The 71,788-nt window shown below is 46.6% G+C and overlaps 1 protein-coding gene and 2 long non-coding RNA genes across 7 annotated transcripts; all 3 read left to right on the top strand.

Moving 5' to 3' along the window:
* Positions 1-41,853: 41,853 nt before the first annotated feature.
* LOC138667314 (uncharacterized) lies at positions 41,854-42,412 on the top strand. Its single transcript, XR_011318705.1, has 3 exons — positions 41,854-42,057; positions 42,130-42,257; positions 42,354-42,412. It is a non-coding gene; the product is annotated as an uncharacterized lncRNA (long non-coding RNA).
* A 14,299-nt stretch (positions 42,413-56,711) lies between these two features.
* LOC138662711 (uncharacterized) lies at positions 56,712-60,752 on the top strand. Its single transcript, XR_011318061.1, has 3 exons — positions 56,712-58,728; positions 58,999-59,195; positions 59,770-60,752. It is a non-coding gene; the product is annotated as an uncharacterized lncRNA (long non-coding RNA).
* Positions 60,753-61,157: 405 nt separating this feature from the next.
* On the top strand, positions 61,158-71,058 carry LOC138662710 (uncharacterized). Of its 5 annotated transcripts, none has more exons than XR_011318059.1 (6): positions 61,158-61,287; positions 62,863-62,917; positions 62,999-63,085; positions 68,378-68,571; positions 68,716-68,872; positions 70,039-71,058. XR_011318059.1 is itself a non-coding variant. In XM_069748599.1 (5 exons), exons 2-5 carry the CDS (start codon positions 62,876-62,878, stop codon positions 68,717-68,719), a joined length of 327 nt encoding a protein of 108 aa, XP_069604700.1. In that variant the 5' UTR covers positions 61,158-61,287; positions 62,863-62,875; the 3' UTR covers positions 68,720-68,988. The 5 variants fall into 5 exon arrangements, 3 of the variants coding, with proteins under 3 accessions (XP_069604700.1, XP_069604697.1, XP_069604699.1); XR_011318060.1 differs by lacking the exons at positions 68,378-68,571; positions 68,716-68,872; positions 70,039-71,058 and adding exons at positions 66,229-66,365; positions 66,452-66,502; positions 66,994-67,957; XM_069748599.1 differs by lacking the exon at positions 70,039-71,058 and having other exon boundaries at positions 68,716-68,988.
* Positions 71,059-71,788: the final 730 nt, after the last annotated feature.

Here is a 71,788-nt window from a genome sequence, read left to right as displayed (position 1 = left end):
AAGTCTGAACAGGCACCGCTTGTATCAAGGCCTGAGGAGGAAACTCGAGCAGCTCGTCTCGACTGGAGGTGACCGAGAGGAAATATCCAGAGTGAAATCTTTGCTCAAGGGGTGTCAGTATGATAGGCACGCATCTTTGGTTTTTGAGAGGGATTTCGGGAAGTACCGCTCGCCCGACCCTTACAGAAACTGTAAGATGTCAGTGAGTTGTAAGGTGGTGACAGGACTGATCGATAGTACGGGTTCCCTGAACAGATCCAAATCAGGGATCCTGGAGGTGGTCAGGTCCTTTTACTCGCGCCTCTTGAGAAAGAGGGATCTGGATCGAGATGAGATGTCGGCTTTCCTGGCTGAGACCGTTCCTGAGCCAGGGAATAACCCCTCTCTTCATGTTTTGGCAGAGGTAATCAGGGAAGAGGAAGTGAGACTGGCCATTGATGGGCTCCGGCCCAAGAAATCGCCAGGTCCGGATGGCTTAACATCCGAGTTTTACAAGACTTTTAGGGACTCCTTGGTCCCCCTCTTGACTGAGGTGTTTAATGAGTGCCTTTCCTCGGGTGCTCTTCCCAGTTCAATGAGGAAGTCCACCTTGATTATCTTGTCAAAGGGAAAGGACCCGTCCCGTATCGAGAATTGGCGTCCCATAGCGCTTCTTGATACGGACCGAAAGATTCTGGCAAAGGTGTTGTTTAATCGGCTGGTGAAGTTTGCACCCCGGCTCCTTTCGGGGGCTCAGCATTGTTCTATTCCAGGCCGCAGTACTTTTAGTGCTGTGCTCGGTGTCCGAGAGGCAGTGGAGCAGGGCATTGCGGGTCGCTGGAAGGGGTACTTGCTGTCCTTAGACCAGGCAAAGGCTTTTGACCGGGTGGATCATGAGTACCTCTGGTCTGTCCTTCTGAGGTATGGTCTGCCGGGGAGGTTTGTCAATTGGTTAAAGACCTTGTATGAGGGGGCTGAGACTTTCCCGCTCGTGAACGGTTGGGTTGGTCACCCTTTTGGAGGTGAGCTCTGGGGTCCGTCAGGGCTGTCCTCTGAGCCCACTTTTATACGTGTTCGCGATCAATCCCTTCTTAAAGAGGGTGGACCGTTGGTGGGAGTCGGGATGGACCAGGCGGAGCCGGGGGCCGCTCTGAGGGTGGTAGCGTACGCCGATGACGTCTCCCTTTTTGTATCCTCGAGAGAGGAGGCGGATTGGGTCATGTCTGAGGTCGTGCGCTACTCGGAGGCTTCCGGGTCCATGATCAACCGGGAAAAGTGTGAGAGTCTCTGGCTGGGAGGGGGAGATCCAAGTTTTGATCTCCCGGATACCCTTCCAGGGCCCCAGTCCTCCGCTAAGATCTTAGGCATCAATTTTGGCCCAGGGGACTATCCCCAACAAAATTGGGAAGGCAGGCTCAAGATTGCCGCCCAGAAGGTGGACCAATGGAAGGGTTGGTCTTTAACCCTAAGGGAAAGGGTCAGCTTGGCCAAGGGTTATTTGCTTCCTTTGTTAATTTACTTGGGCAGCGTCTGCATCTTGCCGGAATCTCTCTGGACGCGGGTCTATAGCCTGTTCTTCTAACTGTTATGGGGGAACAGGCTTAACCTAATCAAGAGGGAGGTCACGTACCGCACGAGGAGACTAGGTGGGTTGGGTATGGTCAACCCAGTGGTGTTCTTAGTGAACACTTTTCTTAAGACCAACATTGCCAACCTCTGGCCAGAGAGGGCTCCTCCGTGGGTATTCTCCTGCAGGGGATGGTTTCGGCCTTTCTTCCAGGAATGGGAGACAGGAGGGCAGGTGAAGGACCTACGAACACCACATGGACATCTCCCAGCTTATGCAACCCCGGCTCTGAAGGTGATCCGCCGGTGGGGTCTGGGAATGTGGGAAATCAGGACCATGTCGAGGAAATCCCTTGACAGCAAGGTCCTGTTGACCCATTTCCAGAAGCCCCTGGTGCTCAGATTGCCCAGGCCGGGATCTGGAGGGGTGCTCAGGTTGTTAAATTCTTCACGGATCCCCTCGAAGTTTTGGGACTTGGTCTGGCGCTGCTTCCACGGGAGGCTGTATGTGAGGGACAATCTGAAGTACAGGAACTCTGATGATCGGGGTTGTCCCCGTGAAGAGTGTGGCGACATGCTGGAAAGCATGGAGCACTTCCTCCTTCAGTGTCCCTTTAATGCAGGGGTCTATAACCGGGTGGGTGCTTCCATAGGCTGGCCTCGGCTGGCGTCCCTCTCTTATCCGAAGTGGGCTTATGGGGCATTCAGATCCCTTGGTGGCCGAGATCGGGGCACTTTATTTCTAGTTAGTGTAGTTGTTAGATTCTACATCTGGAATGCACGGTGCCTAGTTTCTACCCAGCAGAAAACCCTCCCCCGGGAAGAGGTGGTTAGTAACATCTTGAGTGACCTGGGTAAGGTGCGTTCTTTGGAGTTTGGGAGGCTGGGTGCGAGGAGGGCCTCTTCACTTTGGAGGGGTTTCTCTTCTTACTCTAGGGATAGGCTGGTTGTGTGATTGGGAGAGGGAAAGATAAGGTGGTGTGGGGTGTTGAGGGGCAGTTATGTAGGGATAGATAGGGACAGGGAGGGACAGTATTAGGGATGGGTAGATAGTTAGCATTGTTAAGTTAGGTAGAGTAGGGATAGGTAGGGGCAGGTAGGGATAGTTAGGGTCAGCTTTTTGAGGGACAGTCTTAGTTGAGTAGGGACAGGGTGTTTGTGTTGGTGATAGGGTCAGGGCCTCCTCAGACTCCTTTTTCCTGGTGGCGGGCTGATGTGTGGCACGATTAGCTTTTTGTTTTGTTTCTGATGAAATTACAATGGATATTGGGCTTGCAGGTGCTGAACTTGGGCCTTGCAGGTTAAGTGGTTTGTTTATGTAATAAATTTGTTAATAAAGTTAATAAAATTTGATAGGATGTTTGTATAAGGTTTGTGTATTGTTGTTGTCTTTTTTGTTTATACCCTTTGTAAAAAGTACATGTATACAGTATATGCTATAGTTAGTATAATTGTGGGGGGGTATAGTTTAGGTTGGGTGGGGGGGTGTGCTGGGGGGTGTGTGCTGGGGGGTTTAAATAAATAAAGAAGAGAGGGCATATGGACCCTGGAAGGGCATGAAACTTTATCATGGACCCTGGAAAAGTGTGGTTTTCAAAGATTACGGCCATAAACTTTCATGGACCCGTTTGAAGTGTGTTGGAAAAGGCATGAACTCATGGACCTTGGGTGAGGTTGAGGTATAATATAAAAAAAAAGTGGTATAGTGTATAGTTTGTATAGTTAGTGCTGTATATTTAGTAGTTATGGCCAAGGAGGCTTTTTCTTTTTTTTTTTTGGGCAGCATGGGCCAGACTTTTATTTTTTTTTTTTTAATTAAGCATGTGTGGGGGATGTGTGAATGTGGGTGAATGAGTTATATTTTCTTTTTCTTATCTCATAATTTAGGTATGTAGAGGTAGGTTCCTGCTGGGGGTCCTGTTGAGGCTGTATAAGTCTCTTTGGACTCTAGTAAAGAGAATTGATGGACATTAATGTTTCTAAAAGCTGGTTTTATGTTTACATTAGTTTTGTTTCCTGGTTTCTTAATGTTATTGTGTATTTATTGATGTTTTGTATATTTTATAATAAAAACAGAGTTCCAGCTCCACCCAGGAAGAGGCGGGGCTGCTGAGCGGGGTGTCGGCTGAGGTTTGCTGTGGATCGTGTGCTCCTGGGAAGGGAGATTTTTCATCTGGGACTCTTTGCCTGCCCCTTCCCAGGAAGCAGGGACTGTTCCTGGGACTGAGCTTCGGGGCTGAGCCCCTGGCTCCCACCCCCCGGTGCAAGCCAGCTGGGGGTGGGAGGCCTTGCATACCATCAGGAGGCCCCGTGTGTCATCCAGCCAGTCCCAGGAGCATGGGAAAAAGTGGTAAGAGTTCGGGGGCCCGCAGGCCCCAGAAGACCGGGACCCCTAAGGCCGAGGCCGTGGCGGTTCCTCCTCCCGGAGTTGGAGAGGCGGCCAGTAGAGGGGCTCTAAGGCAGCAGGGCTCTAAGGCAGCAGGGGAGCCAATGACCACCTTTGGCTCCCAAGTACATGCGCACCTCTAAGAGTACGAGGAGGCCGCCAAAAAGCTGAGGATACTCCAGGAGGAGTTGAAGGGAGCTAGGGCGACCGCTAAATGCAGGCTCCCTTCCTCAAGGTGAGCAGAGGTCGCCGCCACGGTAAAGAGGCTGAGGGGGTCCATAATATCCCTGGAAGATCGGAGGGCACAGATTCTGGCGGGAAGCGGCCCCTTCGAGGAGAAGCCAAGAAATGATGACCGGTTTAGGGCCATGACCGGTGGGTCTCCTGAGGGGTCAGGAGATCCCTATCAGGTGGAGGAAGAGGAGGAGGAGGAAGATGGCGGTCCATCTGCGCCATACCCACCTGAAGGCCTGGGGAGTAAGAACACCCAGGTATCGTATATCGGGACAGCCCCTGAGCAAGTGGCCCTCCCGTCGGACTCCAGTAATTCGGAGGAAAGCGGGAGCGAGGGGGAGGATGGTGGTGGTACTAGCAGTGAGGGGGGCTGCCTCATCCTGCACCAAGTGCAGCAGATCGTGTCCCCAGCACGGTTTGGCGAGCTGTTTGGGGATGAGGTCTGCGAGGATGAGGCAACCGGGAGGGGGAAAAAGCGTAAGAAGGCAAAGTAGTCGGTGGTGGAGAAGTTTGTCTACGCCCCCTTCCCGGGGCCCCCCTGTCCCGTTGTGCGGAACCCGCTACCCACCCCGGCTCGGGCCCTATTGTGGGTCCGCAGCGAGGGAGCGGGGAGAGGAAAGTCTGCCCGGATCGGGGCACCATGCCTGGTGGTGGTGCTTCGGATTCGGGCAGTGATATGGAGTGCGGTGCCGGCAGTGCCGGAGTTAATGGTGGTGGTGCTCGAGCCAAGTACCCTGTGGCAGGGGGGGCTGGCTCGGCACCTGGTGTGCAGGCAGCCGGGGCCGCATCTCCGGCGGCGAGAGCTGGGGTGTCCGGGTCCCCCACATGCGGATCCACTCAAAAGGCTGGATCTTTTTCGGGGACCAGGAAAGGGCAATTTAAAGTTAAAGGCACAGTGCAAGGTGCTGGTCGCTCCCCTGGCGGTGTCCGTGGCTAGGTCGGGTGCCCCTGTGCGCAGATCCAGCGATGGGTCTGTGCCGAGGGTCCCGCCGACAGCTGGACGCCAAGGGGGAGTGACCTGTGCTGAGGGGGTCAGCGGTGGTGGCGGCTGGTGCGGGAGCTATGCCCCTTGGCGTCAGTACCGTGGGGGGCCCTGGGCGAACCCCGGGGTCTCCGTGCGGGTGGCGTCGAGGCGTGGCTTCCCCAGCTGCGGCCCCACTTGTCCCCTCCATGCCTGTGCTTGTGGCCCGTGAGGGGGGCGTGGCTTCCCCGAGTGTTGCCCAGCCCGCTGTGGTTGTGGCATGCGGGGGGCGTGTCCTCCTTGGCTGTTGTCCCGCCCACTGTGGTTGCGGCCGGCGGGGGGGCGCAGCCTCGGTGGTCACGGGACCCCCACTGTGATTGCGGCTGGCGTGGGGGCGTGGCCTGTGTGGCTGCGGCCCCGCCCGCTGGTGCTGTGTCCAGCGGAGGGTGTGTGGCCTCGGCGGGTCTGCCGTGAGTGGCTCCGCCCACTCCGACTGTCAGTGCTGTGGCGGTAAAAGCCGGCAAGGGGGTGCCGGGGTCCCCTGCCCACTTACCATCATCTGGTGGTGCGGGGGCTCCGGGGCTCCAAAAGAAGGTGGCATCAGGTTCCTCTGTGGGGCAGGGTCCGGTAGCAGTGTCCGACCCTGCTCCAAGTGTTAGGAAAGAAAAAAAAAAAAAAATGGTGTCAGCCGAGAGCTCAGGAAGTGCTGCTCCTGAGCCCGGGCAGAGCGTACTGACTAAGCTCTGCTCTGCGGCTCTTAAAGGGGCGGCGGCACTCCTGGGCAAGAACAGTGCTGCACAAAGCGCTGTGCAGCAGGGGCCCCCAGCAGGTGGAAAAGTAAATAAAAAAGACCAACAATGTAAATAAAAACAATAAAAATAACACCAGTGTGAATGTGGTGCGGGTATGAATGGTGTGGGTGTCAGTGATGTTGGTGGCGCGGTAGTGGGTGAGGGGGAGGCTGGTCCACCTTTTTTGGCGGTGGTGGCTGGGGCTCAAGAGGGTTCGAGGGGTGCTCAGGGGGTTCCTCGGGGGGTCTCCTCGCCTCTGGGTTCCGGGGACGGCGTTTTGCAGCGCCGTTTCCTGGAGGCCCTTAAAAACGGAGACACCGAGGAGTAGGGTGATGGAGCTCTTCCTGAAGATGGGCTTTGGGGTGGTTGACATCTTTGCCCTGATTCATCCTGCGGCCACCCTCTTCTTCGACATCAGTTTCGTACGGCCGGAGGGGCTGGAGCTCTTCTGGTCCAATTACGAGCTGGTGAAGGGGGAGCCTGGCTGGCGAGACTTCTCTGTGCAAGCAGTGTCTCGCCAAAATGGCGTGAAGAAAGTGACCGTGGTGACTTGTAACGAGTCACTTTCTGGTGTAGACATCCTAACGTGGCTTTCCCGCTATGGGGAAGTCACAGACATCCCCAAAAAAAAAAAAAAAATAGGGACAAGTTCGGCATTTGGTCAGGGGGCTGGACCTTCATGATGAAGTTGAAGGTCTCAGGGGGTACTGTCACCCACATCCCTTCCTCGGCGTTTATAGGAAGGGACCGGATCCTGATCTTCTACTAGGGGCAGCTGAAAGTCTGTCACAGGTGCGGTGATCCCCGCCACTTCAGCACAAGCTGCAAGGTGCAGAAATGCTCCTTGTGTGGCGGGGTAGGTCATCTCGCTGCATCCTGTAAGGACATAAGGTGTAACCTGTGTGGTGATCTGGGTCACCCGTACAGCCGCTGCCCTTGCTCTTTCTCCAATGCCGCTGCTAGCCGGGCGGGGGGAGGCCGTGAGGGGGAAACCTCTGGCGGATCAACCTCTGCCGTGGTAGGCGGTGGTGGCGGGGAAGGGCTGAGGGGCCAGTGAGGAGAGAGAGCCAGAGGTCGTGCCTACCAGAGGAGGCAGGGAGTGCGCCACGGGGATGGGGGGCAGGGAGAGCCTCAGGCAACTGGGGTAATGTCTGCTCCCCCCTCTGGGGCGTCGGCTGTTGTCACTGAGGCTCCGGGGGAGGCGGAAGTGTGCGAGGAGATCAGGAGGATGGAGAGGGAGGACAACAGGGCTGACTCCGACAACTCCTCCCAATATGAAAGTGTGGATGAGGTGGTCACGGATCAGCCGACAGTTAAACAGGGTGAAAAACAGCGTACCAAAAAAAAAAGAGGGAAGAAAAGGAAGGTTACTAAGTCTTCTGGTCCTTCGCCCCCTCCCCTGACCGTAGGTGTGCCAACGGAAGGGCTCACCGGCTCCCCTCTGATTGCCCTCTCCAACCGGTTCCAAGCCCTCGACAACTCTGCTGAGTCAGAGGTCGAGGGTGAGGGGCCGGGGGCGGCACGGTCTGTCCTCCGGAGGACGTTGTTTCCTCTGGTGGGGGGGACTGACCCGGAACCCAGAGGCGAGGACACCACCAAAATGGACACCTCGTCATCTTTAAAGAGGAAAAACGTGTCGGAACCAGACACCTCTCCGGAGGGCAAAAGTGAGGATGACGGGGTGGGGAAGAAGAAGGCCGTCTAACTTAATCACCCATGATGGCGGAACTCACCCCGTTTATGCTGGCGACATTAATCGACGCCAGAGTCAAGTCTGATGAGGCTAGATTTGCGGCTTTTGATTTTTTCACCCGAATTGAGGCTGAAATTTTGTTTTTGCAGCAGACCAGACAAACGGACATGGGGGTCATACACAAGGCTAAAAAGGAGTGGAGGTGTGGGCCCTAATACTGGTCTCTTGCGGCCGAGCCGTATAGTGGGGTGGCGGTCCTTTTTAAGACCGCTGAGGTGGAATGCCGACGGGTTATTGAGGTAGAAATGGGGAGATGCCTGGTCTTAGACGTCTTCATGAGGGGACAGGAGCTTCGGCTCATAAACATCTATGGCCCACAATCTAAGTGGGACCGTAAATGTCTCTTCATGAAGATCAAGCCCTTTCTTTTTACGAGCCGGCAGGTGGTCTTCGGTGGGGATTTCAACACCATTACGAGATCCCGTGATAGGGGGGTCCCGGAGGCCGCCTGGCTTATGATAGTATAGCCCTAAATAGTTTAGTTATTGAAGCTCGCCTGGTGGATGTCCACATTCGGCACACCCCAGGTCACGGGGGTTTCACCTTTCATAGGGGCAGCAGTAGGTCTAGGATAAACAGGTTTTTTTTGAAGGAGGACGCCATCTTTTCCGCAGTGTCCGCCGTTGAGGTGGGGTTCTCCAATCACTGTTTAATTTTCTTTTCTCTGAATGTTACAGAGACCCCCCGGATGGGAAGAGGGCTGTGGAAGCCGAATTCATCCCTTCTGAAAGAAACGGAGGTGAGAATCTTTTGAGGCCTTTCTTCAGAGCCAGCTACCGCTTTTGGATCTCTGTAGTACTAAGTCTGAGTGGTGGGAGATCTTCAAGAAAAGGGTGGCGGGGTTCTTCCGTCAGCTCTCGAGCCTCAGAAGTCTGAACAGGCATCGCTTGTATCAAGGCCTGAGGAGGCAACTCGAGCAGCTCGTCTCGACTGGAGGGGACCGAGAGGAAATCTCCAGAGTGAAATCTTTACTCAAGGGGTGTCAGTATGATAGGCACGCATCTCTGGTTTTTGAGAGGGACTTCGGGAAGTACCACTTGCCCGACCCTTACAGAAACTGTAAGAGGTCAGTGAATTGTAAGGTGGTGACAGGACTGTTCGATAGTACGGGTTCCCTGAAAAGATCCAAATCAGGGATCCTGGAGGTGGTCAGGTCCTTTTACTCGCGCCTCTTGAGGAAGAATGATCTGGATCGAGATGGGATGTCGGCTTTCCTGGCTGACACCGTTCCTGAGCCAGGGGATGACCCCTCTCTTCATGTTTTGGCAGAGGTAATCAGGGAAGAGGAAGTGAGACTGGCCATTGATGGGCTCCGGCCCAAAAAAAAAAAAAATAGTCAGGTCCGGATGGCTTAACATCCGAGTTTTACAAGACTTTTAGGGACTCCTTGGTCCCCCTCTTGACTGAGGTGTTTAATGAGTGCCTCTCCTCGGGTGCTCTTCCCAGTTCAATGAGGAAGTCCGCCTTGATTATCTTGTCAAAGGGTAAGGACCCGTCCCGTATCGAGAATTTTCGTCCCATAGCGCTCCTCGATACGGACCGAAAGGTTCTGGCGAAGGTGTTTAAATCGGCTGGTGAAGTTTGCACCCCAGCTCCCTTCGGGGGCTCAGCACTGTTTTGTTCCAGGCCGCAATACATTTAGTGCTGTGCTCGGTGTCCGAGAGGCAGTGGAGCAGAGCAGGGCAGGTCACTGGAAGGGGTTCTTGCTGTCCTTAGACCAGCCAAAGGCTTTTGACCGGGTGGATCATGAGTACCTCTGGTCTGTCCTTCTGAGGTATGGTCTGCCGGGGAGGTTCGTAAATTGGTTAAAGACCTTGTACGAGGGGGCTGAGACTTTCCCGCTCGTGAACGGTTGGGTTGGAGATTTAGCATTGTTAAGTTAGGTAGAGTAGGGATAGGTAGGGGTAGGTAGGGATAGTTAGGGTCAGCTTTTTGAGAGACCGTCTTAGTTGAGTAGAGACAGGGTGTTTGTGTTGGTGTTAGGGTCGGGGCCTCTTCAGACTCCTGTTTTCCTGGTGGTGGGCTGATGTGTGGCACGTTTAGCTTTTTGTTTTGGTAAAAGTTAATGGATATTGGGCTTGCAGGCGCTGATCTTGGGCCTTACAGGTGTGTTTATACTGACGTTGAAGTTGTAATGTTGTAATTATGTTGTAAATTTTGGTTTGTAGGTTATTATTGTAGTAGTTCTTGTTATTATATATTTGTTATTGCGGTATGTTTAGGCGTGTTTTCGGGGGGAAAAATGTTTGTAGTTAGTATGATGTGGGTGGGGATAGTTTAGGTTGGAAGGGGGGTGTGATGGGAGGGGTTTAAATTTCTTTCAAGGGCATATGGACCCAGAAATTAAAAAGTGGGCATGAAGACTCCCTCGGACCCAGGGGAAATAGTGTGTTTTCAAAAAGGGCATGAACTGACATGGACCTAAAGGGTGGGGAAAAAAAAAAAAAAAAGGAGTTGTGGTAATTGCGGTGTTAAATTGTGTTAAAGAGTGCTAAGTTTTGTATGGCCAGGTGGGCTTTTTCTTTTCTTTTGGGCAGCATGGGCCAGGTTTTCTTTTCTGGGTATGTCTGTCTGTCTGTAATATATATATGTTATATATATATATATATATATATATATATATATATATATATATATATATATATATATATATATATATATATATATATATATATATTATATATATATTATATATATATTTATATTTATTTTAGTGGGGGTGTGAGTTAATATGTGTGAATGAGTTTTTCTTTTGCTTTATTTTTGTTTAATGGCTAGTAAAAAGGGAAAAATGGATACGGTGATGTTCCTCCTGGGGGTTCCCTGAAACTGCAAAGTTCTAAGAGACTCTAAAGAGGTGTGGTAAAAGACTTCCTAAAAATGCTGTTTTTTTTACTTTTATTGTACGGTATGTTGTGTATCTTTTGGTTTGTTTGTAATGTTTGTTTTGTATTTTTTTTTTTCTTTATTATTATAAAAGAGTTCCAGCTCCACCCAGGAAGAGGTGGGCTGCTGGTCTTGTGGTGGCTGTGTGCTTGGCTGTGGACAGTGTGCTCCTGAGAAGGGAGGTTTTTCATATCTGGGACTGTTGCCTGACCCCTTCCCAGGGAGAGTTACTTCCTGGGACTGAGCTCCGGGGCTGAGCCCCTGGCTCCCACCCCCCCCGGTCTAGGCCGGCTGGGGGTGGGAGGGCTCACATAGCATCGGGAGGCCCAAGGTGTCATCCAGCCAGTCCCGGGAGCAATAAGCAAAAGCAGCAAGAACTCGGGGGGGCCGCAGACCCCAGAAGACAGAGACCCCTAAGGCCGTAGCGGTTCCTCCCGGAGGAGGAGAGGCGGCCAGCAGAGGTGCAGCGGTGGGCCCCCTAATCTGAGGCTCTAAGGTGGCGGGGGAGCCGATCACCAACTACGGCTCCTGGATCCAAGCGCACCTCTGCGAATACGAGGAGGCCACCAAGCAGCTGAGGTTGCTCCGGGAGTACTTGAAGGGAGCCAGGGCAACCGCAAAATGCAGAATCCCTGTCTCAAGAAGAGCAGAGGTCGCCACCACGGTGAAGAGGCTGAGGGGGTCTATAATCTCCCTGGAAGATCGTAGAGCGGAGATCCTGGCGGGAAGCGGCCCCTTTGAGGAGAAGCTGAAGAATGATGACCGGTTTAGGGCCATGACTGGTGGGTCTCTTGAGGGATGGAGAGACCCCTACCAGGTGGAAGAAGAGGAGGAGCAAGATGGCGGTCCATCTGTGCCATATCCACCTGAGGACCTGGTGAGCAAGAGCGCCCAGGTATCGTATAGCGGGATAGCCCCTGAGCAAGTAGCCCTCCCGCCAGACTCCAGTAACTCGGAGGAAAGCGGGAGCGAGGGGGAGGATGGTGGTGGTACCAGCAGTGAGGGGGCTGCCTCATCCTGAAAACAAGTGCGGCAGAATGAGTCCCCAGCACGGTTTGGCAAGCTGTTTGGGGACGAAGTCTGCGAGGATGGGGCAACCGGGAGGGGGAAAAAGCGGAAGAAGATGAAGGTGTCTGTGGTAGAAAGTTTTGTCTACGTCCCCCTTTCCGGGGCTCCCCTGTCCTGTTGTGCGGAACCCGCTACCCACCCAGTCTCGGGGGGTGGTGGCTCAGATTCGGGCAGTGATATGGAGTGCAGTGCCGGCAGTGGTGTTAATGGTGGTGGTGCTCAGGTCAAGTCCCCTGTGGCAGGGGGGGCTGGCCCGGCACCTGGTGTGCAAGCAGCTGGGGCCGCATCTCCGGCAGTGAGAGCTGGGGTGTCCGGGTCCCCCACATGCGGATCCGCTCAAAAGGCTGGATCTTTTATGGGGGTCCGGAGACCAGGTAAGGGCGCGATTAAGTTCAAGACACAGTGCAAGGTGCTGGTCGCTCCCCTGGCAGTGTCCATGGCTAGGTCGGGTGCCCTGTGCGCAGAGCCAGTGATGGCTCTGTGCCGAGGGTCTCGCAGCCGCTGGACACCGAGGGGGAGTGGCCTGTGCTGAGGGGGTCAGCGGTGGTGGCGGCTGGTGCGGGGGCTATGTCCCTTGGCGTCAGTACCGTGGGGGGCCCTGGGCGAACCCCGGGGTCTCCGGTCCGGGTGGCGTTGGGGGGCATGGCTTCCCCAGCTGCGGCCCCAGTTGTCCCCTCCATGCCTGTGCCCCGCGAGGGGGGCGTGGCTTCCCAAAGTGTTGCCCAGCCCGCCGTAGTTGTGGCATGCGGGGGGGGGCGTGCCCTCCTCGGCTGTTGTCCCGCCCGCTGTGTTTGTGGCCGGCGGGGGGGGCAGCTTCGGTGGTCGTGGGACCCCCCGCTGTGATCGCAGCCGGCGGTGGGGGCATGGCCTGTGCGGCTGCGGCCCCGCCTGCTGGTAATGTGGCCGGCTGAGGGGGCGTGGCCTCGGCGGGTCTGCCGTGGGTGGCTCCGCCCACCGCAAATGCGGTGGTAAAAGCCGGCAAGGGGGGTGCCCGGGTCCCCTGCCCACTTACCGACATCTGGTGGTGCGGGGGGCTCCGGTGCTCCTGAAGACAGTGTCAGCCAAGAGCTCAGGAAGTGCTGCTGCTCCTGAGCCTGGGCAGAGTATAACAACTGAGCTCTGCTCCTTGGCTCTTAAAGGGGCAGCGGCCTTCCTGGGCGACGAAAGCCCAGCACAAAGCGCTGTGCAGTCGGGGCCCCTGGCAGGGGCAAACAAAAGGAACAACAAAAAGGAAAAGTATTATGAATGTAAATAATAAAAATAATAAAAATAACATCAGTATGAACGTGGTGGCTGAGGTGAATAAGGATGGTATGGATGGTGTGCCGTGTGTTGGGGATGTGGGGGAGGGGGCGAATGGCATTACAATTGTTGCAGGTGTGAATGGTGCGGATGTCAGCGGCATGGATGATGTTGGTGGTGGGTGAGGGGGGGGGCTGGCCCATCTGCCCCCACCCCCAGCCGCTCCACCCCCCTCTTTTGCGGCGGTGCTGGCTGGGGCTCCAGGGGGTTCCTCGGGGGGTTTCCTCGCCTCTGGGTTCCGGGGACGGTGTTTTGCAGGAGGCCCTAAAAAACAGAGAGGTCTTTCTGGCTGGAGAGACACAGCCTAGCCGCCTTCCAAGATAGAAGGGAGGGGGAAACCGTATGGTCCCTCCCGACAGTCCGGGCAGGGGGTGGCGAGGAGGAATGTAGTCCGTCTTCGCTGGAGGGGCAGTGAAGCTTGCCCACCCAGGAGTAGGGTGGTGGAGCTCCTTCTGAAGATGGGCTTTGGGGTGGTGGACATCTTTGCCCTGATTCATCCTGCGGCCACCCTCTTCTTCGACATCAGTTTCGTGCGGCTGGAGGGGCTTGAGCTCTTCTGGTCAAATTACGAGCTGGTGAAGGGGGAGCCTGGCTGGCGAGACTTCTCTGTGCAAGCGGTGTCTCGCCAAAATTGCATGAAGAAAGTGACCGTGGTGACTTGTAACGAGTCACTTTCTGGTGTGGACATCCTAACGTGGCTTTCTCGCTATGGGGAAGTCACGGACGTCCCCAAAAAAAAAAAAAAAAAAAAAAAAAAAAAAATCGGGATGAGTTCGGCATTTGGTCAGGGGGCTGGACCTTCATGATGAAGTTGAAGGTCTTAGGGGGTACTGTCACCCACATCCCTTCATTGGCGTTTATAGGAAGGGACCGGATCCTGATCTTCTACCAGGGGCAGCCGAAAGTCTGTCACAGGTGTGGTGATCCCCGCCACTTTAGCGCGAGCTGCAAGGTGCAGAAATGTGCCTTGTGTGGCGGGGTAGGCCATCTCACTGCATCCTGTAAGGACATAAGGTGTAACCTGTGTGGTGATCTGGGTGACCCGTACAGCCGCTGCCCTCGCTCTTTCTCCAATGCTGCTGCTGGCCGGGCGGGGGGAGGCCGTGAGGGGGAGACCTTTGGCGGTTCAACCTCTGCCGTGGTGGTGGCGGGGGAGGGGTCAGTGAAGAGAGACAGAGCCCGCGGTCCTGCCTGCCAAAGGAGGCAGGGAGTGCGCCACGGGGATGGGGGCAGGGAGAGCCTCAGGCAACTGGGGTAATGTCTGCTCCCCCCTCTGGGGCGTCGGCTGTTGTCGCTGAGGCTCCGGGGGAGGCGAAAGTGTGCGAGGAGATCAGGAGGATGGAGAGGGAGGACAACAGGGCTGACTCCGACAACTCCTCCCAATATGAAAGTGTGGATGAGGAGGTCACGGATCAGCCGACAGTTAAACAGGGTGAAAAACAGTGTACCAATAAAAAGGGGAAGAGGAGAAAGAGGGTTGCCAAGCCTTCTGGTCCTCCGCCCCCTCCCCTGACCGTAGGTGTGCCAACGGAAGGGCTCACCGGCTCCCCTCTGATTGCCCTCTCCAACCGGTTCCAAGCCCTCGAGGACTCTGCTGAGTCGGGGGCTGGGGGTGGCACCTGGGGGGCTTTCAGGGGGCCATGCAGTCTGTCCTCCGGAGGACTCCTGACGAAGCCGTGGGCGGCGAAACGCGCGTCGAGGCAGCAAGTGTCTATCGGACTCAGCGGCATACCAGGATCACCATGTCCCAAGGTAAAAATATTATATTATGTTATTGTTAGGGCCAGACCCTGGGCTTAAACAAACTAGCTATATGAGTCAGAAGCTATTGTTGGGCCACACTAGGTCACTGTGCAAAGTCATAATATGCCAGTTATCTATGGACAACATTTATATTTGGAGGTCTTCTACTTAGTGGAGGGCCGAGCACGCTACACTTAGCCCAGGATTGTGAGACTTAGAATTCTACCCATTGCCAGTGCTATATCGTTTCCACTGTCGGGCTGTGCTAGATAATCACCTGTCATTGTGTATACTGGCGATTGACCACCACAGCGATATATAGCCCCTTAAACATCACTGAGCCAGGAGTCGTATATTTATCCCCAGCACTTACGATCAGCTGACTATTGTATCTCCTGATTGTTTTCCTTATAGTATGTCTGCTGCTGCGTCCGCTGGGACACGTCTTTTCTTTTCTTTTTTCTCTTATCGTTATCAGTTATGCAGTTTCTCCTGCTAATATTGATTACATTTTAGCTGTTTTTCCATTGAATACCTATTGTTCCGGTTATGCTGTTCTATTTTTGTATTGATAATATTTAACAAAATTATATTTATTCACTTTAAAAAATCCCCTCTTTATTATTCTGGGATCCACTGCTGAATTATATTACAGGACAGAGTCATTTTTCCTACTGCCTGATTTTGCTAACATTAGGATCCATTTGGTTGCTTTGTATAGCACCCATCGGTTGAAATGATAGGCCCAAGGGGTTAATTTCCGTTTTGGCTGTGGAAAAACTTTTTAGGTTATATTGTCCTCCGTAGGACGTTGTTTTCTCTGGGGGAAGGGGGGGGGGTGGATGACCCGGAACCCAGAGGCGAGGACGCCAGTAAAATGGATACCTCATCTTCTTTAAAAAGAAAAATTATGTCAGCGTCCGTCCCCTCTTCGGAGGGGAAAAGTAAAGAAGACGGGGTGGGGAAGAAGAAGGCCGTCTAACTTAATCACCCATGATGGCGGAACTCACCCCGTTGACTCTGGCGTCGATTAATGTCGCCAGCATAAAGTCTGATGCGGTTAGATTTGCGGCCTTTGATTTTTTCACCCGAATTGAGGCTGAAATTTTGTTTTTGCAGGAGACCAGACTAACGGACATGGGGGCCATACACAAGGCTAAAAAGGAGTGGAGGTGTGGGCCCTCATACTGGTCTCTTGCAGCCGAGCCGTATAGCGGGGTGGCGGTCCTTTTTAAGACCGCCGAGGTGGAATGCCGACGGGTTATTGAGTTAGAAATGGGGAGGTGCCTGGTCTTAGACGTCTTCATGAGGGGACAGAAGCTTCGGCTCATAAACATCTATGGCCCACAATCTAAGTGGGACCGTAAATGTCTCTTCATGAAGATCAAGCCCTTTCTTTTTACGAGCCGGCAGGTGGTCTTCGGTGGGGATTTCAACACCATTACGAGATCCCGTGATAGGGGGGGTCCCGGAGGCCGCCTGGCTTATGATAGTATAGCCCTAAATAGTTTAGCTAGTGAAGCTCGCCTGTTGGATGTCCACATTCGGCACACCCCAGGTCACGAGGGTTTCACCTTTCATAGGGGTAGCAGTAGGTCTAGGATAGACAGGTTTTTTTTTTTTTTTTTTTTTTTTTTTTTTTAAGGAGGACGCCATCTTTTCTGCAGTGTCCGCTGTTGAGGTGGAGTTCTCCAATCACTGTATAATTTTCTTTTCTCTGAATGTTACAGAGACCCCCCGGATGGGAAGAGGGCTGTGGAAGCTGAATTGATCCCTTCTGGAAGAGGCGGAGGTGACACAATCTTTTGAGTCTCACTCTGCAGCCTCCGCTGATCTTCAAAGGGCCATTCTTATCTCCTTTAAAAAAAATTGGAGCTCTGGTCCCTGAAATACGGAGGAGGAACAAAGATGCCATCCTCAATAAGCGGAGAAATATCAGCACAGAGTTGGAGCTGGAAGAGGTTCTCCAAGAAACACCGAGACATGTCACCATCTCCAGACCTGACAGTCTGGAGACACAGAACCTACAAAGAGCGGCAGCCCAGAAGAGGGTCAGGAACAGCAGAGACTTGGTTGTCCAATGTAGGAGACGTCTCATCTATGCCAAACCCATTATAAATGGGAATGGTGCATTACGGAGGTCCAGGACATCAGCTGAGAACATCTCCATCCCAGAGAACAAACAGCTGAGTGATTCTCACCAAACACCTCACTGGATAAAGAGGAACCAGGTAACATGGAAACTGCTCTATATAATAACACTGGGGTGAGGGGTATTATACTCAGAATATTATGTACTGGCCTCAGTTATCAAAAGTGCAGAAAACCTGTCCTTGTTGTCCATAGCAACCAATCACGATGCGGCTTCCATTCTTCCATGGAATGTTAAGAAATGGAATCTGTCCAGGAAGTCATTTCCAACAATTGATCCCCTGCAATTATGTCCAGCAATTGTGTGGACACAAATAGGAAGTCACTTCATTTCAACAATGGTATTTTAAACTGTTAAACAGCAGTAATCGGAGAACGCTCCGGTCGTTGCAGTTATAGGCAGGAAGCCGCTGTGTAATACAGCAGGCATATGCCTGGCATGGTGCATGCTCAGCTCCTGAGCCCACTCCATACATTTGCTGCACAACATGAGAAATATTTCCATTATGTGCTCACTAAGGAATTAATAATTTTGCATCATCTCAGCAGATGGAATGGATAAGACAACCCACGACACATCAGACATGCCAGCACAAGGCCTTGGTGATGCCAAAGTACAGATTTCTCCACAAAGAGAACTGGTCGACACAGATGAACCTATGGACCTTTACAGTCTCAAGTTCTGGAAGCCGGCACAAGGCCTTAGTGATGCCAGAGAACAGATTTCTCCACAAAGAGAACTGGTCCACACAGACGAACCTATGGACCTTTACAGCCTCAAGTTCTGGAAAGATCTTGGAAAAGGAAGCTATGGAAAAGTAAGTGTCAATTCATATGTCAGTGTCCCTCAATGTATCCTGCACAGATACACAGGAGGGATGTACTTATTAATTACAGGATGTTCATATGTAATGATACTTGGGATAAGCTAGTGACATATTACACAGTAATAGATGGGAGTTTGGTCTGATCTCTTGTGATTTTTCTCCAGGTCAGCTTGGCATCAGATCCGGTCAATGAAGGACTGCTGGCCATTAAGTTCATGGACAAGAGTTCTTGTGAGGACATAATCTCCACAGAGCTAGAAGTCATGAGAATGGCTGCCGGGTGCCCCTACCTAATGTCCATGGGGTCGTTTATGGAGACACCGACGGAGTATGCAATAGCCATGGACTATATGGCCGGAGGAGACCTGCTTCACCACATGAACGATTCGATACTATAACACAAAAACAATAAGGTAAATGTCTTATACTGAATCTTAATAATCTGCTGCCCACACATTGCAGTCCTAGAGCAATGGACAATGACCCAGAAGAAAATAATGAAGTGAAAAGAACGTGTGTGATCTCCTCATGTTCTCTGTATGATTGTGTCTGTAACCACTGATCCACCCTTTACTTTCTTCTCCATAGACTTTTTGCGGCAGAGATGGTGTGCAGAGTCCAATTCCTGCACGAACACGGCGTCATACATGGGTAATTATTTCACCTCCATAAACCTGTCACCTGTGACATCTCCGTTGTCTCCTCACATATCTATGGTAGAAAGGTCTTTTTGTGAATTCTCCTCACAATCAGTGTCTGCTCCTTCTCCCTGCAGTGACCTGAAGCCAGGGAACATCCTCATCCAAGACACCGGACACATCAAAATCCCCGACTTTGGCTTATCAGTCGTGAATGTGTCTGAGGGTGATCTAGTGAAGAACATTGTTGGCACTTTGGGTTACACCACCCCCGAGGTAAGTAACATCTCTGTGATTGGTGCCGATAGTAGGATTGAGGGATAATCTGATCCCAATGTATCCTGCTCACATCTAATCACAGACTGGTCCTCATAGTCTCTGTGTGTAATTCCCCTTCACGGTATATTCAGCTTCTCTCCAATCTCATGTTCCCACAGATAATGGATGGTGAAGGATTCAACCATCTGGCAGACTCCTTTTCCATTGGAGCCATACTATATCTGATAAGTGTAGGGGCCTGGCCATTTTACAGCAAAAGCTCACTGGACGAATGCCACCAGTCTCTGAATGACAAAATAATTTATTTTTCACCAGGGATGTGCAATAATACCATGGCTATCATAAAAGGGGTGAGTAAGATCAGAAGGATAAGGATGATGAGGGATTACAAGAAGAGATATTAGATGAGATGTGGACAGTCCATAGACATTGTGTAATAACTTATCAGTAATTGTCACGAGGCAGAAATAGGAAAACAGGAGATGGGGAATCTGGGCCCCTGAACTGCCCCTCAGGCTAGGGGAAGCCCTAGCTTTCCTTAACTTGGGGGTACCCTTGAAAGTAGGGAGGCCCAAGTCACTGACCTGTCCCTGTCTCCTGTTAAACCCTTTACTAAACCCCCAACCCCCACCCCAGGGGGTGGACAGTGTAAACAGCACCACAAAGCAAATAAACAGGAATAAACAATATAAGAGTGAGGGGAACACTATACCAAAAGGTGAATGCACAAACTACAAAATAAAAAACTCTGAACTTAGCTTGTGCACGCCGCTGCAGACTCCACAACAAAGATAGTACAGCAACTGAGCTCCAAACACCAGACTGTTGTGAATTCTGTTATCGAACTCCCTCCTGTGGTCATGAATGGTACTTCGGCGAGTTCTGTCCATGGACTCCCTCTGGTGGCTGTGAGTGGAGCTGCTGCTTCTGAGGTTCCTTCCACAGGTGACGTAGTTTATTCTTTGGCTGGCTGCTCTATTTAACTCCACTCAGATCGTTACTCCATGCCAGCTGTCAATGTTCTAGTACTGGTTCAGTTCGCTCTTGGATCTTACTGGTGACCTGTCTACTCCAGCAGAAGCTAAGTCCCTGCTAGTTATTTATTTGTTATTGTTTCCTTGTCCAGCTGGCTATCATGATCTTGCCCTGCTAGCTGGAAGCTCTGGGATGCAGAGTGGCACCTCCGCACCGTGAGTCGGTGCGAAGGTCTTTTTGCACACTCTGCGTGGTCTTTTTGTAGGGTTTTGTGCTGACCGCAAAGATACCTTTCCTATCCTGTCTGTTTAGCAAGTCTGGCCTCCCTTTGCTAAAACCTGTTTCATTTCTGTGTTTGTGACTTTCATCTTATCTCACAGTCAATACATGTGGGGGGCTGCCTTTTCCTTTGGGGAATTTCTCTGAGGCAAGGTAGGCTTTATTTTCTATCTTTAGGGCTAGTTAGCTCTTAGGCTGTGAAGAGGCGTCTAGGTCGTGTTAGGTACGCTCCACGGCTATTTCTAGTTGTGTGATAGGATTAGGGATTGCGGTCGGCAGAGCTCCCACTTCCCAGAGCTTGTCCTGTGTGAGTTTAACTATCAGGTCGTTCCGGGTGCTCCTAACCACCAGGTCCATAACACCAGACTAGGCTGACACCAGGGAGCTGCTACTGCGAAGTTGGTCCACTAAAAGGAACTGTATAACCAACAGTCAGCTGAAGCACCAGGTGACCTTATATAGGATGGTGGGAGTGGTCAAACATCAGCTGACCCAGCAGCAATGCAATAACACCAGCGGCCACCGGGGGGAGAAAATTGCATTAACTCCCAATGATCAGAAAAGGAAAAAAAGGTTTAAAGGGAACCCGTCACCTGAATTTGGCGGGACCAGTTTTGGGTCATATGGGTGGAGTTTTCAGGTGTTTGATTCACCCTTTGCTTACCCGCTGGCTACATGCTGTCCGAAATATTGGATTGAAGTTCAATCTCTGTCTTCCGTAGTACATGCCTGCGCAAGGCAAGATTGCCTTGCGCAGGCATGTACTACGGGGGACAGAGAATGAAATTCAATCCAATATTGCGGCCAGCATGCAGCCAGCAAGTAAGGAAAGGGTGAATCAAACACCTGAAAACTCCGCCCATATGACCCAAAACCAGTCCCGTCAAATTCAGGTGACAGGTTCCCTTTAAATCTGAGGGAAACCAGATCTGCCACAGATCCAAACATGGATCGTGACAGTACCCCCCTTTCAATGAGTGGCCTCTGGACACTCAACATCAGACATCACCAGACCTACCTACGGTGAGGACGCCTTGATCCACCAGAGTTCCCCTCGTCAGTCACCTGACTCAGGTTTATGGCAAATGCGACCTGATGAAAATGCCACCAACGAAGGCACCACAAACCTCCAGATGGCCGACCTGGGGAATGAGTTGTGTACATGCATAACTAGGGGTAACTCCAACTGAAAAGTCCCCGGGCTGAGAATGGCCTACACCCGATATGGCCCAATCACCCTGGAACTCCAGGTCACAGTTGCACACTTCCACCTGATGTTTTTGGTGGACACCCATACGTACTCATTCCCACACAGGTCCGGACCGGAACGTTTATTTCCATGCAAACGTTTGCCACAGGACGGAGAATTCTTTGAGGAATTGACAACATAGATGTCCCAATGTGTCACTACACACACCCCCACAATGCTCCGAGTTAACCACCACCCTCATCTGACCCCTCCTCCTAAGAGGTCTCTGACCCACCGGGTTAACCTGTAGTAAGGGTAAAGACTAGCCCCTAGTTCCTGGCAGCACCTCTGCTGCCCCCACTGAAGGAGGAGAAGGGGTAGGTTTTAGAAGAACGGCAGAGATCGTAGCTTCCGGGCAACAGTCCTTACATGACTGACCCCACCTGACTACTTCCCTGGACCGCCAGTCTGTGACCAGGTTTTGTTTTTTCAACCAAGAGAGTCCTAAAACCATGGGAGTTGGTATGCCCTCCAAGACGTAAATCTTAGCAGCTGGTTAGAGATTAAATATTAAAACTTAACCACCCTGTGCATCTCGGAGCTGCGTGCTTCCGGTCGAATCTTTGCAGTATTATGTGGCATGGCAAAACGTGCGGCATACAGCGCGCGCTCGGATGGCCAGAAGTGAATTGCCGGCGACCGAAAGCACGCAGCTCCGAGATGCACAGGGTGGTTACGTCACACAAGCTGTACAGCGCACGGCAACAAGAGCCTGAATTGAGTCACCGGCGTCCGTGTGCACGCTGCACAGAGGGACACATGGATTCTATTTAAGACAGGTAAAAGACACATGGTTTAGCAATGCTCGTACATGCGGTAGTACGTATGTCCCCTGATGAATCAAAAGAGGAAACACGTCGGGAGACATAGGCACTAAACGGGATCAGTGGACAGAACGGCATGATCCGCTTCTAGATCCCGAACACACTGAGGAGGCACCGCTGACAGTATCGGTCCCACAGATGAGTATAAACTAAGACGCTGTAAACAAATGCACCCACGCATAAACACTTGCTGAACATATGCTGATATGCACAAATAGGTTTGTGAGGCATATATGTATTCCGGTGTTATCGGTGGTTTGAATACAACAGGAGGGGGTTCGGCCCGCTCCATATTTTTGCGGAGCTTGCTCATTTGTTGCTAAACACCATATGCATAAAATTCTTGAGACATACGAGTAGTTTACAAATATTGTTCCATTTGGTTTTTACCTGTGTTCTGTGTTTTTTGGTTGTTCTTTGTTCTCGTTGTTGGTTTTAAACACTGGCACTTTGTTCACCTATGGTCACTATTGCGCTTTTAATTAATGAGAGTAAAAGTTAAGTTTTAATATTTAATCTCTAACCAGCTGCTAAGATTTAGGAATATTTTGGTTATTGTGAGTTTTGTCCTTGCTGATAAAATACCTCCAAGATGTAGCATGATAAATACTCTTCATGGCAAGCCCTTATACGAAGATGTATATTGTCTACGACGTGTGTAATTCTCCCCTGGCTGAGCGGAGCAGGGTCAATGGCCTGGACGCTTAAGGGTTTCGCTAGCGTCCTACTCATCAAGCCATGGGTCTGGACAAAATGAGCATCCACCAAATTGACTCCTGCGCCACTGTCCACAAGCACTGGAATATTCTCAGTTACCCCACCAATAACCACCTCAGCAGGTAAGGTACACAGATGAAAAAAATGGAGGAAATATACACACCCTGGTCGTCTCCCTCCACACGACCAGGAGGGCGTGGCTCTTTAGATGGTGCAGGTACTTTGGCACGCGCTGGGCAGACACTGATAAAATGACCGGTCTGCCCACAGTAGAAACATGCCCCCACTCCACGGCGAACCACAGATAACCCAGTTTGGGAACCAACTCCTCCCACCAGCATGGGTTCAAATCAAAAAAATGCGTTAAACCGCACCTTACACCCATACGGCCTTAATAGGCTTAGTGGCGCACGTCACTGCCAGGGGGTCAGCCCAGCTACAAAGTCCAATCCATAACAAAGAAGAAGACAGCGCCACACCGGTCAGTGAAAAATGACTTACAAGCTTGATAAAGGTCATTGTACCGAAACGTCGCCGCAGATGGCAGATTAAATCTGTAAGTCATTTTTCACTGACCGGTGTGGCGCTGTCTTCTTCTTTGTTATGGACCAGCATGGGTTCGTCCGCCTGCCCAGGTGTGTCCTCCCTAGCAAGGACTATAGGGGGCACATTTGGTGTATGCCTCTCCCTCAAGCATCTATCCACCTGGATGGCAAGGGACATGGTGGCCTCCAACGACCTGGTGGCTGCGTACTGCACCAGAGGATCTTGCAACCTAGGGGACAGACCCTGCACAAAATGGCTCCTGTTGTGAATTCTGCTTTTGGGCTCCCTCCGGTGGTTGTAGGTGGTAATGCAGTTGTCCCTGGGCTGCAGTCTTGGACTGGTGAATCTGCTGATTGCAATTCTGACTGGGGTATTTAGGTTCGCAGGACTCATTAGTCCTTTCCAGTTGTCAATGTTTCTTGGGAAGTGTTGGATCTCTGCCTGGCCTCTCCTGCTTAGCTGCCAATTCAGCAAAGATAAGTGTATGTTTCTTTTTCTGTGGCACACATGCTGTGTGCTTATATTCAGTGCTATTCATTTGTTTTCTATTGTCCAGCTTAGACTGTGTCAGTGTTTTCTCAGTCTGGTTGGATTCTCTGGAGTTGCAGATATACGCTCCACATCTTTAGTTAGGTGGTGGAGTTTTTGTATTTTCTGCTGTGGATATTTTTGGAAGGATTTTAATACTGACTGCTTAGTATCCTGTCCTATCCTTCCCTATTTAGCTAGAAGTGGCCTCTTTTGCCAAATCCTGTTTTCTGCCTGCGTGTGTCTTTTCCTCTACTACTCACAGTCATTATTTGTGGGGGGCTGCCTATCCTTTGGGGTTCTGCTCTGAGGCAAGATAGTATACCTATTTCCATCTTTAGGGGTATTTAGTCCTCCGGCTGTGTCGAGGTGTCTAGGTTTTGTTAGGCACACCCCACGGCTACTTCTAGTTGCGGGGATAAGATCAGGGTTTGCGGTCAGTATAGTTACCACCTACTCCAGTGAAAGTTTTCATGCTGCTCCAAGGTCACCTGATCATAACAGGCTCCTAAGGGCAGGCCCACCTCCTGAACACTGAACAGTACTCCTCAGCCGGTTGACCCCCCTGCTTCATCTTACGAAGTCAGGATTCCTCCAGGGAGACGCCATCTGGATCACCATAACCAGAGCCACAGCCATAAAAAACTCGTCCACCGACCGTAGGGATGGTGAACCGGTCGGCAGGGAGAAGGCCCAGGCTTGGGGGATCAGCCTTAAGAAGGGAAACGATGATACCCACCCGTTGTTCCTCACTCCCTGATGAACAAGGGCGGAGCCTGAAGTACAACTTGCAGGCCTCCTTAAAAACCAAAAATGTATCTCTCCCTCCAGAGAACCTGTCTGGGAGAGATATCTTGGGTTCAGGTTGAGCCTGTACCTGAGCCAAGGCCCAAAACCCCAACAATTGCTGCAGCTGCTGCACCATCTCACCGCGCAGCACCTTACACTCGTCGGTGAGAGTCTGTAGAAATTGGGCAAAGGCCTGCATCTGGCCCATGGCTTACGAGAAAAAAAAAGGAATGGTTGGTTATAATGTCACGAGGCAAAAAATAGGAAAACAGGAAATGGGGAATCTGGGACCCTGAACTGCCCCCTCAGGCTAGGGGAAGCCCTATCTTTCCTTAACTCGGGGGTACCCTTGAAGGTAGGGAGGCCCAAGTCGCCGACCTGTCCCTGTCTCCTGTTAAACCCTGTACTAAACCCCCAACCCGCCACCCCAGGGGTGAACAGTCTAAACAGCACCACAAAGCAAATAAACAGGAATAAACAATATAAGAGTGAGGGGAACACGATACCAAAAGGTGAATGCACAAACTACAAAATAACAAAACTCTGAACTTAACTTGTGCACGCCGCTGCAGACTCCACAACAAAGATAGTACAGCAACTGAGCTCCAAACACCAGACTAGGCTGACACCAGGGAGCTGCTACTGCGAGGTTGGTCTCCTAAAAGGAACTGTATAACCAACAGTCAGCTGAAGCACCAGGTGACCTTATATAGGATGGTGGGAGTTGTCACAAACATCAGCTGACCCAGCAGCAATGCAATGCAATAATACCAGCGGCCACCGGGGGGAGAAAACTGCATTAACCCCCAATGACCAGAAAAGGAAAAAAGGTTTAAATCTGAGGGAAACCAGATCTGCCACAGATCCAAACATAGATCGTGACAGTAATAATATATAATCTAATGACTAATGGTTTCTTTCATTTTTTAGCTAATCTGCAAAACTCCATCTGCCCGATTGGCCATAAAATCATCCATCAGGTCCCACCCGTTCTTCCACTCCATAGACTGGAGAGATGTGGAGTGTGGCAGATCCGAACCACCATTCCCATATTAATAACTAAGTACAACACATACAGACATCCAGAATGTTGTCACTACCCAGTAACACACTTACCCACTATACCCCTTATTGTTATATCCCCCAGTACACTGTATATACTGAATGTGAGGAGCTGATTCTCAGACCTGTATATTTCTCTGCTATCAGCCTAATACTCCTGCTGTAAGAAATCAGCCCCATTCCAGTAACATCCAGGAATGAAGATTTATAATAATCGGACACGACTACTAAACTGGACTTTCTCCCTTACCGGACAATGACAAACCTACCGAGCGTCCACCACATAATATCCACGTAGATTTGAGCACCCGACACCCAGGGATTTATTCCGATCGCCATATTTGGGGTCAAGAAGGAATTTTTTCCCTTGATGAGGATAATCCAATAATGAGTCCTCAAGGTTATTTTTCGCCTTCCTCTGGATCAACATGGCAAGTAATAAAGGCTGAAATTGAATGACTTCTTTCAGCCATACTTGTTATGTCACCATCTGGACAACTCATCTACAATGTGGTGGTAAGGAAAAGACTACCGTATATGGACAGACAGAAGGTAACAGCTGCTCCTTCCCCTACCGGATATGGACAGACAGAAGGTAGCAGATCCTCCTTCACCTACCGGATATGGACAGAAAGAAGGAAGTCGATGCTCCTTCACACAAAGGATATGGACAGAAAGAAGGAAGCAGATGCTCCTTCCCCTACCGGGTATGGACAGAAAGAAGGAAGCAGATGCTCCTTCCCCTACCGGGTATAGACAGAAAGAAGGAAGTGGATGCTCCTTCTCATATATGGCCATGTACATACAGAAGGAAGCGGCTGCTCCTTCACCTTCCTGCCCATAGTCAGACAGAAGGCCACATGATTGATCGCGATGCTGTAGGAATCCAGGAAAACTCCAACTACACTGATCACATGTCGCACATTCCTGCTCTTCTCTCTGTCATGTGTGATCCAGACCTGGATGTCCAAAAACGGCACAAGTGCAAACCAAAGCCAGAGGAGCGGAATCATCTGCTCCTTTCTACAAAAAGTCACTGTATCTACACTTTCATATTTGCATAATAGTAGCAACTTTTATGCATAAATACATCTATAAAACATTTACTTTGCTGTTGGTTAGATCATTCTCATATACAGACCTGCTTTTTGGTATCTTAGTAATATGATCAGTGTCAGGACAAGGTGCCTTTGGCAGATGAAGCCAATGGTGTGCCCCCAAGCAAAGGAATGAGTCAGAAACTATGGTAACAGGACCCCTAACAGCACCTCCCCACTCCGAACAGTCAGGTAACAAGCTTTGATGACCACTTCCACTAAAATGGTTTCCTTTTTCACCAAAAATACCAGCAACAGTGAAAAAATGTGGTGTAATTTTAGGGGTGAGGTTTACCAGGGAGTACAATTTCAAAGTTTTATGTAGAGCCATTCATTGTTTGTAACCACTAGCAGCTAAACGCAATGAGTAAAAAGTACGGATTTCTCCAGAACCGTGTGGGACAACTAGGATGAATTTGGTATCAATAGAGAGCTAAGTTTAATACAAGATGAATGAGGTGTGTTATGACTGACAGATTCTCCAGTGAAGATATGACAATTATAAGAATTGCTGTTGAAATCTGTATGTCTGAGGAGAGGGGGAGGGGGGCTCCAGGGAAACCAGCCTCTTTAGTGATGTCACCAGGCTGCGGTTATAAGTTCCTGCACTTCACCCAGCCTTGCGTTTTGCCTGAGGAGCAGTTCCTATCCAGACCTCCTCATGCACTGGGACATTTGGGGCTCCACCTACCAGCATGGTTTTGCCTGAAATGATCTGAGCACATGTAAGTGTTACTTTCTGTTTTAATCCATGTTATTTTATAATTGCTTTATACATACTATACTTTGTCTCATACTGTAACATTTTTATATACCTTATAAACACTGCCTGTTCTTTTTTACGAAGTAAAATATTTAAATTACTAGTTTCGTTCTCCTGCTCTAAAACGTACCCCAAGTCTTCTGAAGGGAATTACGCTACGTTGATTATGGCGTTGATATTTATCATTTCTGCCTGAGTGGGAGTAGTTATATCACCCTCGCTGCAGTGTGCCCAATAGCCAGTACATAAGCTGGCAGCTTTTCTGGCGACTAATTACCCTAGGTGCAGTAGCTAATCTGACCTGAGGGTAAGGGGGGGGCCAGAGAGCTGCAAGTTTTCAAGTGGAACTGTAAAGCGGGATATACATAAATCCCTGCAGTTCGTGTTATATTGCAGAGCAGTGGGATAACTAAAATAAGCCCCTGCGGTAAATTGAGAGGTCAATAGCCTGGTTTGTGTTTTCATCACATAGTTATCCCTCCACTGTAACAAAGATAAGCCCCCTGCACATATGGTAGCTGTGGGCTGGCCAAAGGTCACCCCGATCGTGACGTACTGTTGACAGTCACGGTGTGGATCCATAACATATTGGTGGCAGCGGTGTGGATACGTGACATATTGGCGGCAAGCAGTGGGATCATAGAGCATTAGTGACCTGGTTTGAGCAATCATTCCTCTCACTAAAAACTTGCAAAGTTCTTGCGAGGACTCTGCGCAAATAAGTTTGGAGAACGAACTCTGTGTTTATTAGTCCCGAGACAATTGTGTGCACTGGTAATTATCCCCTTCCCTTCTCTTTGTTTTTCTATCCTATCTTTTATTTGGCAACCATGGTTGTGCTGGGAGAAACATTTTATAAGAAGCAGTCTAAGAACACTTATGGCCTTGGGCATGTCACAGCAGATTGACTTTGCAAACAAAAACCAACTGATCACTGCTCTGGTGCAACGGGAAAACGAACAGAGCCCAGTGGGCACAGAACCCGGCCCAAGCAGAGGTGGTGTTGCAGCAGAGGTCCAACCACTGAATGCCGGCCCTACTAGCAACAAGGGCGAATTGGACCCCCACCTGCTGGCGGCCTTGAAACAACTCCCCGCTGACGACAGTGATGGACGTCTGCAGCTGATCCAGCAATACCGGCAGGAGGCCCAGCAAGCCGAGCGTCAAGCCCAGCGAGAATATGAACTGGAGATGGTCTGGCAGGTGGGGATACCCTCCACCACCCAACAGCGCTCAGATACTGAAGCCCCGGCCAGAGCACTTTCCTGTGATGAAAAAGGACGGGGACTTGGACACTTTTCTGCAGGCCTTTGAGAAAGCCTACAGACAGTACCAGCTGCCTACCGAAGAATGGGCACGATACCCGACCCCAGGGCTGAGAGGCAAAGCTCTGGAGGCGCAGAAAAGTCAGATATTGTGCTTTATAAAAGAACGATCATATGACTATTTGTATTCGTGAAATCTTGTGCCAAGTGATTTTTATCCTCAATATATGATTACTAAAAACAAACTAGCCCGGGGACATATTGACATAAGGAGGATAAGTTTTGGATTTTTTTTTATAATTTAAATAAATAATATAGTCCTTAAAGAAAAAAATTTATGGGATTTTTTTGGTTAAAAGGTCCAATATAAGGGAGGAATGGTAAAGAAAAGAAAAAAAAAAAAAAAAAAAAAAAAAAGCCTGAAAAATATATACATACCTTTAAAAAAATCTATATACCTATAAACGAGAGCTGGACATATACTAAAAAAAAACACCTATATGGACCTTGGTAGGGATATCTTGGTCTTAAACGGGTCAAATATCTGCCAAGTACTCCATTGGTTGCAGGAGGTGACCTGAAGAGGGCACCGTCAGGTATACCAGGGTGTTCTCTATATATGATAAAGTCAGTAAGCTAACTCATTTTTAACTCTTAAAAAGAACAGCAGGTTCAATATAGTATAAAATATGTAATACGTTATTAAAAGGTTACTACAAAAGAAGCTGACGAATATTTAGAAAGAGGATAATATATTTAATGGAAGTAAGATGTTAGCATATTACATATTCCTCTCCTAAGATGGCGCCTAAACGTTAGAAAGGACGTAGTGTGCATGCGCAAAAGGATTTTTTTGACACATCTAACCACATTGGTTAGAAACGTCCATAGATGTAATGAAACATTAACGCATGCGCAGTAGGGTTTAAAGTACGCCGAACTAAGGATTACTAGATGTATAAAAATGTGGGATATTAACTGAATATATTATTTGGATAAATGATTGTAAAAAACGTGAGCAATTAGCACCTGTATTTAAACTCACTATTGTCAATGATTCACTGCTTGAGAGAGGCTCCATAAGAGCCGAAACGTCGCCTGCCATGTGGGTCTAAATAAATAACCACAAAATTTCACTTAATGGAGGAGTGCTGCCTAATTTTTTCTAATGGTATTATGACTATAGCAATGTGGACAGATTGCAGAGAAGGCCCTTGCACCCAAGGAATGACAATGTGCTGTTCCATTTCTTGCTATATCTCTTATCTATCTATCTGTATATCTATTTCTTCAATCTATTATCGATCTATTATCTAAATATCTATCATCTATCTATATATCTATTATCTATCTATTATCCATTTATCTATCTAGCTATCATCTATCTCTATCATCTCTCTCACGGTGACATCATAATAAGACCAATGTCAGAAGTGATGTGATGACATCACCACATTATATATTCCGGTGTTACAGCCTAAGGGAATCACTGCCTTACAGACTTCCAAGGGTGAGGTAGCCCCTTTTGTTTTTCGTGACAAAGCAAAAATTGTTTACAAAATGGATAAAAGAGAGAAGAGCCCAAAGAGTTCGGGTTCTGAGAGAGAGGAGAGGAATCGATGAAGAGTAGGTACCATTGTTCGCTTTACGGCGAGAAGACTCTATACTACAGGATATGGACACTGACGCCTCAGAAATGGGGTCCAAATGTCAAAATCTGGAAAAAATTAGAAAGATTAAAAGATATGAGATCTTTACAAAGAAAAGGAATATGGAGAATCTCACCAGGACCACTCTGAGACCACCCTAGTGGACATTTTCTATAATTCCAACTTTTCTTGGAGCCACTATATGTGGAGAAATCTTTAATCTTTAAGCTGAGACCATCCTAGTGGACACTTTCTGTGAATCCAGCTATTGCTCGGGCCTATACTAAGTGGAGACATTTTTAACAATGAGCAAAAACTCTTCTAAACCCAAATTTTTTAAACATGGCTTCATCTATACCTCAAAAGGTACAAAGGGTCTGGGCACAATCCGTCAAAGGATTTGATAAATACAATTAGCCCCAACAGATCTAGATCAACGTTAAAAGATGATGAGGATATAGTCTATGATAACATCCCCAATTCAAACAGTAAAAAAGAACCTCCCAAACACCTTTGAAGGGATGGACTCATCTTCATCTTTAAAGAGGAAATCTCCAGGGGCAGTAGGAGAGAAATACATCACCCCTAATGATTCATCTGATGTCTCAGATCTTCTCGTTTAACACTAGCCCCGCTAAGTCAAAGCCAAAAAAAAGTAACCCAAATCCCGACGACACTCACGGATTTGATCTGACATCTATTGGGAAACTTCTGTCTAACCTGAAAGAAAAATTTGACAAGTTTGATAACAAACGAAAGATTTGACAACCAAACTAAAAATGTTTAACCCCTTACCGGCATCGGACGTACTATACCGTCCGATGCCGGCTCCCCTGCTTTGATGCAGGGCTCCGCGGTGAGCCCGCACCAAAGCCGGGACATGTCAGCTGTTTTGAACAGCTGACATGTGCCCGTAATAGGCGCGGGCAGAATCGCGATCTGCCCGCACCTATTAACTAGTTAAATGCCGCTGTCAAACGCAGACAGCGGCATTTAACTACCGCTTCCGGCCAGAAATGATGGCATCGCCGACCCCCGTCACATGATCGGGGGTCGGCGATGCTTGTGAATGGTAACCATAGAGGTCCTTGAGACCTCTATGGTTACTGATTGCCCGTCGCTGTGAGCGCCACCCTGTGGTGGGCGCTCACAGCACACGTGCAATTCTGCTACATAGCAGCGATCAGCAGATCGCTGCTATGTAGCAGAGCCGATCGTGCCATGCTTGCTTCTAGCCTCTCATGGAGGCTATTGAAGCATGGCAAAAGTTAAAAAAAAAAGTTTAAAAAAAATGTGAAAAAAATAAAAACATAAAAGTTTTTAAATCACCCCCCTTTCGCCCCAATCAAAATAAATCAATAAAAAAATATCAAATCTACGCATATTTGGTATCGCCGCGCTCAGAATCGCCCGATCAATTAAAAAAAAGTATTAACCTGATCGCTAAACAGCGTAGCGGGAAAAAAATTCGAAACGCCAGAATTACGTTTTTTTGGTCGCCGCGACATTGCATTAAAATGCAATAACGGGCGATCAAAAGAACATATCTGCACCAAAATGCTATCATTAAAAACGTCATCTCGGCACGCAAAAAATAAGCCCTCAACCGACCCCAGATGATGAAAAATGGAGACGCTACGAGTATCGGAAAATGGCGCAACTTTTTTTTTTTTAGCAAAGTTTGGAATTTTTTTTCACCACTTAGATAAAAAATAACCTAGTCATGTTTGGTGTCTATGAACTCGTAATGACCTGGAGAATCATAATGGCAGGTCATTTTTAGCATTTAGTGAACCTAGCAAAAAAGCCAAACAAAAAACCAATGTGGGATTGCACTTTTTTTGCAATTTCACCGCACTTGGAATTTTTTTCCCGTTTTCTAGTACACGACATGCTAAAACCAATGATGTCGTTCAAAAGTACAACTCGTCCCGCAAAAAATAAGCCCTCACATGGCCAAATTGACGCAAAAATAAAAAAAGTTATGGCTCTGGGAAGGAGGGGAGCGAAAAACGAACACGGAAAAACGAAAAATCCCCCGGTCATGAAGGGGTTAAAGACTCATTATCCCTTCTCAGTGATAGGATGGACACATTTGAAGAGAGAATTAAAAAAGGTAGAGGAGAGGCCAGATACTGTCTCAAAAGTAAACAGCGACATCACCAGAGAGATGACCAAATTAAAGCTTAAGGTAGCGGACCTGGAAGACAGGAATCGGAGAAACATCAAAATTAGGAGGATCCCTGAGAATATAGGCCCAAATAAACTGGAAAAGTAGACAAAGAAGATATTCAGAAAAATAATCCCTACCCTGACTGATCAAGAGCTAGAGATAGATAGAAGCCACAGGTTGCAAAAAACGCCCAATATCCCTAAAGATCTACCTAGAGATACACTAATGAGAATTCATTTTTTCAAAACAAAAGAACAAATTCAAAATCATTTTAAAGAGAATAAAAACTTCCCCGAACCATTTGACAAACTCAGATTATATGCCGATCTTTCCAGATTGACAATCGAAGGGAGGAAAGCTTTCCAGACTATCACCATACCTCTCAGAGACAACAAGGTCCCCTTTAAGTGGGGATTCCCGCTCAAATTACTAGTAAATTACAGAGGCAATGTTGTCACCCTAAATTCCCCAGAGGATGGCAATGATATCTTAAAATCCATGACATGAAAGGGTTTTGATACATTTCTATTGAGTGCTCCAAATAGGAAAACAACCGGGTATAATGCTCAACCTTACCCTAGAATGTTTAAATACTCTATTAATCTGTTATTGTTATTGAGTTTCGGTTAATCAACATAGAGGATGTTGCTCGGGAGCGAGTAACACGGACTTTTTTCCCCCAACAGGTTGAGTCAGGCTCACTGAAGTGAACCCCTTCAAGTGGACATTCCAGTATTATTGTTTATTGTTCTCACTTGTATTACTCACTTATAGGTTTGTTAAGATTTTACCCACAGGTTTGCAAAATAGGCCGGGTCACTTTTTCCATCCATATAATTTAGGTCATAATGAGTTTAAAACGGTTATCCTACAATGTAAGAGGACTTAACAGTCCATGTAAAAGACACACACTCTGGAAAGAAATAAGTAAAAGTCACGCTGAAATAATTTGTATACAGGAATCAAAATTCAAAGACAAGGCCAACCCAAAATTCTCACATAAAAGTTTTCCATATATTTTCAAACCTGACAATGTAAAAAAGAAAGCCGGTGTGATCACAATCAAAGACAATTTCATTTGAATTCATAGAGGAGATCAAAGATGTTAAAAGGTAGATTTCATATTCTAATTTGCTCATTAAATAACCAGGTTTGTACAATCATCAACATTTATGCCCCTAATACAGGTCAAATACATTTTCTAAACAAAAAAGTCATGTTAGTTAAGAGAGGTGCTCTGATTTGGCTGGGAGATTTCAATCTGGTCCCAAACGCTAAGATGGACTCCTCCACACCAAACAGATATAGACCTAACACTTTAGACAACTGGATCCATAATAACGAATTATTTGATATCTTTAGATTTCTTAACACCACATGAATCAAATTCTCTCATTTTTCTGATCCTCACCAATCAGCGTCACACATTGACCTAATTTTAATCAGATATTTTTACACTTCCCAAGTTCCATAGTATTAACTAGTATTAACATAGAAAGGAAAACCTTATTATTTACATTATTTTGGAGTAGTAAGCAAATTTATAGATGGTTCAACAGTGACACAAAATTCGACAAATTACCATACATGACTAAATGGGAACACGATTTGAACATGACATGTACCCCAGAACAATGGGAAAACGCGATTCATTTTACCTATTCATCAAATATTTGTTTGACACTGCAAGAAGCATATTTTAAAATCATCACAAGATGGTACTTCACTCCGACTCGCCTCTCCCACCTACCATCGGGAGGGTCTCCCTTATCCTGGAGAGAATGTGGAGAATATGGGAGTTTACTACATATGTTTTGGAAGTGTCCAAAAGTTAAACCCTTATGGAAACAGGCCACAAAACTAATTAATAAAATAATAATATTAAAAGACAACATCATAGTCACCCCAGCAATGGCCTTGTTGTCTTTACAATGGGAAAACGTTAACACGAATGCGAGACCTATTATAATCCACATATGTTTAGTGCTTAAACAAATCATAGCTTTTCATTGGAAAAATCCAATTTTACCGCCCTTTACTGAAATCATAGACCAAATTAATCTACATAAATCATTTGAAGAAAACTTTGCAATAGCAAACAACTATTATAGGAAATATAATAGGAAATGGAAAAAATGGGTTGAGGTATATACCAACTTACCACATTAAAAGGAAAGGTGACACTTATTGTATGCCTGTGAAGGGAATAGCTGTTAACCTGTTAATAATTGTTATTAATTAATCACATTATAAAGGATTCTGTTATGACTGGACAGCATGTCCACAATATTGCCCTTACCCTCTTCCCATTCCCACTTCCCTTACCTCCCTCTTCCCACCCTTACTTCCTTTAAAGATAAACATATCTACAAAACACAATACTAAATTTAAATTTCAAAATGTTTAATAAAATTATTTGAAAGAGAAAAATTTGGAGAAAATCCTGATTTGGTGAAAAATCTCCTACTTCCACCCTAGGGGGCGTCAATATGTCGTAAAGTACCCCAAGACAGTGACCTAAATGCGGGTGAAGTCGGAAAACAAAAGATTTGTTTGCCTGGTACCTTCTGCTGGGTAGTTGTGGGGTTTCAGAACCCCAAAATCTGCCGCAGGCCTCAAACTGTCTTTTCAAACCTGCTGTCCAAATCAGACATTGGTGCCCCTGGTGGGACTTCTGGTAATGCATGAGGGGCTATTGGGGTGTGTCATTTGAAAGCCAATTACCAGACTGAGGTGAGGGAACAGTTCTTGGGGCTGTGGGGTGCTCTGTTGGGCATTTGTGCCCCCTCAAGCCTGCACCACCAGGACCATTTTTATCCATGGACAGCCACGCTCTAACCCCCTGAACTCAAATTCATGTAATAGGTTGGGTGATATTAACCTGGACCAGTGCCAGTGTATAGTGAATGGGAGCAGAACAGCATTAAGTACAACAAGTCATATTATTATCACTTAACCATCACGTCTGCCAATGTGTCTGTCTGAAGGACCTCTAAGGAAATGTGTAGGCCTGCCTCTCTTGTTCATTTAAAGCCCTGCCTACCGATAAGGAAGACAATAATTGAAAAGATTCCCGCCTCTCCTGTGCAGCCACATTTGTATTGAGTCTTTTACTCATATGAGCTTAGTTGCTTTGCTGCTTAGAAAGCTACCAAACTATTGATTAATGCTTTATTTGTTTGACTATTTTCCTATCGTTTTGCCTTATTTTGGTCACTGGACTTGGATATTTCAGTCATCTGCCTTTCTATTGCCAGCCTGAGGAGATAAATTCATATTTTTTTTCAAAGGCTTACCTTTGGGACGCCAAGCTCAAGCTACAGACATGGAGCCTGCTTCCAAAGTGTAAGTTTCTTTACATAAAGCATATATGATGTTTTATTAAATGTGGTAAGCACCCAGCTCCATGCTAGTGTATGTACAGTACATGACTTATAGGGGTCAGTGTCATTTATTGGGACATCTTGTGGCTACATTTGAGAATGCACTTTGTGGTCCTATGAAAAACAACTGTCTCAATTTATAAACCCTAACCCTCTTATTTAACAGGCACAATAGAACTCCAATGACATGTCCATTCTGCCTCAGTCCCGAAAAAATACTCTACACATCTGCGCAGAAAGTGTATGAAATTCAACTCAGATGAGGAGACAAAAGCTGTTTTGGAACAGGCCAAGAAAACCCTTGTCAATACTGCTTCTAAAGGCACCGTCCTAGATTATCAAGACATCATGTCTCTTGGACCCTTGGACAATGTTGTACCCTTTCTGGAGACAAGAGGATTTGTAGTAGTGAACAAACTAACTGTGGCCAGGTATGTTCTTTCACTGTCCCTGGAAGTCTTATATCCAGAGCCAACCTGAAGTCAGTAACAAGAGAGTCTTTCATACTGCAACCCCCAAATCTATCCCACCCTACCAATTATTAGGTCTAAGGAAGTGGACCCTCTGGGTCACGGCTCCAGAGCCCCCGAGGACGAGTGGACCAGATGATGCCACCCCCTGTACAGGGAGAGTTAGGGACAGGCCCAAGGAGGGTGAAGCCGCAACTGCCGGAGCCAAAGGGACGACTGTGGTTAGAGCACAGAGAGAACGACAGGCAGCGGGGAGACGGGACTAGTGAAGTGACTTAAATGGCGGAGGCAGCAAAGACAGGGTACTAACCGATAAGATGCTGGTACTTGAGAGATGAAGACAACGGAGCCTTTGGACTGGCTGGGAACGGCAGGAACACAGGACTGGCAAGATATTACTGGAAAGTAGAGCTGACAGGATACGGCAGGAACGCAGGCCTGGCAGAACAAGGCAGGAGCACGGGACAGGCAGGATACGGCAGGAACACAGGACTTGGCAGGTTACGGCAGGAACACGGGACTGGCGGGACACGGCAGGAACACAGGACTAGGCAGGAGACAGCAGGAACACAGGACTAGGCAGGAGACAGCAAACAGAGGACGTAAGGGACACTGCGGAGATAACACGGATCAGAGCCAAGGAACCTAAGGGATTAACCAGCAAACGCAATAGACGCAAAAGGAGTCTAAGCAGGGCAGGCGCTGGGAAGAAGTACCCAACGGGCGCCGCCATATTGGAGGCGGAGCCACCGGGTCACGACCTCCCAGCAGCCCCAGCGACGAAAGGAGCGCGTCTGCGCATGCGCGAAGCACAGGAGGGACGAGCGCCGGAAAAGCAGAACGACAGAAGAGGAGGGAGCTTCGGGAGCGTGCCGGCCGGCCAGGTAAGTATGAAAAGGCGGCGTAACACCAATCATAATTAATAAAATAAAATAGTTCTTATAATTTGTGCTAGTGCCTTCACTAGTTCTTGTTTCACTCACTATATTTAATTGCCCTATGATCTCAGTCAGTACTTATACACCAAAACCTAAGGCCACTGAATAGACTTTGGAATATGCTGCATATATAAATACTATGCAGTGAGAATGGGGTGAAGTCATTGAGTGACCCCTTGGTGTACAAATACTGAACATGTAACGGTGTCAACCTCGCTGTCGCTCTCTCTATATATAACAATTTATAGAAGATAAATAATTAGGACACGTTGGACTAATGTGCTGTAAAGGCCTTGTATCTGTCTGCTTTATTCATGAAGTTGTAGTGAAGTTGTCACTGAACCATTTTTTTTTTACCACAGAGGACATGTTGAGCCTTAAGGTGCACACGTCAGGATTTTCTAGCAGAAATTTCCTGACAAAAACCGGACATTTTTGCCAGAAATCCGCATGCGTTTTTTTTTCACTTTTTTTGAGTTTTTGGTGCGTTTTTTGTGCATTTTTTTCCCAAATGCATAGAATAGCGGGAAAACGCAGAAAATCCGCAAAATTAATGAACATGCTGCTTTTACCACAATGCGGTTTTTTTTGCGGAAAAAAAACGCATCATGTGCACAAAAATTGCAGAATGCATTCTAAATGATAGGATGCATATGTCTGCAGTTTGTAATGCGTTTTTATGGCGAAAAAACCTGAAGGTGTGCACATACCCTTACACAGCAGGTATGGCACCTACATAGTGTAGCAGCCCCCTACTGTAGACAATACACATTTCCTCTGACATAGATGTATGGCTTCTTTAGAAACCTATTTGCATTTCAATCAAGCTACAAGTCATTAGTTGAATGGGTGACTTATCAGCTTTTCCTCTCAGCCACTGAGAAGAAATACAATAACAGGGCAGGGAGTCTCCTTTTTTATACCAAAGTTCAGTTCTACTACATAAATTACTTGAGCCTTTTTCTGACAGGTTTCTATGTCATTGATTGCTTTTAAAATACACAACACAGACCACAGCAATTTATGGCAGATTTAAAGCAGTATTTAAAGGTTATTAACCTTCTATATGTAAATATTCCTAGTATTCTAGGAGTGACACCTTTATTGGCTAACCAGAAGAAAGATCTATATATGCAAGCTTTCCGAGCACAAAGGCTCCTTCCTCAGGCAGTATTACACATGAATTCATAAGACACATCTGGAATTTTTCTTTGTCTCCTCTCCTTTTCCTCCCATTAAGATACCATGGTAATCGCAAACAATGTCACCTTTTTTAAAGACCTGGGTGGACCTATGGATTTTCCACCTTTTTTGTGATCCTGCACTGCAACAAGTCCTTTCCATAATATAAAATTACAATATCGTTTACATACATATTATTCATATTTGCAGCATATTAGTAAGTGCTTATCAAAGTCTGGGGTCATTTTCAAACTTTATAAACAAGTCATGGTCACTTTCCAGGGGGAAAGAAGGTGTAATGCCTGAAAGTTCACCAAATAGCACAATATAAAATCTATCCATCTATCTATCTAATCTATCTATCTGCATTAACTTTTGTAAAGAAAATTTATGTGTGCTGTTATTCTTGGCTTTTTGATTGATTGAGGTGTAAAACACTAATAAATTTGATGGGTCACTTCCATGGTGAAGGTTCATTGACTGAGAGCCTGACAGTCGCACAAAATAGGGTGCTGGCTTCCATGTCTCAGTGGGGATGGGATCCACAGGTTCTTTTATGCCACCTTCCATGTGCTTAGGGGTGTTTTATGCAGCCTCCTGAAACAACCCGGTAACACAACTTCACATTCTTTGTGGGAGTGTGGAACCCTGTTTGCACAATTCAACCCCCCCAAATGCTCACCCTGCTTATACATGCATGCTTACAAAAGTTTTTTTCTAACTTCTAGGAATGTGCAACAAGAACCTGCATCAAGGTCTGCATCCTCTGTCATCTCAATGCCACAATGCACAGTTAATGCTGCGGAGGATCGTGAGGATGCCATACCTGGCCAAGCGGATTTGGAGGGAGATCTGACACTGTTCCCTCAGTCCTCTACAGAAGAAATTGAGGTCAGTGAAACCCCAGAAGACCACGGAGAAAAATCAGACTGATGGAGAGGAAGGAAGAGAATGTGAAGAATGTACAGCTGGAGAGGAAGAACAATGTGAAGAAATGGAGAATGAAGAGACACCGAGGTCAGGATACAATTTATGCAATATGTATGACTTTTAAGTGCTATAAAGTGATTAGCGAGCGCATACACAACTACTTGATACTTGGTTGAGCAGGCTGCTCACGTCCCCTATATACTCGACCAAGTACCACATGTGCTTGAGGGTGCTACTCGAGTGCCCTTCTCAAATCATTGCTGCCTATTAGGTGACCAATGAGCAGGGATCTTAAGGCCTAGAAGCAAAAGAATAGAAGATGAATGCATATTGCATTTCATTCTCTGCACTATGTGCTCCTATGGTAACCCGACTGGTTTGTTGCTCAGATGTTTTTGATTCAACAGACTATTAATGACATATGCATCACTGTGCCAGCAAATGTTCTGTGCAAGGAATGTCGCTCATTATAAAATGCTGTAAGGGAAGTCGGCAATTATACAGCAATATTCAGGCTGCCCTCTTCCTAATACTTCATCCACTTATGCTTGACATGTTACAATAAAATGTGGCATGCTTCGCTGTAGCACTATGACACTTAGCATTGACATTTCCTGTATCACAGGCATTATTCAGGGCAACAAGACCCAGGTGAATGCAAGGATGTATTACATGGTGGATGTCTTTGCTCCAGGCCTAGTGACCTGCAGGTTATTGGAGCAAACAGTAGGGATGGAATCTGTAGCCCATCTTTCAAGTGTTTAGGGGTGTTTTGTATGGATTCTGGAAACAACCCTTACCACTATAATTGCACCCCTTAAACTTTGTGGGACTGAGGCATCCTGTTTATTTGCATCGGTCAAACCCTATAAATGCCTGCATTGCTTTCATCTCCATGCTCACATTTTTTTTATCTTTTATAGGAGTGGGCAACATAAAGATAGATAAAGTTCTGTATCTTCTGTTGTCACATTGCCGCAATGCACAGCTGATGCTGCTGTGGAGCTTAAAGAAGCCATACCTGGACAAGGAGAGATGGAGGCAGCTAAAGAAGTGGAGGATGAACAAAGTGAAGAAAGCGAGACTGAAGAGACATTTGATGAAGACACACAGAGTTCAGGATACTATAGATGCAATGTTTATGTCTTTTAAGTGTTACATAGTGATAAGCAAGCATGCCTGCCACTATTAAATGCTCGATCGAGCATCATGGTGCTCAGGTACCTTTGTTCCAGTTCAACAAGTGTTTGAGGGTGCTACTCCACAGCCCTCCCTGCATCATTGGTGCCTATTAGGCCATTAATGAGTGGGAATTAAGATCTGGAAGCTATACTGCAGGCTGGTCTGATGCACTTTTTTGGGATTTTCACTTAATTATACACTTTACCCTCTGCCAAGCATAGGGTGTATGTTTTATTACTTGAGTCTCTCAGACTTGGATTACAGTTTACTCGCTACTCACGTTGATCACATCTGAGCATTAGACTTGCCTGACTCAAGTCTCAAGCTCATCACTAGTGATATAGAATGTATCCAGTCTGATCTGTTGTACTATTCCCCCAAATTATAGAGCACTGCTGAGTAAATGGTCAACAGATACGCGGAAGAAAATGAAGATAGCAGGGTTATACAAGCGACATTCAACACGCGAACCAATATTGATGGGCTTTCCTCAGTACTTGCAAAAATCACTAATGGTAACCTACTATAAAACAGGAGGTTCAAGACGTGGCAAGATTTATTTACTACATGAACGCACAGCATGCAAGTCTGGACTTTGTTAAAGACATTGAAAAGGTCAAATCATTTTTCAACAAGCTACGAGATATGAAGCTTGCAAATCAGACCATCTTCAATTATCTGAAACATGTCCGGAGGTTCCTGACATACAACTTGAAATCGACCAACCTATTTGAAGACAATGCAACACTAACTCCTGCAAATTCTTTATAGAGGTCACAGAAGATATCCAGAAGAGGTTGAGCAGGGGTATTTCTAGAGAAGTGGTGGGAAAAAAGTAAATTATAACCTCACCCATTTTTAAATTCAAATATTTTCCATAATTATAAAAGTTTTGCCTAATAAACTATTTTAAACTACTATGTTCTTATAAGGCAGATTGGAATTTGTGACTGTGAACATGAGTCGCTCAGTAAACTGAAATGTGGTTAGGTGTCAATATATAAATATCCCTGATATAACTTGCCATAGCACAATGGGAGGCAATCAGACATCATTAGCAAATCCTAAACATTCATCAGTGCAAAATATTAGCATTTTCCACCATCAGCCATATGATTACTATAGCGTTAATATGTTCATCACTCTGCTAAAACTAACCTGTCTCACCACCTTCTGATGCCCGTGATGAAATGTACACTTGTTATTGCATCTTATGTTTGATCTATTACTGCTGTATATGTATTTTCAGTATAATAAAATTATATTGTTTACTCCTTTTACTAGATACCAGGCATTGATGTCTTCGACTAAGACACCCCGGGAATGTAAGAGGGTTTTAGATGCCGCAAAGCCAAGCTTTTTGAAGTGTATCCAAAATGTCAAGCACTCCAAAGTCTGAACTAAAGCCACTAAGCTTGAAATTCTCTATTATCTGGGGGCCAGACTAGTCTTAAAACATCTCCAAAGACCCGGAGTAGTACAAAATAGGAGTGTAAGTAAATTTTCCTTCCATTTATTAAATTTTATTTTACTGTCCCTCAAACATAACTGTCTTGACTCCTAGGTTTCTGAATGGAATGAGCCGATACCGAATAAATATAAAGGAAAAAAATCTTTGTTATTGGAGTGAAGCATTATAAAACATCACCTCAACATGTCGCAACATTTGTGTTGGATGAGGAAGAAGAAACAGTAATATTTTTAATATATTTCTTATAATACAGAGGTTTAATGTTTTCTCAGATATATATATAGAGATATAGATATAGATATATTTTTTTTTTACAGTGGTTCAATATCTACTTTGAAAAAATAAGACCTCAGTTGACATCAAGCCGCATGCCCGCCCGAAGACACATTTTTCATAACAACCTCCGGAAAGAAGATTTACGTATCCAATGACATCAAACGTCTTCATGAAAAGTAAGAGTCTTTTAGCGCCAATATATTTCTTAAACTCCAATAGTAGGGATAATTATTTTCAATATTTTTCCTTTCTTTTTTTCTAGATTCAAAGTTCCTGGCATCAGCAGCCAGCTTATCAGGAGGGTCTGTGAAACCTCAACTCTTTCAGACTCGGAGAAGTGTCTTTTTGCAAGATATTTGTCTCATACAAACCTTACAACTGAAAGAAGCTACAGAGAAAAGACGCTTACCGACATATGCCACGGTCATGAGCTGGTTACGCAGACAGGACTTTATAACGGTGATGAGCCCATAGCTAGCACCTCACGGTAATATATTAAAGAAAGGGGCAGATGATTATTGCTTTGTGGCATTTATTATTTTGGTTTGCCAAGTGTAATAGTTTGTTTTTCCCTTGTCTGCTGAAAAGAAATCAAGATGCAACAGTGATGCAGAGAAGACACGATGACAGTGATAGGCCCCAAGCTGCTACCTCAAGGTAATTTTTGGAAAGGGGACAAAGAAATGGGTGTTCAATCCTTATACAATATAAAAAGGATAGGTAAACTGGAATTTTGGGGTCAAGAGGATGCGGATGAATTTGGGTGGCTTAATACAAATCAGATTTCCACAACTTTGGAGAGAGGTTCAAGTCAGAGAACTGTCAAAAGAATGCAACGTTACCTATATTCTAAAATACACCGCCATCCTACTACCTGCCGAGAAACATAGACCATTGGTTTCCTATCCTATGAGCAAGTTGTTGCAGGATTGTGTCCAACAGGGTCTCCACAAGGATTGGATATGAGAGCTTGGTTTTGGGGGGTCAATAGAAACATGGCAAAAAATGTTGGGTATGATCACCAAGTATAATACCTTTTGCTTCTCTTGTCTGCTGTAAAGAAATCAAGATGCAGCAGTGGAAGAGACTGCAGACGAAAGCCAGGAAGAAGATGGAGATGCCACTGACAAAGAAAAGAGTCAAGTCATCAAAGTGGGCAGGAAGAAGAATCCGAAAGGGACATCAACGATGAAACATTCATTTCAAGGTTGATATAACCTCAAAAATAATACAACTGTTCTAAACTAATAAATGTTGCATAATGCTTTTTTTCACTTCAGTGCCAAAAAATCATTGCATGACACTGTAAGAAGGTCTACTAGGCAGAGGCAGACAGGGTTACAAACATCTACCAAGTAAGAAGACAAGCAATTTGATGGCATTCATTTTTGAAATTCAAATGTTATAAAGGAGTTTTCTGACACTAATATGTGGCATTTATTTTTTTCAGAGCTGTAAAGCGAAAATAAATAATTTCCAAAGAAAAAAGAAAGACAATTGTGCTACCCATAAGCTGATTCCCAAGGAGGAACATTTTAAAAGATTTACTAAAAAATATCCCATTACTCTAGAGAAGGATGTGCCATCACCGGGCATATGTTGAGAAGAGTCCAGAACTTATTGGCGATACTTTGGTGATCGATGGAGGAAGATACAGAACAAAATGGTCGATCATATCACTGGTAAGATGTTAAAATGTTTACCATTTTTTATGGAATCTATTTTACATCATCATGTTACAAAATTCAATTATGTGTTCTTTAACCCCTTCCTGACCTTTGACGCCACGTAGGCGTCATGAAAGTCGGTGCCAATCCGACCCATGACGCCTATGTGGCGTCATGGAAAGATCGCGTCCCTGCAGATCGGGTGAAAGGGTTAACTCCCATTTCACCCGATCTGCAGGGACAGGGGGAGTGGTAGTTTAGCCCAGGGGGGGTGGCTTCGATCGCTCTGATTGGCTGTTGAAAGTGAAACTGCCAATCAGAGCGATTTGTAATATTTCACCTATTATAACTGGTGAAATATTACAATCCAGCCATGGCCGATGCTGCAATATCATCGGCCATGGCTGGAAACACTAATGTGCCCCCACCCCACCGATCGCCCCCCCAGCCCTCCGATCTGTCCGGTACACTGCTCCGGCTCCCCTCCGTCCTGTGCTCCGCTCCCCCCGTGCTCTTGTCCGCTCACCCCCGTGCTCCAATCACCCCCCCTGCTCCGTTCCACCCCCCCGTGCTCCGATTTCCCCCCCCCCCGTGCTCTCCCCCACCCCGTGCTCTCCCCCACCCCATCATACTTACCGATCCTGCCGGGAGCCGTCCGGGTTCTCCCTGGGCGACGCCATCTTCCAAAATGGCGGGCGCATGCGCAGTGCGCCCGCCGAATCTGCCAGCCGGCAGATTCGCTCCAAAGTGCATTTTGATCACAGATATAATCTCAGTGATCAAAATAATAAAATAATAAATGACCCCCCCCCCCCCCTTTGTCACCCCCATAGGTAGGGACAATAAAAAAATAAAGAATTTTTTTCCCACTAATGTTAGAATAGGGTTAGGGTTAGGGTTAGGGCTAGAGCTAGGGTTAGGGTTTCGGTATGTGCACACGTATTCTGGTCCTCTGCGGATTTTTCCGCTGCGGATTTGATAAATCCGGAGTGCTAAACCGCTGCGGATTTACCACGTTTTTTCTGCGCATTTCACTGCGGTTTTACAACTGCGATTTTCTATTTGAGCAGTTGTAAAAACGCTGTGGAATCCGCACAAAGAAGTGACATGCTGCAGAATGTAAACCGCTGCGTTTCCATGCAGTTTTTCCGCAGCATGTGTACAGTGATTTTTGTTTCCCATAGGTTTACATTAAACTGTAAACTCATGGGAAACTGCTGCGGATCCGCAGCGTTTTTCGCAGCGTGTGCACATACCTTTAGAATTAGGCTATGTGCACACGGTGCGGATTTGGCTGCGGATCCGCAGCGGATTGGCCGCTGCGGTTCGCAGCAGTGTTCCATCAGGTTTACAGTACCATGTAAACCTATGGAAAACCAAATCCGCTGTGCCCATGGTGCAGAAAATACCGCGCGGAAACGCTGCGTTGTATTTTCCGCAGCATGTCAATTCTTTGTGCGGATTCCGCAGCGTTTTACACCTGTTCCTCAATAGGAATCCGCAGGTGAAATCCGCACAAAAAACACTGGAAATTCGCAGGTAAAACGCAGTGCCTTTTACCCGCGGATTTTTCAAAAATGATGCTGAAAAATCTCACACGAATCCGCAACGTGGGCACATAGCCTTAGGGTTAGGGTTGGAATTAGGGTTGTGGTTAGGGTTATGGCTACAGTTGGGATTAGGGTTAGGGGTGTGTTGGGGTTAGTGTTGGAGTTAGAATTGAGGGGTTTCCACTGTTTAGGCACATCAGGGGTCTCCAAACGCAACATGGCGCCACCATTGATTCCAGCCAATCTCGTATTCAAAAAGTCAAATGGTGCGCCCTCACTTCCGAGCCCCGACGTGTACCAAAACAGTGGTTTACCCCCACATATGGGGTACCAGCATACTCAGGATAAACTGCGCAACAATTACTGGGGTCCAATTTCTCCTGTTACCCTTGTCAAAATAAAAAAATGCTTGCTAAAACATCATTTTTGAGGAAAGAAAAATGATTTTTATTTTCATGGCTCTGCGTTGTAAACGTCTGTGAAGCACTTGGGGGTTCAAAGTGCTCACCACATATCTAGATAAGTTCCTTGGGGGGTCTAGTTTCTAAAATGGGGTCACTTGTGGGGGGTTTCTACTGTTTAGGCACACCAGGGGCTCTGCAAACGCAACGTGACGCCCACAGAGCATTCCATCAAAGTCTGCATTTCAAAACGTCACTACTTCACTTCCGAGCCCCGGCATGTGCCCAAACAGTGGTTTACCCCCACATATGGGGTATCAGCGTACTCAGGAGAAACTGGACAACAACTTTTGGGGTCAAATGTCTCCTGTTACCCTTGGGAAAATAAAAAATTGCAGGCTAAAAGATCATTTTTGAGAAAATATTTTTATTTTTTATTTTCATGGCTCTGCGTTATAAACTTCTGTGAAGCACCTGGGGGTTTAAAGTGCTCAATATGCATCTAGATAAGTTCCTTGGGGGGTCTAGTTTCCAAAATGGGGTCACTTGTGGGGGAGCTCCAATGTTTAGGCACACAGGGGCTCTCCAAACGCGACATGGTGTCCGCTAACAATTGGAGCTAATTTTCCATTCAAAAAGTCAAATGGCGCTCCTTCCCTTCCAAGCCCTGCCGTGCGCCCAAACAGTGGTTTACCCCCACATATGAGGTATCAGCGTACTCAGGACAAATTGGACAACAACTTACGTGGTTCAGTTTCTCCTTTTACCATTGGGAAAATAAAAATTGTTGCTAAAAGAATTTTTGTGACTAAAAAGTTAAATGTTTATTTTTTCCTTTTATGTTGCTTCTGCTGCTGTGAAGCACCTGAAGGGTTAATAAAGTTCTTGAATGTGGTTTTGAGTACCTTGAGGGGTGCAGTTTTTAGAATTGTGTCACTTTTGGGTATTTTCAGCCATATAGACCCCTCAAACGGACTTCAAATGTGAGGTGGTCCCTAAAAAAAATGGTTTTGTAAATTTCGTTGTAAAAATGAGAAATCGCTGGTCAAATTTTAACCCTTATAACTTCCTAGCAAAAAAAAATTTTGTTCCCAAAATTGTGCTGATGTAAAGTATACATATGGGAAATTTTATTTATTAACTATTTTGTGTCACATAACTCTGGTTTAACAGAATAAAAATTCAAAATGTGAAAATTGCGAAATTTTCAAAATTTTTGCCAAATTTCCGTTTTTATCACAAATAAACGCAGAATTTATTGACCTAAATTTACCACTAACATGAAGCCCATTATGTCACGAAAAAACAATCTCAGAACCGCTAGGATCCATTGAAGCGTTCCTGAGTTATTACCTCATAAAGGGACACTGGTCAGAATTGCAAAAAACGGCAAGGTCTTTAAGGTCAAAATAGGCTGGGTCATGAAGGGGTTATAGGAATGCTTCAGAAAAGTAATGTGAAAATATCAGAAGTAGAAAGACACATTGAAAATCAAGGCTGGAAAAGGAACCTACCAAGAGTGACTGATATATTGCATCAATTAAAGAAATGATTACTAAAATGGTAAAAAATGGGTAAATATGCAGAAGAGGTGTGTTTGTGTATGTGCACCTGTGTGCTTTGGGGAATTGTTCAATGCAGTAGCAGAAGAAAATTGTAAAATGTTACAATCAAATAATGTATGCCTTAAACTAGGATTTAGTATTAGTATTTAATTTATTCGTTTCCCTATAGATGGAGGAAGAGCCATATTTCACAATGAAGATTCCAGTCCTGATGGAAGAATTAAGAGGACTTGAGATGTCACAATCAATTGGATTTTGCCTCAGGGAAGTAAAGTGTAAACCGTATTTTTCGGACTATAAGATGCACCGGACCATAAGGCGCACCCCAAATTTGGGGTGAAAATTGCAAAAAAAAAGATTTTTTTTATAAGATGGGGGTCCGTCTTATTGTCCGAATTTACAGTATCTTACCTGAGGGCTGGCGGTGGCAGAGCAGGGTCACAGTAGGCAAGGTGTTGGCAGAGGTGGGGTGATGCTGGGATGAGGAGGTGCTGGGATGAGAAGGTGCTGGGATCAGGAGGTGCTGGGATCAGGAGGTGCTGGGATCAGGAGGTATGGCGTGAGAGGGGTCCCAGGCTTACCGTGCAGGCAATGCAAGCTTACCGTGGCGGCAGAGATACGGTGGCAGAGGTGCAGCGGCAGAGGAGGCGCAGTAAGCGGGGTCCCTTTCCCCGGTATGGTGATGCAGCAGCCCGGTAAGCAGCAGAGCCGGGTGAATCCTGTTGTTATCGGTGGGGGCAGCCATCTTCCTGAGGCCGTGCGTGTGCAGATGAAGCGCTCTGCTTCCCGGGGCTTCAGGAAAATGGCTGCGGGAGGCAGCGCGTGTGCAGATGGAGATCGCGGCGGCCATTTTCCTCAAGCCCCGGGAAGCAGAGCGCTCCATCTGCGCACGCGCAGCCTCAGGAAAATGGCCGCCACCACCGATAACAGGATTCACCCGGCTCTGCTGCTTACCGGGCTGCTGCATCACCTCACCGGAGAAAGGGACCCCACTTACTGCGCCTCCTCTGCTGCCGCCGCTCCTCTGCCGCCACAGTAAGCCTGCATTGCGACTATTAGACGCACCCCCCATTTTCCCCCCTTTTTTGGGGGGAAAAAATGCGTCTTGTAGTCCGAAAAATACGGTAGTTGTTGGAGTTAGTGATGGTTGAGCACCAAAGTGCTCGAATGCTTGATAGTCACGTTGAACACCTTGCAGAGAATCGATGTGCTTGACCCAAGAATTTTTCCTGACACCCTCCACTTGGTAGAGGGGAGGATGTCTGGAGAAATGTAAAAACTGGGGACCGCCTGCCCCAAAGTCTCCCTTCCCTCAGGAGCTCACCAGAGCCGCAAAGTGCAGCCTGCAGAGCCCAAGAGTGCAACCCGCTGCAGCTCTTCACCTGCACTCAGAGCGCTGTTTAATAATCACCGGACACTCACTTCTGAGATTTCTTGCCTGTCTATAAATTCAAAGGCATTGATGATGTCACAGTCATGAGACCAGTCATTTAAATGTGACATCATCAATGCCTTTATGTGCATAGATGCGGAGTAATCTCTGATCTTAGACCATCGGGTGAGTCTTGGACATTGGTGAGCTCTAGAATAAAGCCAGCAGGTGATTCTGGGCATTGCTGACAAGCACTGTGAATATTGGATGGAGTATCGAGTGGCTGCAAGCAGCCTCATGCTCGCTCAACACTAGTTGTAGTCAAGCAGAGGCACATCGATTGCATGCACTTTTATCTTTCTATGTTTAGTTTTTTCTCTTTTAGATTGACAAGCAGAAAGACAATATTCATCATCCTAATAAATCAATAGTATTCTGCGTAAATTAATTTTAGATCTTGCAAGTCCACTTCAGACATGCCTTGAGCACAGCAGCGATGATGAGAAAGGCGACCTTTGCTTAGGCCAAATTCAACTTGGCAAATTAAAGGGACTGTCACCTGAATTTGGAGGGAACAATCTTCAGCCATAGGGGCGGGGTTTTTTGGTGTTTCATTCACCCTTTCCTTACCCGCCGGCTGCATGCTGGCTGCAATATTGGATTGAAGTTCATTCTCTGTCCTCCATAGTACACGCCAGCGCAAGACAAGATTGCCTTGTGCAGGCAGGTACTACAGAGGACAGAATTAACTTTAATCCAATATTGCAGCCAGCGGGTAAGGAAAGGGTGAATCAAACACCCGAAAACCCCGCTCCTATGGCTGAAGATTGTTCCCTCCAAATTCAGGTGACAGAGTCCCTTTAAGCTTCTATGGAAATCACTAATGATCTGAGCTGCTGTGAGATGAAAGATGTCTGAAGTGTCCTAAAATTCTTTCATGGCCATCAGATTCTACATTTTAACAAGCTTTTGTTCCAAGACTTAAATATTGTTTTAAATCCTTATCATATAACCATGTTACTACATACTATGATTTGCTAGGATGATGTGGGTTCACCCACTAGTTGCGGTCACGCCGATTACGGCATTAAGGGGCAGGACGGCGTATTGGAACCCGCATCTGTCCCTGCCACTATAAGGGACCCTGACTTTCCCTTATCTCGGGGGTACCTATGAAGGTTAGGAAGCCCGAGCCGCCAGCGTATCCCTGTCTCCTGAGCAAACCCTATAAGTGACCCCCTCTCCCCCCCAAGAGAGGTAAACTGCACCAGAGTAAAAATATAACCAAAACAGAAAAGGAAAAGGCAAACACCACTTAGCTTAATGCTGCAAGGCACAGCACAGAAGAAACACCAGATGAAACGGTCAAAGCAGTAGAACAACAGCTCAGCTAGCAGAAACAATGCAACACCACGAGCGGCCACCAGAGGGGGAAAAACTGCATTAACCCCCGATGACCAAAAAGGAATTAAACTGAAGCAAAACCAGATCTGCCAGAAATCCAAAATTGGATCGTGACAGTAACCCCCTATCAATGAGGGGCCTCTGGACGTCTCGATTCACCAGAGTTCACCTCCTCAGTCACCTGACCCTCAGGTTTATGGTGGACACAGCACATTGGAGATGACAACGTAGGCGGCACAAATCTCCAGAGCGCCTACCTGTGGAATGAGTTGTGCATGGGCATTACAGAGGGTAACTCCAACTGGTAAGTCTTCGGACCGACAATGGCTGACACCCAGTATGGCCCGATTACCCTCGAACTCCAGATTCCAGTTCCACACTTCCACCTGATATCTTTGGTGGACACCCACACGTAATCATTCACACACAGGTCCGGACCTGAACCTTTATTTTCACGCATGCATCTGCCACAAGATGGTGAACTCTATAGAACCGACAACAGAGGCATCCCCCTGTGTCACCAAACTCTCACCCCAACTATGCACCGAGGGAACCACCACCCTCCTCCGACCCCTCCTCCTAAGAGGTCTCTGACATACCGGGTTAGAATGTAATGAGGGTAGAGTCTTGCCCCTACTCCCTTCAAACACCTCTACAGCCCCCACAGGAGAAGGGGTAGGTTGTAGAAGGACGGCAGAGATCTTCGCTCCTGGACAGCAGTCCTTACACGACTGATCTTAGCTGACTACTTCTCTGGACTGCCAGTCAATGACCGGGTTGTGTTTACTCAACCAAGGGAGTCCTAAAACGATGGATGTAGGTATTCCCCCCAAGACGTAGCACGACAGGAACTCCTCATGACGAGTCCCTATACGCAAGTGTATATCATCCACGACTTGGGTCACCCACCCCTGGCTGAGTGGTACGGAGTCAATGGCCTGGACACTTAGAGGTTTTGTTAGTGTTCTACACCTCAGGCCATGGTTCTGGACAAAATGAGCATCCACCAGATTGACTCCTGCTCCACTGTCCACGAGCACCAGAACATTCTCAGTTACCTCACCAACAACCACCTCAGCAGGTAAGGTACACTGATATGAGAAAATGGAAGAAATATACACTCCCTGGTCGCTTCCTTCCACACAACCAGGGGAACGCGGCTTTTTTAGGTGGAACAGGAATTTTGACGCGAACTGGGCAGACATTGATAAAATGACCTGTCTGCCCACAGTAAAAACATGCCCCCACACCACGGCGGACCCCAGACAACCCCGTTTGGGGACCAACTCCTCCCACTTGCATGGGTTCGTCCACCTGGCCAGGTGTGTCCTCTTCCCTATCAAGGACTATAGGGGGCACATTTGGTATATGCCTCTCCCTCAAGCGTCTATTTACTCGGATGGCAAGGGACATGGCGGCCTCTATCGACTTGGGGGCGGCATACTGTACCAAAGTATCTTGTAAGTTAGGGGACAGACCCTGCACAAAATGGCTCCTAAGGGTCAGGTCATTCTACTGTGTGTCAGTGGCCCATCTCCTGAACTCTGAACAGTACTCCTCCGCCGGCCGACCCCCCTGTTTGATCTTACGGAGTCGGGATTCTGTTAAAGAGACGCCGTCCGGGTCACCATATAGCAGCGCCAGTGCTGCAAAAAACTTGTCCACCGACCGTAGAGATGGAGAACTAGTCGGCAGGGAGAAGGCCCAGGATTGGGGATCACCCTTAAGGGAAACGATGATTCCCACCCATTGTTCCTCACTCCCTGATGAACGAGGGCGGAGCCTGAAGTATAACTTACAGGCCTCCTTAAAAACAAAAAATGTATCTCTCCCACCAGAGAACCTGTCAGGAAGAGATAACTTGGGCTCAGGTTGAGCATGTACCTGGGCCGAAGCCCAAAACCCCATCAACTGCTGCATCACCTCACCATGCAGCCCCTTAAACTCATCGGTGAGGGTCTGAAGCAGTTGGGCAAAAGCCTGCATTTGAGCCATGGCTCACCAGAAGTAATGTGTGTGTCGGTGTTAATGTCACACCGAGTACGGCATTAAGGGGCAGGACGGCGTATTGGAACCCGCACCTGTCCCTGCCACTATAAGGGACCCTGACTTTCCCTTATCTCGGGGGTACCTATGAAGGTTAGGAGGCCCGAGCCGCCAGCGTATCCCTGTCTCCTGAGCAAACCCTATAAGTGACCCCCTCTCCTCCCAAGAGAGGTAAACTGCACCAGAGTAAAAATATAACCAAAACAGAAAAGGAAAAGGCAAACACCACTTAGCTTAATGCTGCAAGGCACAGCGCAGAAGAAACACCAGATGAAACGGTCAAAGCAGTAGAACAGCAGCTCTCAGCTAGCTCCTACTCCTAGCTTGGTCGCTGAAGAATGAACCAACACCGACAGTCAGCTGATGAACCAGGTGACCTTTTAAAGGATGAGGGAGTGGTCACCACAAACATCAGCTGAGCCAGAAGCAATGCAATAACAGGAGCGGCCACCAGAGGGGGAAAAACTGCATTAACCCCCGATGACCAAAAAGGAAAAAAGGTATTAAACTGAAGCAAAACCAGATCTGCCACAAATCCAAAATTGGATTGTGACAGTTGCCCAATGGGCTACTGTGGCGCCCCTGCGAATCCAGTCACCCGGGGGCCACCGTGACCGCAGAATTACCAGCCACCGACACAGGCCCGGACCAGAGTACCCCTCTGCCCTGGTGGGCGCATCACTACCAAAGGGCATTTTTAGCCCGTAGGCTGATCTGAGGCAGCACCCGGTCAAATTCTTAGCATTTACATGCTTGAACATAGCAGCATATCATATTTGCTAGAGGCTCTGCACCACCTGAGGAACTGCATTGTTCTGATAACTTTTCAGAATATTTTCCCACGCTTGAGTTCATACTGGTCATCCCCCTGCATTCCATTCATTCCCCGGGTTTTTACAGCCACAGCTGCATTAGCAGAGCTCCTGGGTGTAAAAGGATTTAACCCCTTCAGATAGATTTACAGCGTGGGACAAGACTGAACGACGGAAGGTATGGAATATTGTGGTTTGTTTTTTTAACTTTGTTTCAGGTGACAAGGGTCTTCAGGTGGATTAAGAGTATAATAAAATATTAAAACACCCTGTGTCTTTATTTCATTAAAATACTTTGTAATAATGTGTGTTTGTTTTATTAACCATTTCGCCCATGGGGCGATCCAAAGTCATACTCACCCTACTCCAGCGATGCCAGGTCTTAGCGCTGGTAGCTCGTCCTGTGTGAGTGGTCACGTGGTACTGCTCATTAAGGTGATGAATATGCGTCCATATTCATCACCTTAATGAGCAGTACCACGTGACCACTCACACAGGAAGAGCTGCCGGCGCTGAGACCAGACATCGCTGGAGTAGGGCGAGTATGACATATTTAAGCTGGCGGGCACGAGGGGTTGGGGTGGGAAGTGACCCCGAACTATAATTTAAACAAAAAAAAAAAAAAACAAAACTTGATCTTTCACCCCTTCTCTCCAGCTCGCGCTTCTTTCGGCCGAGCACGTGAGAAGGGATGAATGCTGGCTTCAGCACCACACGCAGGGGACAGCGCTTACTGTAGCACTGTCTCTTCTGCAGCGCTACATGCACATGGAGGAGAGTGCACATTGTTTTACGTGTGCGGGACGCTTTGTGGACCGTGCTGCCGGAGAAAAACAGACATGTCTGTTTTCAACTTGGACACATGGTCCGTGAAAACACGCAGTCATGTGCATAGACCCATTCATATGAATGGGTCTGTGTGTGTCAGTGTCTCCAGTACGTGAGAAAACTGTCGTGTGAAACCGGCCTTAAGCTGATTTCACACGGATGATATATTCCTGAACCGTTATTTGTGGAATAATGCAAAAAAGTCAATCCCTTTTTTCCCGGACTTTAAAAACAGTACAGGAAATATATATACCTTGGTACCGCGTTTGCCAGTAGATAGAAAAATATTTAGAATTGAGAGAGTCCTCAGTGGTTGATACCTTTTAATGGCTAACTGAAAATATGGTAACAAATTGCAATAGTGTGCTTTTTTTGTTACATAAAACAATCTGAATGGAAAGTTATTGAAATTGCTTAAACACATGATATGCTGCCAAACATGTGTCATGCCGTTGCTGCTGCCGCCGCCTCTCCCCACTGCAGCTCGCCGGGTGCGCGCGCGCGTCGCATTTAGCTCTGCGCGTGCGCACATCTGATTCCTCTGTTGGCGCTCTTGCCTGTCCTCTCCGTCATCCTGGAGGACTGTAACCCGGAAGTAGCTCCCATGCTGCTATGTAAACGGCTTCCTGCTGCTTCTCTGTGCCTGATGTTCATTTGTGTTTACAAGTGCTTCTGGCCACCTGTGGTCTCTGTGCGTTCCTAGCTCTCTGACTTTGGGTCTCCTCCGCCCTCTGCAGTGCCTGCCTGTTTCCTGTGTTCCTGCCTTGTTCCTTCAGTTCCTTTTCCTCTGCGGTACCTGCCCGGCTCCTATATCTTTTCCTTGCTCCCGTCAGTCTCTGTCTTCATATTGTCCTGCCAGCCTCCGTGTCTCCGTAGCGTTCCCATCTTCTCCCTTGTCTCAGTAGTTCCTTTCTGTTCCCTCTTTCCCTTTGTGCCTGCTGTGTTCCCTTCTGTTCTTAGTCGACCCTCCAGCTTCCGTGGCGATAGGGGCAGGCCCGTGAGGGACTAACTCTCCCTGTATAAGGGGCGGCCCACCTGGTCAGCTCGTCCGAGAGGGGTTCGTCATCACGGTCCAGTGGGTCCACTCTCCGTTTTTCACTGTTTGAATCTAAATGCTCTAATAGGACTGCACTCGGGTGACATCTGAGTGCAGCCAGATTTTTACAGCGTCACAATGTGTATGTATGCAAAAATGAATTAATTGCAATTGTCAACATCTCTTTAGGCTACCAAGTGATGCAGAGAGCATCTGTGATGAGGATGTGTCTGAAGAAGCTGGGTACAGTTAATTTACTAGTCTGCCATTTGTAGCCACATGAATATTAGTAGGTTACTGCTGGTTGTAACATGTGCCCTAACATTTCGGGGCGAGCGCCCACACCCCACAGCGTAGGAGACTGGCTATTGCTGGGGTCTATAAAAAAACAATTTAGATCACCCCCTCTTGGAAAGCTTCAGAAACTTTTGAGTAAGGAGTTTGGTCAGGCAAGCATCAGGGTGATGGTAAGTGTAGTTTTCTATTAGTCTACCTGTATTTGATAGTTTCTTTACACATTCAAACCCTAACGCAGGTATGTCAAAGTCATTTTATTGGAGGCCACAGCAGATTTTACCTGCAGGACTTTTCACACTTCTGAATTTCAAAGCAAATTTGCTGCGTCTGAATTCTTACACGTGAAAGAATGGGTCCATTCACACTATCAAAAATTTATTCGCAAGTATGCACTTGTGAATAGGTTATTGAGCATGTCCGATAATGGTGGGAAATGGCACAATTATAAACATATGCTGTATAATATTCCCCACATAGTCACAAGTACATGTGAATAAAAGCTGCACCAGCAAATTCACACCGCATTCGCAGATGAGTGCAGCGCAAATTTGCGGGTAGCGCATTCACAAGTGTGAATGGGGCCCCGTGTTTGACATGTATGTCCTAATGCAGTAGCGTAGCTACTGGGGGGGCAGAGGGGGCCTTCGCCCCGGGCCCTGTCACATGAAGGGGCCCACTGGGAGCCGGCACTGCCACTTCCGTCATGAGGCACAATACAGCACAGGAAGAGAGCAGTAAAATGCCTGCTCCCCTGCCTGACGGAGATTCTGCACGCTGGCAGCACAGTGGCCAGTTGCAAATCTCCCTCCTGCACTGTATTGTGCTGACCGACCTCCTCCCAGGCTGCAGGTTTCTTCCCTCCATGTGCACGCTGGGATTGGCTCAGGGCAGCACGCTGGGTCCTAGTGCCCACCTGCATTTCACTCACTCAGACACTTTCTGGTCCTGCTGCAAACGTCATTGGTAAGTGGGGATAAAATGCATTAAATTGATAGGCATGTCATAGTCCCTGGGGGTAAATGTGAGAGGATGGGGGTGTTGTGGGGGAGGGGAACAGGGCACTGAGGCGTTAATGTCAGAAGATAAGGGTATTGTGAGGTCTGAGGTGGGTGAGGGGCAACAGGCACTGGGGGGGTAACCCTTATTAGATGGTTAGCAGATTATATGCCCTCCATCACATGTAATAGTTGTTCTCTGGGATGGGGAGGTAGGGGGCTTCTTATACTAACCAGCTGGGTAAGCCATAAGCTACATCACATTTAAGCATCACTCCAGCATTTTTTTTTTATTTGACTGCTGGAATGGCGCGTTAAGGTTATGTGCACACATTGTGGATTTGGCTGTGGATCCGCAGCAGTTTTCCGTGCGGTGTACAGTACCATGTAAACCTATGGAAAACAAAATCTGCAGTGCAATCAATTTTTTGTGCGGATTCCGCAGCGTTTTACACCTATTCCTTAATAGGAATCTGGAGGTTTAAAACCGCAGGTGAAATCCGCACAAAACCAACAAAATCCGCAGTAAATCCGTGGGGAATCTGCAATGTGTGCACATACCCTAAGAGGCGCAGTTACAGCTGCTGCTCTATACTCAGAACGGTGACTGAAACCGTGCCAGCGCCGCCCCCGAGGCAGCAGTGAGGAATAAAGCTAATTTCCTCCTGGCAGTGTGACTCAGTGCAGGAGACACACGGTGTCAGAACACTTAACTATTATATTGTGTTTTGGGGGACCAATGGGGATATCATTCTATGTATAGGGGAACTCTAATGGACATCATACTGTATGTACGGGAGCTGTGGGCCCATCATACTATGTATAGGGGAGCTGTGAGCAAACCATACTGTGTATAGGGGAGCCGTGGGGGCATCATACTGTGTATAAGGGAGCAGTTAGCTCATTATACTGTGTACAGGGGAATTGTGGGGGACATCATACTGTATATACAAGAGCTGTGGGCCCATCATACTATTTATAGGGGAGCTATGAAGGCATTATACCATACATAGGTGAGCTGTTGGCCCATTATACTGTATATAGGTGAGCTCTGGGGGGCATTATACTTTCTATAGTGGAGCGGTCTCGGCATAAAACTGTATAGGGAAGCTGTGGGCTCATCGTACTGTGTATAGGGGAGCTGTGGGCTGATCATACTGTGTAGAGGGGAGCAGTGGTGACATACTGTGTATAGGGGAGCTGTGGGATCATCCTATTGTGTATAGGGGGAGCAGTGGGGACATCATACTGTCTATAGGGGGCTGTGGGTTCAAAATATTGTGTATAGGGGAGCTGTGGGGGCATTATGCTGTGCATACGAAAGCTGTGGGCCCACCATACTGTGTATAGTCAAGCTGTACATGGAGGCTACTTAGGGGACATTATTAAATGTTAAGTGGGAACTTAAACATTATTGTTATATGGGCACTCAGTACTGAGACCATCAAAATTTCATGTGTGGTATTATTACTTTTTAGGGACAAAATGTGGAGGGCACTAGCACAGGGCATTAATGTTTTCTAGGGGTGAATTTTATTATCTAGAGAGCACAAAAGAGTCATTATTACTACGTAAGGGGCACAGTGGTGGCATTACTATGTGGGGCGGCACCATTATTGTACCACACAGCAGGTGCTGTAGGACACATTTGGCAGCAGCGGCTCAGTATTGGGGTATCAGCAGAATAAGGAGTTTGTGCAGATTGTGGCTAGATGGGGACGGGGCTGGAAATGTGAGAAGTCTGATGAGTCATCATAATTTCTGCAGACGAGTCCTGGGTGGAGAAGTTGTCATGTCGGTCTGGGCCAGATTGAAAAGACGAGAAGAGTGAACGACTCCATCAGAAAGAACGTCATCTGTAAGTTATTATCCATAACTGTGCTGTGATCTCTTATATGGTCTGTAGGACTGGTATCTACCAATATGTGGTCCTCATATAGTAGTATCAGTGTTTATTTTTGTATATAGATGTATTTTCAGTCACAGTGCGGTCAACTGATGATGTTCCCCTATGCTCACAATTAGGGTGCACCATGTAGCTGTAGTAAAGGGTACCTCGTTATGGGCCCACTCAGATTTTTCGCCCCCCCCCTAAGCTGAAACCCTAGCTACGCCTCTGCCCTAATGGATATTTATGTGTCATCACAGATGGACCACGTTGCAAAATTTTTGTTCTATGCGGACCCAAGTGATGTCTACCAACTTTCTTAAAAGTTTTAAAGAGAGCGAGGAATATTTCAACAAGTTTTTGCTTTCCGACAACTGGAAATACAATAAAGAAATACCTTGGGCATATTAAGCAGTTTATTCGTTTTTTATCATCAGAGGACAGCCCAAACAAACTCGATGAAGAAAGTAAAACAGCTGTTGGTCCATTTTTAGAAGGGTTAAAGAAAATAGAACAGAAGGCAAACCAGAAGGCCGCTAAGAGCAGAAAAAGGCCGTAAGTAGCACTTTAATAGCACTGCTATGCTCTGAGCGTATACAATGATGTTGGTAGGAAACGCATCGGAGAGATGGGGGAAGTCGCAGAGATTATCACATAAGGTCTAGACTTCATGTTTCCTACAGAGATTTGCTTTAAATATTGAACTTGACAGTTATAATTGTCAGTGATTAATGCTGCCCTGGTAGTTTTACTGGAGCTATCTCCTCTCCTCCTTCCTTGAAAACAAACTTTATACTTCAATGCCTACTTTTTTATCACCCACAGTTTGAAACATGAACCCCCTACCTTCATGTCATGTCAAAAGGTCCTCCAAGAGGCAAAACCCCAAGTAAAAAACATTTGAGCAGGCAAGCTCGGGGATACAGCTGAGTGAAAGACACCAAACCCTGGCTGTTTATTATCTGGAGGCACTGCTCCTCCTCAAACACCTCCGTAAACCATCTGTTCCCCAAAACCTGAAGGTAAGATTTTTATTATTGCTGAAAAATAGTCGCTGCTCATTGGAAACTTGCTCCGTGTAGTGATAGAAGATGTCTCTAAACCACTATGCCAAGAAAAGTGGGCATACTCACATCCTACTTCCACCCGCTGAATCTTCTGTTCAGTCTCCCATCCCTTAGGGTCACCGGCATCTTCCTCTCCTTGCTGCACTTTCAGACTTTACAGCTAATTTACAGTCACGTGATCAATGTTGGAGTGTGACATCACACGCATACCCTGATCATGTGACTTCAATGGAGCTAAGAAGTTGAGATTCCTTCAAGAAGAGGAAAATCACAGCTGCTGGTGGTGACAGAGGGATGGGTGACTGAACAGAAGCTGTGGAGGTTGGATGGAGAATGACCAGGACATGGTAGGCAGGTGAGTATGCGGTTTTTGGATTTTATGCGATCTCACTAGCACTAAGTCGCCATGTGTAAAGGCTCCCAGCAAACTTATCACTCACGGCACTTGACAGCCATCGGGGACAGCAAATCACCTGATAGTCTGTGTATTGGGACCCTTATGACATTTGTTATCTACATTCTCTTCTAGACCAAAGAATGGCTTGAGAGGCAGCCCTATGAGACCTCAGATGGATGAAGGCTGTGTATCATAAAAACAGAAGGATCTAATTACAGTGCCTACAAGTAGTATTCAACCCCCTGCAGATTTAGCAGGTTTACACATTTGGAATTAACTTGGCATTGTGACATTTGGACTGTAGATCAGCCTGGAAGTGTGAAATGCACTGCAGCAAAAAAGAATGTTATTTCTTTGTTTATTTTTTTTTTAAATTGTGAAAAGTCTTTTCAGAGGGTCATTTATTATTCAACCCCTCAACCCACCAGAATTCTGTTTGGTTCCCCTAAAGTATTAAGAAGTAGTTCAGGCACAAAGAACAATGAGCTTCACATGTTTGGATTAATTATCTCTTTTTCCAGCCTTTTCTGACTATTTAAGACCCTCCCCAAACTTGTGAACAGCACGCATACATGGTCAACATGGGAAAGACAAAGGAGCATTCCAAGGCCATCAGAGACAAGATCGTGGAGGGTCACAAGGCTGGCAAGGGGTACAAAACCCTTTCCAAGGAGTTGGGCCTACCTGTCTCCACTGTTGGGAGCATCATCTGGAAGTGGAAGGCTTATGGAACTACTGTTAGCCTTCCACGGCCTGGACAGCTTTTGAAAGTTTCCTCCCGTGCCGAGGCCAGGCTTTTCCGAAGAGTTAAGGCTAACCCAAGGACAACAAGGAAGGAGCTCTGGGAAGATCTCATGGCAGTGGGGACATTTGTTTCAGTCAATACCATAAGTAACGTACTCCACCGCAATGGTCTCCGTTCCAGACGAGCCCGTAAGGTACCTTTACTTTCAAAGCGTCATGTCAAGGCTCGTCTACAGTTTGCTCATGATCACTTGGAGGACTCTGAGACTGACTGGTTCAAGGTTCTCTGGTCTGATGAGACCAAGATCGAGATCTTTGGTGCCAACCACACACGTGACGTTTGGAGACTGGATGGCACTGCATACGACCCCAAGAATACCATCCCTACAGTCAAGCATGGTGGTGGCAGCATCATGCTGTGGGGCTGTTTCTCAGCCAAGGGGCCTGGCCATCTGGTCCGCATCCATGGGAAGATGGATAGCACGGCCTACCTGGAGATTTTGGCCAAGAACCTCAGCTCCTCCATCAAGGATCTTAAGATGGGTCGTCATTTCATCTTCCAACAAGACAACGACCCAAAGCACACAGCCAAGAAAACCAAGGCCTGGTTAAAGAGGCAAAAAAATCAAGGTGTTGCAGTGGCCTAGTCATACAAGTGCGTCGCTCGTGCGTCATCATTGCGTTACAATCTCCCATTGAAACCAATTGACAACGTACGAGACGCAAGTGCGTGCGTCCGTTGCATGCATCGTTAAATAAAATTAAACAAAAAAGTGTCTAGACAGTGAAAACAGTGATAAAAACATCCCCCATATATAAAGAAAATGTTTGGATTGTTTGTCACTTCTGCTGCAGCATCTACAGGCAACACATCAGACCAGACTTCTTCATCTGCTGTCCAGAGATGTAAGTATAGAATGATTCTGTGCATTTTCTACATGTTTTATTTTTTAATTGTTTTTGCAAGTTGTGAATTATATTCTGCACTGTGGTTGTTTAAAGATATTGTTGTATTTTTAAAAAATATATAGAATCACTGCACTCAGAGAGATATGCTTTAAGTGAATAAATTTTATTTAGGTGATGGGTGAAGCGACGAAATTTTTTTGACGTTTCGGCCGAACTCCGGCCTTTATCATATAGTCGCTGGAAAAAAAATCAAAAAATATATACAATCAGAACAATATATACAGAATATACATAATATATACATGACAAGAGAGAGCTGGCATATCCAGGTTTGTATAGGTGCAATAATGCAGATGCATTTCTACTAGAGACATCAAAGAACAAAAAGATACTGGGTATCGAAGTTGCAAAGACATGACATGTAACAAATCAAAAAGACAAAGCATACCCTTCGAGGTCACCGAGAGAATTTTGGCACCGTTTGTTTTGGAACATTTAATCAATGGCATATATCCTAAAGTTAAGGATAAGGGGAAGTATAATTAGGAAAATATCCCAGGAATCCCTGTATATATTTTTTGATTTTTTCCAGCGACTATATGATAAAGGCCGGAGTTCGGCCGAAACGTCAAAAAAATTTTGTCGCTTCACCCATCACCTAAATAAAATTTATTCACTTAAAGCATATCTCTCTACTGAGTGCAGTGATTCTATATATTATTTGGACTTTACGGAACATTGGGTTCCTTTTCACTGGCACCTTTTCTCTACATGGTCGAGTGCTAACCATCTATTCTAGAATTGTTGTATTTTTAGTCTGGTTGTGATGTATGGCGTTGTATAGGATGGCGTTTCATTGTCTGTGGCCTTGATTATTGTTCTTTCCAGGATAGATTTTTCTTTTCCAATTATTGGTTTGGTGGTGTTTTTTGTATTCAGTTGTGATGTTTTATTCTTGCGTTATATGAATTTAATTGTCTCCGGCCATGTTGGTTTTATTGTAAAGTATGGTAGTATAGAATGATTCTGCGCCCTTTTATTAAATGTAATATTTTTTATTGCAAGTTGTGTATTATGTTCTGCACTGTGGTTATGTAAAGACATTGTTGTATGTTTCTGGTTGTGATGTATGGCGTTGTATGGCCTTTTATTGTCTCCGGCCCTGTCGGTTTTATTGTAAAGTATGGCGGTGTATCCAGGATTGCCGTTTCTGTCCTTAATTTTTGGGGGTTGTTAATTTTTTCCTTTCAAAAATCTATTGTGTTTTTTTGGGTTGCTCCGTTCATACTGTACATTTTTTTAAACAAAACTCTCTTTTTGGATTACGACATAGGGTCTGTTGTGTATTCGTTTTGTTATCTTTAGGCTTTTGTTTACTCTGGCATTGTGTGGTCTCTGCCATTGTTTTTTTTAATCAATGTGGCAGTGTTCTTTGCTCAGCGTTAGTTCTGTTGGCATTGGTGCAATGTTCTTTGTGGTTGAAATGTAAATGTTTTTTTTTTGTTTTTTTAGATTTTACTATGTTCCGCTGTATTGTGCATAGGATAAATTTTATTTTGTTCTTTATTTCAGAATTGCATTAGTAATGGCCAGCGACTCAAGCCACACCCCACCACTGAGGAGTCCGGTGAGTACATGATCTACTATTGCTTACTATTCGCTGTCATTTGTAGATGGGTCACTCAACTTTTTGTAAACTATTTTACAGGCTTCTTCAAGTGAGGAGGAGAGCCAGGAGGAACAGAGCCAGCAGGAGCAGAGACCACGGGACCAAGCTGTGGTGGCAGGACGGCGAGTAAGTTGTCATGTCAAACCTATTCCTTTTTTTTCTTTAACTTTTTTGTTTTTGGGGGTATGGGGGGGTGGTGGAGTTGGTAGGTGGTGGTGGAGGAGGTAGGGAGAACAATTTTTACACCAAGAAAGGAGACATGGCTCCCTCAAAGACCAGCAGGATGTTTTAAATGTGGAGCCTGTGTGGCGTGTGACTTTGTCCTTACTGGGAAGGAATTCCATAATGAGCATACACAGCAGTCCTATACCATCAGGGACTTTATCAATTGTAGAACAACAGGGATTGTCTATAGGGTGAGCTGTACTTGCGGAATCACCTACATTGGAAAAACGATCAGGGAATTCAGACGACGAGTGGGGGAACACTTGGGGGGACGTACGAAGTAGAAGGGATACCCCGATTGCAAAACATGTCCATGATATACATGGGGGTGACCCCAAGGTCTTGCGATTTATGGGGATTGACAAGGTGCACCCTCCGCCTAGGGGGGGGGGGGTGACCTGGATAAAATGCTTCTTCAGAGAGAAGCGAGATGGATCTTTCTTCTGGATACATGCCAACCCCATGGTTTGAACGAACAACTCAATTATAGTTGTTTCCTTTAGGCTTGAATCACCCTATTAGTGGCTTTCTCCCCTTCCTTGCCTAGTTTTCCTTTCCCCCCCATGACTCTTTGTCCGTTCCCTCCCTCTCTTCCCTTCCTCCTCCCCTTCTCTCCCTCCTTGGTTTATTACTTTTCGTAATTTTTTATTTGTCTGTCTGATGGGTCTTCTCCAGTTTCCATGCCAAAGGAAGCAAGATATGTTATGATCCATTCTGGATCTGTTTGGAAACTAGCCACAGCTATGTTCCTTATGGCCATCTAGGCTATTATGTAGTGGGTGTCACTTTGACCTCAATTACTGACATCTGTATGTCTAGTATGTGCTTCTGTTTTTTGCTTTTGTGCATCCAATTTTATTCACGCTTCACGTAAACTGTTATGGTATTTTGTTAAATCCATCTTTGCCCATTTATGTTAGCCTCTAACCCTCCCCCCTGTCTGGGTTTATAATCTATTTCTGCCAGTTTGCTTTCTATTATGCATAGATATGGGTACCGTATAGAATCTTATATGTCAATATCATGGGTCGATTCGGTTATTGTGACACATTCTAGGATGCCTCCCCCCCCCCTCCCTTTTGTTTATCTTACAAGGGCCGGTGCTTTATTGTTACCGATGAGAGAGACGGCTTGCGTTTCACCCTTGAAACGCATTGACTATGGCAACAGGTGGGCGCCGGACAGGAAATGACGTGTACAAGATGGCGCCGCAACTTCCGGTTATCGCACTTACCACGCCGAGTGAGTCGGCTTGCGTTCCACCGCTGAAGCGCACTCGGCGTTACGCTATGTAGGCGCCGGAGAGTATGTGACGCGCACAAGATGCGCCGCAACTTCCGGTGCACGCGTTCACTATGCGCTATTGTATATAATCCATGTGGACATAGATGGTGAGTACTTATGTCACATGGCTGATTATGACAGTGGGGCTTTACCGATATTAATCATGCCCCCTACTATGTACGCCGGGTAAGCACGTCAGCGCACATGAGATGGCGCCGTAACTTCTGGTGCTCGTGCTCTCTATGTGTCATTATCTATAAACTGGTAACCATGCAGCCGCATATGGCTAGTTCTGGCCTTGTTCGGCTATGACAACTTTTTCATTCATAATTATGGGGGCACACGGGCATTAATTATGCCCCCTTGGAATGCCCCAACCCGATCCATAATTATCTGGGGCATACAGTGTATATTTATATCTGTGGCACACGGTTTATTAGGCAGCTTGATCCGTTCCGGATTTTTCCCAAATCCCAGTATATCAGTAATTAGGGGGAGGGGCTTTGGGTATATAGAGAGGCTTTACATAGGTGGGTTGTACTCTACCAGAGACTGTGGACACAGACGGTCATTTCCAGCTTGGGTTGCCTAGCCACTGCAGGCCCCACAATATAGACGGACTTACATCTCTGTGCCCGTTGGCACTTCTTTCCATATGACTCCCCTGATGATTCTCCATGACCGGAGTTGAAACGCGTAGGGAGGAAGATACCACATTTCAAGAGGTTTTGGGACTCTGCCTTTATACATATTGGGTGGGCTGGTTCCTTAGAGCAAGGTCCATTTGGGGCCTGTCCTTGTTAGGACAGGAGTTACATAGGGGTTACAGGGTAGACTGTACTACTTTAGCCCTGCCCCTCCTCATCTAATTGGATCTCTACTGTGTCGTACAGAAGTGTACAGTGTCCGGCAGCTTGGGTGAGATCAAACCATTCTTTTTAATTGAGCACTGGTTCACCTGAGCACTTTGTATGTGTTTTTTTCGTTTGGGTCCTGTTGGATGTGCATTTTTTAGCATTTAATATTAAAAGTTATGTTTTATTAGTGGATATCCTCCACAGCTGATTCTGTCAGTCTCCTGACCTTAACCCAATTGAAAACTTGTGGAAGGAGCTCAAGATTAAAGTCCACATGAGACACCCAAATAACCTAGATAACTTGGAGAAGATCTGCATGGAGGAGTGGGCCAAGATAACTCCAGAGACCTGTGCCGGCCTGATCAGGTCTTATAAAAGACGATTATTAGCTGTAATTGCAAACAATGGTTATTCCACAAAATATTAAACCTAGGGGTTGAATAATAATTGACCCACACTTTTATGTTTAAAATTTATAAAAATTTAACTGAGCACCAAAACTTTTTGGTTTGTAAGATTTATGCATCTGTTAATAAATCCTGCTCTTGTTTGAAGTTTGAAGGCTCTAACTTATTTGCATCTTATTAAACCTGCTAAATCTGCAGGGGGTTGACTACTACTTGTAGGCATTGTATATTGGATGATTAGGATGAGCAGGTGCGGCTTTTTAAGGTTATGTGAATTATATATAGAGCACCGTATTGTTTGCCTCCTTCCAGAAACAGTGCCCCTTCTGATTTGTGGGTATGTGTTATATTTGCAGCTTAACCCTATTGAGTTCAATGGCACTAATTTGTAACACCACACAACTGCAGATCAGATGGAGTGCTGTTCCTGCAAAGAGGAAACAAGGCTCTACTATCACCGGAGGACCCCTTTAACACAAAGTCTTCATTTTCACAGAATTTCCAAGTATATTTTATGAACATAAGGCCAAATCTGCAAAAAAATGAAAAAAAGAAACGTTGCCCCAGTTCCTTGTGTCCACCGAAGGCCTACCTATGAAGAATTCAAGCACAGACTTGGCACGGCTTTTCAAGGTATGTCAACGGTGGGAATAACAATCTGCTTTTTCCTGTAGGGTCTACCATGCATTTGCCAATACAAAATTCCTGTTTTCCCTCAGTTATCAACTACCCCAACTGTCCTGGAAGGCTGCAATGGATGCGTTTGACAGGTGGGTGCTGGATGAACTTCCAAAGGCCAAAAGGGAAAATGTGAGGGCTTATGTGCAATATCACAAATGGAAAAGTGTGAAGAAAGATTTGGCATACTTGTGAGCGGAATGCTCATATTGATGACTTAACGAAGATGCCGAACGAGAAACTGAAGCGGCAGGGTAAGAGCCCTAACCTTCTCTGCAGGCAGACTCACATGCCATGTTTCATGGCATTACATGTAAAGTGCAACTCCGGTCGAGACAAGTTAGCCCTTAACTTGATAGGGCACAACTTGCTGATTGGTGGTGGTCCTGCCACTGGGACCCCCACCATCACCAGATCGGGGCTTTGAGAGATACAGATAGGGGATAACTTGTTTTCAGTGGAGTACCTCCTTTAAGTAATTATGGACTAAAAGACACGATTGGTTACCAATTTTTGGACAGATGGTCAACTCTGACACCAACGTAGTGAGTCTATGGTAAATTACTTGTCCTTAACTTCACAGATGTCCAGTGGTGAAGAGAAAGAGGATCATAACAGAGGAAAAAGACAGCAACGAGGAATCTGGCAACTGGGAAAAATATAGTTGCCTGGAGAAATTGCTTAAAATATGTCCTGTTCATTTGAACAACACTGTTCCAAGATTAAGCATATGCAAAAACATCAGCAAGAGTAATGCAAAGTATTGCCGGTATAAGTGGAGGCAGAGCCAATATCAACTAAGAGTTATAGATATATTGATGATGTCCTATTCATCTGGCAAGGCCCTGTCTCTGATTTACAGCATTTTATGGTAGGACTCAATCACAATGACTCCAACATCAGACTAACCTATTGCTACCATCAAAAAGAAATCTCCTTTTTAGATATCACATTAAAAAGGTACAGGAGAATGGGTACATCTATACAGACATGTACCGAAAGGAGACTTCAGTCAATGCCTTGTTGCACGCCTCCTCCTCCCATCCGGAATCCACTATAAGTGCCATTCCTACGGGACAGTTTCTTTGGGCACGAAGAATATGTACCTCTGATCAGATGTTTGAGGAGCAAGCCAGAGATTTGAGTGAACGCTTTGGCCAACGAGGCTACAGCAGGCGGTCCATAAAGAAAGGATATGTGAGGGCCAAAAGGACTGATAGAAATGAATTCTTGAGATCTAAGAAGAAGATGAATAAAATGGGGGATAATCACATCAGATTTGTCTCCACTTTCAATCATAGATGGGAAGTGATGAGAGATATTTTAGATAAGCATTGGCCCATTTTAAAAACTGACCCTATCCTACAGAAATACCTTCCGGATAGGCCCCTTCTGACAGCACAAAGAAGCAATAAGGCTACGTTCACATTAGCGTCATGCGACGCAGCGTCATCGACGCACAACAAAGCATGCGTCATGCGCCCCTATCTTTATCATTGGGGACGCATGCGTTTGTAAAAACGCACGACGCATGCGTCGTTTCACCGCACCTGGGTGGCGTCGGAGACGCTACATGTTGCATTTTTGTAGCGTCTAAAAAACGCATGTGTCGCACTTGCGTCGCTCGTGCATCATCATTGCGTTACAATCTCCCATTGAAACCAATTGACAACGTACGAGACGCAAGTGCGTGCGTCGTGCGTGCGTTGTGCGACGCATGCATCGTTAAATAAAATTAAACAAAAAAGTGTCTAGACAGTGAAAACAGTGATAAAAACATCCCCCATATATAAAGAAAATGTTTGGATTGTTTGTCACTTCTGCTGCAGCATCTACAGGCAACACATCAGACCAGACTTCTTCATCTGCTGTCCAGAGATGTAAGTATGGAGTTGGTAGGTGGTGGTGGAGGAGGTAGGGAGAACAATTTTTATCTTGCAAACATTAATATTTTCCATTTATTCTAGGTTTCACAACGGGCCCATGATGACCCACTGGACGTAGACCTGATGGTGGCATCCATACAGGAACGAGGCCCGTTGTGGGACAGCCGTGACCCCCGGCACGTGGACCAGGGCATGTTGCGCCGTTTGTGGATTGAGGTGGCAAAATCGCTGTGGGATGGCTTCGACAGCGCTTCTCCCGCAGGCAAAGAAATTTCGTAAGTATTTCCAAAATGCTGCTATGACCCATCATGCCAGGATACACAACCGTCTGTGATGTCTTCTATTGGGATTGCACACGGTTGCGTTACCAATTTCAATATTTTCTCTCCAACTAATTTTTTTTTTTAATTTATACATAGTTAAACAATTGAAGACCAGATGGCGCTCCATGAAGGACCGTTTCAAGAGGGGCCTGAAAAAGGAGGGACAGATCCGTAGTGGTGCTGCAGCTTCAAGGACCATCTACAAATATAATCGTATTTTGCAGTTCTTGCGACCGGTCCTTGAAAGCAGAGAGTAAGTATAGTACCTATGCACACACCTAGTTTTTAAAACATGCATATTCACGTACTATATTCCAGCCACGTAGTTTATTGCCCAGCCATTTATTTTGGCAAGTACGAAGTATAGAAATGAAGACAAAAATTCAAGCTCACCGAGGCGTGAAAAGTAAAAACTAAATACTTTATTCACTTCAATCAGAAGCAGAGGATGAAACATCAGCACAATACAATAAAAACACTATCTACGCGTTTCAGGTGACAGGGAACATCAGACATCATGATTAAGGGTGCCCTATCACCTGAAACGCGTAGATAGTGTTTTTATTGTATTGTGCTGATGTTTCATCCTCTGCTTCTGATTGAAGTGAATAAAGTATTTAGTTTTTACTTTTCACGCCTCGTAGAGCTCGAATTTCTTCTTCATTTCTGGTCTTCTCACGCTTGACACAGCGTCTCCGTGCTCCGAGCCTTCTGGGATTACTACTATGGTGAGCTGGAATTCCTCTTTTCCGTCCTGAAATACGAAGTATACAGAACACAGAAAGATAGTAGATTGGCCATGCCCGGGCAATATTTCATAGTTGAGTAGTATATTGCCCATCCAGGTGTTTCTCAGAATTTTTTTCAACAAAAAGGAAAAATATAATAGACACGGCATACCTTCTACTCCAAGGCAGGTTATGTTCCCATGGTTGCTCAGCTCGCAGGACCTGTGATGACGTCTCGGTCACATGACCGTGACGTCATGGCAGTTCCGACGATATGCGTAATGGTCGGGAGTTACAAACGGCAAACATGGGTGACTATTTTGAAATAAATAAATGTATTCTTTTTTTAATATTGATGCGGCATATGCAGTGCCAATATTAAAAATTGGTTAACATTAACGGCGGCAATGGATACTGCCAGTAAAGTTAATTAATGACAGGGGAGTATGCGGGCGACGGGCCTTCACTGCGGGGAGTAAGGAGCGGGCATTTTAATGAGGCCTGTCACCCGCGCTGATTGGTCGCATCAGCCATGTCAGGCAGCTGGCCGGTTCAATCAGCAAACCGTTACGACTAACTGAACAAACCCTTAACAGTAATAGTGTGTGATGCAATGTTTTGTTTTACACAGGTGGTGACGAATGTGAAATGTTATATTTTGTATACTAATGGTTTCCTTATGTTTTCACAGAACACACAGCAGCACCCACGAGACTGTCCGACCCTCTGGAGCGGTCCTTCGTGAAGCGCCATCTGAACCGTCGCAGCCATCCCACAGCGAGAGCAGGTCTGCACCACCACAATCTGGCGAACCGGCAGCCGGTCCATCAGATGTTCCCCTGGCCGAGGTCTCTGTCGCTCCTTCCTTCGGGTCTTCCCGACAGCGTCAGCGGGCCTCGGACAGAGCGATCCTGCCCGAATTTTTACATTTGAGCACCGTATTCCAGAATGGTTTCAAGGCGCTGTGCGATAAAATGTCCAATATCGACCGGCGTCTTGAAACAATAGAATCGGAGCTCTCGAGGCCGGCCAAACATTTTAGTGCCATTCAGAAGGACATGGTTGAACATCTTACGCCGGAACTCCAGATTTCGGTGATGCAGGCCTGCAACAACGCATATGTCACTGCTCTGCAGCAGGCTCGGGTCATGCAGTCAGCGACTACAATGCCCGCAGTACCATCGCTGGCTGCCATGGCTCCGACTCCTGCTGCAGAGCACCACCACAGAGCTCCGCGTGCCGAGGGCCACCACCACCACAGAACAGAGCCCCAAACTTCTGCTCCTGCCAGGCCTTCAAGGGCACACAGACGGAAAGCCGACCCACACCCAGAGGGAGAGAGGAGGAAAAAAAAGAGAAGACAAGCACTACAACCTCGGCTATGGCTGCTCCCAAAACAAGCACCCAAAGTACCCAGCGTGGGTCTACCCGGAGCACACCCAGTACCCAGCCTGGGTCTACACAGAGCACACCCAGTACTCAGCCTGGGTCTACTCGGAGCAGGAGTAGCCAGCCAAGGACACTGGTCGTCCCTCCTCCTCCCTCACCTCCTGCGTTGGCAGTCTCGCCACCATCTACTGGCTGGATTGATGTCGGCATCCCGTCTAGTGTAATAGAGTATGCTGGTTCCTCCCCCTCGTCCTCCTCCTCGGTCTCCTCAACACCCACCAAAAGTGGAGGATATCAATCCCCCTTAAATCGCAGACATTGATACCCCCTAACATTACCCAATTTTTTTTGTGTCCCTAATAAATTTGTTAATTTGTTCAAAAATAATGAGTTTTTATTGTCTATAATAAAGTTTGCACCAAATCACACCGTGCGCCGTATAAACAAATCTTGTGTTTGTAACACCTGATGTGCAATGTCTGACACTATTTTATCAATATTTTTTTTTCACTTTTTTATAGGGCTGTCGCTCATTGTACTATGAGATGTTACAAACACAAAGAGCATTGCTCAATATATCAATTTTAAAATGTACCATCACACAACGATTTCATTAACGATATAGTTGGTTTTTGTCAGTTACCAACGTTATCTTTTCTGAAATCGTCCAACGATCAGGCCCCTGCTGGGAGATTGTAGGTCTCAGCGAATGATTAGGAATTTTTTTGGGTAAATGATCACACGCTGTCATTGTTGGATCGGCGTGTTTGACACCGATCCAGCGATGTCTTTGCTGTAAACAAGGGAATATTGGGTTACTAGCGCAGTGTTTTAAACAATCCAAAAAGTGAACAATACCCAAAAAAAAAAAAAAAAAAGGTGTCAACCACGTCCCTCGCCGTCATCTTCCCGCAGTGACTGACACTGTCATTACCGCCCGTAAAGCAGAGCACACCGTTGACTTAATAATAAACGCGGTGCTGTGCTTTAGGGCTGGCACAGTACGGAAAGCTGACGGCGATGGACGTGTCACACACCGGAATGTAAGGGTA

This window comes from Ranitomeya imitator, chromosome 2 (assembly GCF_032444005.1).
Source record: "Ranitomeya imitator isolate aRanImi1 chromosome 2, aRanImi1.pri, whole genome shotgun sequence".
In the NCBI taxonomy this organism is placed as follows: Eukaryota; Metazoa; Chordata; class Amphibia; order Anura; family Dendrobatidae; genus Ranitomeya; species Ranitomeya imitator.
The sequence above is the reverse complement of the archived record's forward strand: the minus strand, read 5'-3'. Positions and strand labels throughout refer to the sequence as shown.

Excerpts from the sequence above, each read along its gene's own strand:
- LOC138662710 (XM_069748596.1), top strand. The coding sequence starts at position 68,532 with ATGGCTTCGACAGCGCTTCTCCCGCAGGCAAAGAAATTTC. Across the intron at positions 68,572-68,715 it reads CCCGCAGGCAAAGAAATTTC|TTAAACAATTGAAGACCAGA; the intron begins GTAAGTATTTCC and ends ATTTATACATAG. Across the intron at positions 68,873-70,038 it reads CCGGTCCTTGAAAGCAGAGA|AACACACAGCAGCACCCACG; the intron begins GTAAGTATAGTA and ends ATGTTTTCACAG.